This window comes from Oryctolagus cuniculus, chromosome 7 (genome assembly GCF_964237555.1).
Source record: "Oryctolagus cuniculus chromosome 7, mOryCun1.1, whole genome shotgun sequence".
Lineage (NCBI taxonomy): Eukaryota > Metazoa > Chordata > Mammalia > Lagomorpha > Leporidae > Oryctolagus > Oryctolagus cuniculus.
Genome location: NC_091438.1, coordinates 29,838,834 through 29,910,922, shown reverse-complemented (window position 1 = coordinate 29,910,922; position 72,089 = coordinate 29,838,834). Strand labels below are relative to the sequence as shown.

The window sequence follows — 72,089 nt, the reverse complement described above, 5'->3', positions numbered from 1 at the left end:
CCACCCAGGCGTTGTGGCAGCGGCACAGGGCCCAGGACACGGCGTTCTTGCCGATCCACTCGTGCCGGGGCGCAGACTTGTAGGCGAGGCCGACGGCGAACCACGTGCTCCCGCCGAGCACCACCTCCCAGTAGTGCCGGCCGCTGTCGATGAACACGTTCCCGGCGACGCCGTAGCTGCCCTGGCCGGAGAAGCGCTCGGGGGCGTGGCTCTTCTTGGACGAGGCCTCGTCCCGCTCCACCGTCAGGTTGTCGTGCGAGACCTTCAGCTTGCGGTGCGCCGACTTGGGGTCCAGTTTGAACGGCTGACTGTTGGTCTTGAGCCGCCCGGGCTCGCTGCTCCGGCTGCCGGCCTGGTTGATGGCCCTGACCAGGAAGACGTAGCGGGTGCCGCTCTGCAGCCCGTGCACCGTGTAGTGGTTCTGCCGGATGTTGGGCACGATCATCCAGCTGTCGGCCGAGCTGCACAGACTGGCGACGTTGGCCGGGCCGGTGAGCACCGAGTACCGCAGCTCGTAGGAGCCCACGCTGAACTCGTCGTCCGAGGCCCAGTGCACGGTGATGGTGTCGTGGGAGGCCGTGCACAGCTCCTCGCGGAGGGCGGGCGGCCCGGGCGCTGTGAGGTAGTCGAGAGATTCCAGCAGCTTCTTCTCCCGGGAGAAGTCCAGGGCGAAGCTGTCGAAGGCGTCGCTGACGTTGATCTCGGGGAGCAGGACCTGCGAGGAGGCGGTCGCCATGGAGACCCTCTCGGTGATGCTCTTGGCCGTCTGCAGGAAGCGGGCGTGGTCGGCCTCCTTGAGTGACAGCTCGGCCTGGGCGATGAGGGCGGCCGAGCGCTCCACGCACTGCTTGCAGCTGGCGATCTGCTGGGCCAGCTTACGCAGCCGCACGGCCTTGCCCTCCCGGATCTTGGCGCCGATGGCCTCGCGCCGCTGCTGGACGACGGCCACCAGGAGGTCGCACTCCTCGCCCAGCCGGGCCTCCTGCCGCGCGGCGTGGACCTCCACGAGCTGGCAGGTCTGCATCAGCTTGCCCAGCTGCGCCTCCAGCTCCGAGTTCCGCTTGACCAGGTGGGCGAGGTTGGTCTCCAAGGTTTGCTTCCACTTGTCGTAGCGCTCGCTCAGCGCCGCCACCTGGTGGTCGCGGTGCCGGCCGACGAGCTTGCAGAGCGCGCAGATGAGCTGGTCGTCGGCCGCGCAGTACAGGCTGACCCTCTCGTCCTCGTGCTCCGGGCACTGCAGCCCGCGCAGGTGCGCGTCCGGCATGGGCTCGGCGAGCCGGTGGCCGGTGAACGGCCACTTGTTGGGGTGCGTGGCGCGGAGGCAGGGCGCGCAGTAGGACACGGCGCACGTCACGCACGTCTTGGCGGCCTCGCGGGCCGGGTCCAGCTCGCAGAACTGGCACAGGACACAGCCCGGGGAGGGGGCGGGGCACGCGGCGGCCATGTCCGGGGGGGCGGGGCACGCGGCGGCCACGTCCGGGGGGGCGCACGCGGGGCGGGGCGGCTCCGGCGCGTCCATCGCGGTCAGGCCGGCGGCCGGGGCGGCCCGGCGGCGACCTGCGGGCGGGAGAGGGGGGCCGGGCGGCCCTGAGAGCCCAGGCTGGCCCCCAGAGCCCAGGCTAGCCCCGAGAGCCCCCCTTAGAGCCCAGGCTAGCCTGAGAGCCAAGGATAGCCCACAGAGCTCTGGATGGCCCTTAGAGCCGCCTTAGAGCCCAGGCTACCCACAGAGCCCAGGATGGCTCCTAGAGCCCAGGCTAGCCTTTAGAGCCCCCCTTAGAGCCCAGGATAGCCCACAGAGCCCAGGCTAGCCCTCAGAGCCCAGGCTAGCCCACAAAGCTCCCTTAGAGCCCAGGCTAGCCCTCAGAGCCCAGGCTAGCCCACAGAGCCCAGGCTATCCCCGAGAGCCCAGGATGGCCCTTAGAGCCCAGGCTGGCCCCTAGAGCCCAGGCCGGCCCTGAGAGCCCCCTGAGAGCCCAGCCCGAACACCCACCCCCACCTCTTCCGCCGACGGCCACACAATGCCAGGAAGGCCCAGCCTCCCTCGGCCGCCGCCCGGAATCCAGGTCAGTGCTCAGCAGAGGGCCCCGCGTTGCCAGGGCGACACTGGCTGTCCATCAAACCGCGCGTTGCCATGGCGACGCTGGCTGTCCATCAACCGCGCGCACGTACAAAGGGAGGGGCATCCAAGCCGCTGGAATGTGTGTGCGGATTCCACAAAGAACTCGCGCCCCGGAGGCCCCTGGGAAAAAAAATCCCAACTCCAAAAAAAAAAAAAAAGTTCGCAAAGTCCGAAACGGGAAAAGCTCGGCACTCCCGCCCCTTCCCCCGCCCAGGCCGGCCGGCGCCGGTTCTGCCCGGTCCCCGACAACCCCAGGACCCCAGGGCTCCGGCCCTCACCTGCCGCCCGCGCCGCCGGCCGACGCCGCCTCCGTCCCCCGCCCGGGCCCGGGAGGAAGTGGTCGCCCGGGCTCGGGTTTCAAATCCGTTCTCGGCGGCCCGGGGCCCAAGGGCCAATCAGGAGCCAGAGGGGCGGGACCTAATGTTAGAGGTTTTTTTTTTTTTTTTTTTTTTTTTTTTTTGACAGGCAGCGTGGACAGTGAGAGACAGAGAGAAAGGTCTTCCTTTTCCGTTGGTTCATCCTCCAATGGCCGCTGCTGCCGGCACACCACGCTGATCCAATGGCAGGAGCCAGGTGCTTCTCCTGGTCTCCCGTGTGGGTGCAGGGCCCAAGGAACTGGGCCATCCTCCACTGCACTCCTGGGCCACAGCAGAGAGCTGGCCTGGAAGAGCAGCATCCGAGACTAGAACCCGGGGTGCCAGCATGCAGGCAGAGGCCTACTGAGCTGAGGTGCCGGCCAGAGTTTTAAGAAGTGTTTATGCAATGTCTTTTCTATAAATTTGGGCATAATCAAGTAGAAATTTAAATTTAATTATCTATTTCAGAAACATTTAATTTATTTCATTTTTAAGAGAAAGTGTAAGTCAGAATCCTTGTTTGCCTGGTGGCATGCTGTTGATGGTTCTAATAAGTGCTTAGCTGGGGGACAGAACAAGACAACTCTGCTCTTGGCAGGCATTAGGATGTGAATCATCAACTCAGGAGCAGAACGTTCTAAGCTAACCCCAACCACTCCACTAGCATTTAGCATTCACTGATGCCATCCTCACTATCAAGATGATGGTAATCAAGAGGTTACATTAACCCAGGGCAACATTGGAAAGTATTTGGCATGTTTTAATTAGGTTTATTGACAAGAGATAATAAAATTTCCACCTCTTCCATTAGCACATGTTCTCAGAAAATAACTGGAGAAAGGCTGTCATTAAAGGAAAGCAATTTCTTATAGTTGCTAAAAGTCTTTTCTAGGCTTCACATATTCCTAGGAATCTTAAGAAGGCAGAAGGGATAATAGTCTAGGACTGGCAAGGGTTCTATATATCAAATTGACTTTCAAGAAACACAGGAGAATGGTGGATATACTCTGTACAAAATATGTGAATGTTGTCATAGCAGTGAGTTTGGGGTCATGAATAGGCAGAGAGAAATAAAGGCATGTAGGAACAATAAAAAAGGAAAAGAAGGGTAGACGAAAGGATTATCAAGAAGGAAGAGAGAAATACTGCCACAAGACTAAAGAAGAAAAACTAAAAGTTAGATACAGGATAAGCCCTAAACTATTATGTAGCCAGGTCCCCAAGCTCTCTTGTGTTTTATATATATATATATATATATATATATATATATATAGAGAGAGAGAGAGAGAGAGAGAGAGAGAGAGTTACAGACAGAGAGACAGAAAGAGAGAAAGGTCTTCCTTCCATTGGCCACTACGTTCAGCGCTGCGCCGATCTGAAGCCAGAAGCCAGGTGCTTCTTCCTGGTCTCCCATGCGGGTGCAGGGCCCAAGCACTTGGGCCATCCTCCACTGCCCTCCTGGGCCACAGCAGAGAACTGGACTGGAAGAAGAGCAACCTGGACTAGAACCCGGCGCCCATATGGGATGCTGGCGCCACAGGTGGAGGATTAACCAACTGAGCCAAGGCGCCGGTCTCTCCTGTGTTAAATTTTCAACCCACCAAGTTTTCCTGGCTGCAGGCAACTAGACCAAGTTACACCAATTTGACCTCATATCACAGTCTCTTCACTCATGGCCAAAAAATTCCTTACATAGTCTTCCAAAGACCTTTCTTCTACTTGGCTTGGGACCACAGGACTCATATGTCCAGGCCAGTGGCCTCCAACTTCATTTGTTCTTTGATAAATAAGTGGTCTGACCTTCCTTCTGGTCTCACTCTAGGAGGGAAGAGGAAGGATACAGAAGCTCTCTTCCTTCTAGACTGACCTAATATGCCTAACAGACACCTCTGCTTTACCTGAGGTTGGGCTGTGTATGGGGTGAGAGGGATGTGAGTGTGGGTGTGGCACAGTGTGAGGATGTGTGTGTTTGCATGTGCTTGTGTATATTTCTCTAACTTCTGAGAGGTCTACTGTAGAGCAGTCTTTGATTTTTTTTTTTTTTTTTTTTTTTGGACAGGCAGAGTGGACAGTGAGAGAAAGAGAGACAGAGAGAAAGGTCTTCCTTTGCCATTGGTTCACCCCCCAATGGCTGCTGCGGCTGTGTGCTGCGGCTGGTGCACCACGCTGATCCGAAGCCAGGAGCCAGGTGCTTCTCCTGGTCTCCCATTCGAGTTCAGGGCCCAAGAACTTGGGCCATCCTCCACTGCACTCCCGGGCCACAGAAGAGAGTTGGATTGGAAAAGGAGCAACCGGGACAGAATCCGGTACCCCGACCGGGACTAGAATCCAGTGTGCTAGTGCCGCAGGTAGAGGATTAGCCTATTAAGCCTTGGAGCCGGCTGTAGAGCACTCTTTGGTTATAAGTTCATACATAAGATCAAGACTCAAAGATCCAATGGGGAGCTCTCTCTGCAAGGGCAGATCTTGTCCGCTGAGAGAAAGAGAGAGAGAGGGAGGGAGGGAGAGAGAGAGAGAGAGAGAGAGAGAGACTCTGATACAAATGTCTTTGTGAGATCCATTGTCTTCCAAAGCCAACTATATTGCAATCCTCAGAACCTGTGACTATATTAGGTTACATGGCAGTGAGGAATTAGGTTGTAAATGGAAATAAGGCTGCTAATCAAATGACTGTAAGATAGAGAGACTATCCTGAATTATCAGGGTGGGCCCAAGTATAAACCAAGGTTACTAAAAAATGAAAAAAGAATTGGAAGAAATAATCGGATACATGGTAGTTGAAAAAGATGTTACTGGATTTCAGGATGGAAGAAGAGGACTGCAAACCAATGAATGTCCGAACTTCTACCTTGAGTGTAGCTCAGTGAGATGCATTTTGGAGTATGATATTCAAATTGTGAGATAGTCTTTGTTGTTTTAAACTGCCAAGCTACAGTCAAGACTCTAATCAGATACTCAAGTGCCCCTAACACTTTCCCCAGGAGTTCCTTTCTGTATCTCACAGCATCACCTTCTTTCAGCCAAGCTGTACAACCATGGACTACATCACCCAAAGATGGCATGTTTTGCCAAGTTACACAAAGGTGCCATATAAGATAATGGTGTCCCAGGACTGTTGGTAATTGAGCATCATTTATTCTCCATGAATAAAGAAATTCAGTAAGTTTGGTCAATAAGTCTCTCACCTTTGGGCATACAGTCCATAGACATAAGGAAATTTAAGTGTAAAGATTAATTTTTTTGAAAGGCAAAGTGACAGAAAGACACACACACACACACACACACACACAGATGTCAACTGCCTACTCTAGCCAGGGTTGGGCCAGACTGAAACCAGTAACCACGAACTCCATCTGAGTCTCCCATGTGATTGGCAGGGACTCAAGTACTTGAGCTATCATCTGCTGCCTTACAGGTACATCAGCAAGAAGCTATAATGGAAGGTGGAGATAGATAGAACTCTGTCTCAGGCAATCAACAAGGTACACAGGTGACTCAGGTGGCGGCTTAGGCCTCTGCACCACAGCACCTGCCCCAAGAAATTAGAGTTTAGAGTTTAGAATGCTCCAGTACAGTGGTCAAGAAGTGGACTTGACCAGTAGACAAATCGATGGTGTTTGAAATCTTGGCTTTCAGTGTGAGAAAATGAGCATGCTCCCACCCCTTTGTTTCTCCAGTTGAAAAGCTAACTCTATAATAAAACACACAAGGGACAGGAAAAGAGTCTGGTTACAAACCAAAAGCTAAATTGTTAGGTCTGATCTAATTCTTCCAGAAAAAGTACAGTGCCATGGGGAAATAAGGAATGGTTTAGCAGAGAATCCAATTAGCCTTTTGCAAGCTAAGTTTGCCTATACTTTAAACATTAAAAATATTCTTTAATTTTCCTTTCTTGTCCATAAGTACGGCCTTCTGGTGATGTGACTGAAACACACTTTAATAAGGTCATTCATTTAATTGTGAATCCACCTGTTGTATGCTCAATGGATCCTTATAAAATTCGATTTAGAGGAAGATACAAAGAGTACATGAAGAAAGAAGGAAGAACTGATGACAAGCAGGCTGAGACTGTAAAGCTGTGTACCCAAGTTACACTGAATACCTTACTCAAGAGAGTAGATGTCAAGCAAGCGATCCTTGCTTGACTGATCCGGGGGCTGTGTTCTCCATGCCCTCCATGGATCTCCTTTTTGGCGTTTATATCATTTATAGTAGAAAGTTAGAAGGGGTGATTGGTAAAGACTCTTCCAAGTCTAAGACTGAATGAAGAAGTTCAATGGCCTCCAACAGCCTTACTACCTCTGGAGGCACAAACAGGCAGCTAAACTTTCTGAGCTCTGGGAAACAAATCCACAGATGATGATCAATGTGACATGGTCTTCAGGATGCAGGTATTCCTGCTTGCGATGGAATCTCCTGCTGTTGAAGCACAAATGGTTTTTTCTCTGATTTAAAGCAGTGATTACTTTCCTGGCTTGCCCACATCAGGCTGTCATCCTTTGAGCACTGCTGTTGCTGTGCCCTTGTCAGAATCAAATTACTAAAAAGGTCAGCATCATTAATATATGGTTTGAAAGGAACGAAAATACCAGATAGAAAATCTATGAGATTATAGGGCACAAGTCAAAAGCTTTGCTCTGGTTTGTTTACTGCTATTTGCAGAAGTTGAAAAGTCATATGGCCATATAAACCCCTTGTTGCTGGATAGGACATTCTCTTTGAGACTTCCCAGCGAGATGGAAATTCCTAGAGGATAGGGACCCTGCTGATGTGTATCTCAGACAGCAGTTACCATGACTCATTTATAAATACTTGAGCTTATATTAACTTACTTCTTTGGAACATATGCACATGGGAATATTGTATGAAATAAGTGCCACTGAAGAAGTGTTAAGGCTGAGGACAAAGATGTCAAGAAAGCAAATGATCTCAATTCCAGGACCAGCTGAGCCAGTGATTCCTTGCATGACCCACAGTCACTTTATTTAGAAGCCACTCATTTTCCCATTTTCAACAGTAGAAATCGCTTTCTCTTTGATGAGACATGGGAGAAAATTATAATATATAAATGATTCATAATTAATATGTTTATACAATGAGATCCATTATCTATCAGTTTGATGCAAGGTCTTAATGAGAAATTATTTTTTTTCAAAGCAATAGGTAATTCTTTTTTAAAAAAAGAGATATATTTTTTAAAGAGAGAGAGATTTATTGATTTGTTCAGAGAAAGGAACAGAGCCTAAGGTCTTCCATCCACTGGTTCACTTCACAAATGGTTGCAATAAGCCAGGATCCTGGAACTCCGAGTCTTCCATGTGGGTGAGAGTAGTTGGACAATTTTCCTCTGCTTTCCCAGGAACATTAGCAAGGAGCTAGATCAGAAGCAGAGCAGCTGCACCGCAGTCACTCTCTTGAAATGCAGGGTCACAGGTAGCAGACTAACCCCCTGTGCCACATCACCAGCCCCAGGTCATCATTCTTAAAATTCTAAGAAGTCTGGATTACACATCCAGAGATCTGAATTTTCACCTCTTCTAGGTGGAGGTTGCCAGCTTGACTCATATTTTGGATAAACTGTGTTTGTTTATTTGCTTACTTTTTGTTTTTGTTTTTCTCTCCCTAGGCCTCACATTTCATATTTTAAAAGATAACTTAGAAGGTACTTTGTAGCTTTAAAATTCTTCAATTCCAAAGAAGACAGTTTAAATGTAGCAGTGGGTAGTCAGAGTGAACAAAATCCTCACTCTATGAATCACTACTTTTGAGACCAAGAGTTTCAGACTGGCTCCATGCTGTCATCTTCAAACATGTAACACCAGAGAAAAACAATTCATTATGAGATTATTTTTTTGGCTGTTTGTTTAGCGAGAAAATTAACTATGTATTAGCAGACAGTGAACTTTTCAAGAATTAAGAATCAAGAATGGGGGCTGATGGCATGGCATAGCAGGTAAATCCGCCGTCTGTAGTCCTGGCATCCTATAGGGGTGCCGATTCAAGTCCTAGCTGCTCCACTTCTGATCCAGCTGCCTGATAATGCACCTGGGAAAGCAGTGGAATATGGCCCAAGTCCTTGAGTCCCTGCACCCACATGGGAGAACTGGAAGAAGCTCCTGGCTCCTGGCTTTGGATTGGCCAAGCTCTGGCCATTGTACTATGTGAGGAGTGAACCAGCAGATGGAAGATCGATCTCTTTCTCTCTGCTTCTTCCTCTCTGTAACTCTGCTTTTCCAATAAATAAAATAAATCTTTAACAAAAAAGAATCAAGATTGTTCCATATTATTATTTGTGTTATGTTTCAGAATTTAAGGGTTGCCTGAAAAAGAAAGTCAATGAAAGTCTCCTATCTTCACAGTTTAGCCTAGTGTGTCCTTGATTCCAAACTTATTTTGAAAAGTAATAAAAGTACTAGTCACCATGAAAATTATTTCTAACATGTTATGACACAAAAGCTTCACTAATAGTTTTAATTACTGCCTCTAATAATCACATATATAATTACTAATACTATTTAGTAGTGAAGTAGAGAGAGAAATCATGCAAAGTTTGTAAGAAAATTTCAAATGCAGAGATTGCTGTGTTGTTCGCATATGTATCTACTAAAATGCTGGACTGTTGCCCAGAGTCTTTGCATTACCTACAAGATCTACATGAAGTAACATTATGCTATAAAATCATTGATCTCCCCAACAAGATATGTTCTCCTTCCTGCATTTGATTAAATAAGTGCTTATTAAGGACTTAGTCTAAATCCAGTCTTGTACTTGATGCTATCAGAACTTAAAGTCACTCCCAATGACTCCATTTTCTAACCCCCCCCATAATTGCTTATACTAAGTTAACATTTAGCTTATACTTAAGTCACATAACATGCTCTAACTTGATTAGAGTACACTTGTTTTCCTGCCTTATCGCAAGCCTGACCCTCTTTTGGGTATAATAGGTGCTCAATGACCATCCAGAGAATGACAATGAAATCAGCAATCACTTCCAATAGTAGATCATTAAGCAATGAGAATAAATATTGTAATCTCCAAAGTAGTAATGTAATTGAATAAGAAAAACACAGATTGACCCATAAGAATTCAATTACATAAGACATTTGGGAATAATGTTGTTTGCATGTGCCTCTATCACTAATCCCAACAAATAATTACATCTCCCTAAAAACATTCTTAGGTTAAGTCAGATGAAACAGAGATCCCAGCTCACAAACATCCAGCAGCATTAGCCACAACTCTGCCCTATGAATCAAATGTTCTCAAGACAGCTGAGGATCAGGGAGATACCAAAAACAACCTTGTAAATTCTCAGCCTTGCCTGTGCAAATGAAAACTCTCTATAAATAACCCCCATGAAGATAGAGCAAACTCTGAAAGCCTTGGGCAAAAGTCAGGGGATTACCTGAACTGACTGTCTGTGTGCAAATGGGGAAGATGGGAGATTTGAGATTGGCCGCACCTGTTGGGAATTTCCCTCAACTATGACATGTGCGTGGGGTGCTTCACTGAATGCAGCTCCTCATGTTCCACACTCTCGACCTCAGTTATACCAAATGGCTGAAATAAGTGATAGTGTGAGAAGGACGGGATTGGCTCTGATATAACAAACAGATGAGTGCTAAATATTTGAAAGAGCTTATTAAAGGACAGCATTTACCTATTTACAAACTATAAAATTGATTTGCTACATTTTCATGGAAGCAGAACACCAGCATTGGTGTCACCTCATGGGAATCAGGATTTGGGGAGCCAGCTGGCAATGGTACAGTGGGCTGAATTACAGAGAGAAACCCTGAGCTTAGGGAGCCAGATCTTTTCTAGGGATCAGTAGGCTTTCATGCTGTTTGCTCCAGAGCGAGATATTATCTCCAATTTTCAGGACATTTACTATACAAATATACTGGGAAAGATAGTCTGGAGCAAAGTCCATGTCTCCTCCACTCATAGGAAATAAAGAAACATATAAAAGTCATGGATAAATGCCTCCTAACACAAGAATTGTACATTTTATGTGGGAAAGGCAAATAGAAGATACTTCAAAAAGTCTGCGGAAATGGAATTAATAAGTTATTTCAGTGCAACAAAATTGTTGGAATCTAGACACAGAGCTTTCATAATGTGCCTTTTTCAGTGAACTTTTTGAAGACCCTTGGTTCATGAATGAATAAATGAATGAGTGAATGGAATTAGGTAGTTATAAAAATCAGAGATGGTCATGAAGATTGATAAGGAAGGATATTTCATAATAGGTTTGTCAGAGAGAGCTTTTAGGAGAGAGAAACATTTGAACAGAGCCCTGAATGAATTGAGAGACTGAGGCGAATACCCACCTGCCCAGAGAGCATTCTAGACTGAAAGGAGAAGCCAAGATAAGGCCAAAGGCAAAGACTGCTTGGTGTGTTGAACAACGAACCCCGACGTGCAGATGTTGAAAGGTCATTCTAAACCATGGTCCGTTCTGGAGGAACTAGCCTTAAGACAAAAGCCAGAGAGGGGCAGCAGCAAAGGGAGGCAACGATGACCAGCACAGGGAGGGGGGGTGCTGCCTGGGCAGCACCTGGAGCTAAATGCACCCTCTCAGACTAGAGCAACACTCACCCCAGACGCAGGGACCTCACACTGCTTCTTTATTCCCCACAATCTCCAGTTCTAGCTCCTGCACTTCTTGTCTTCTCCAGACTTACCCATTTTTCTCCCCTGTATTCTTCTGTTTCATTTCCTTTACACAGATTTTGTCTCGATTCCCCCTACCCTGTAATTTCCATTTTTCATGTCTTTCATCTTCCTTCCCTTCCAGCCCATCTTCAGCATACAAAACCTCTTCTCTAGGGCCATCAAAGAAGGAGGTACCTTTCTCTGAAGGGAGGAGAGAACTTCCACTTTGATTATGGCCTTGTTTAAATAATGACAGAGTTGGTGGACTCAAGATGCTTCCATAGCCTTGGCAGCTCATGACAAAAGCCTTGGCTGATTACTGATGTCATAAATAAGAGTGTCAATTGTTAAATCAACAACAGGAGTCACTGTGCACTTGCTCCCCATGGAGGACCTCTGTCCTTAATGTGTTGTACTATGAGAATCAATGGTAAAACACATCTTCAAACAGTACTTTATACTTTGTGTGTCTGTATGGATACAAACTGTTGAAATCTTTACTTAGTATAGAATTGATATTCTGTATATTAAAGATAATTAAAAATGAATCTTAAGAATGGGATGGGAGAGGGAGTAGGAGGTGGGATGGTTTGGGAGTGGGAGGGCAGGTATGGGGGGAAGAACCACTATAATCCACAAGTTGTACCTATGTAATTTATATTTATTAAATAAAAGCTTTTCTATTAAAAAAACACCTCTTCTCTTCTCTCCCTCTCCTTGTCTTTGTGGCTCTGCCTGATCCTAGGCACCCTCATTTTTTGAAGCCTGTGGTTAAGGCACAGATGGAGGAATCCTTCCTCCAGCTGTTCAGGTAGGGGTTAAATTACCTGCATTTCTCAGGCTAGGACCCAGGTGTGATGCTCACAGGTGATGGAATGAGGTAAGAGGTGCCTCTTCTCCAGCAACATCTTGTTGGAAAAGTCCAGTTATCCCCAGTGCCCGGGTTAGTATCCAGGCCAGCATTCACACACAAGTCTGGCACATGTGAGATGCACTGCAAGTGTTTGTGAACATAATGAATGTGCCATAATAATTACCATAGTTGCCTTGGAATATTTGGCATGAATGTTTACACCTAAATAGGGCAGCAGCTCAAAGCCAGTTTTTTTCTGATATGAGCGCGAGGAAAAAAGCTGTTTTATTGCTTTGTTTTTTTGCAGACAGCAATCACCATAGCAGCATGGTTACTGTGTTCCTACCACCAAACCAGAGATTTTGTGATAGACAAGATATAAACAGCATAATCTCAGATGACACTTCTAGACAAAAACAACAAAGTGAAGCATCAGCAGATCCAAAACAAGTGGCAGTTCCACTTACATCTCTGGAAGTGGGCTGCAGTGAATTCTCGTTTTCTCTGACTTCTATTTTAACTTTAAATGCATACTATCCAAACACCTCTCTTCCCACAGCATCATAACCTGCCACTAGTCTGTTACTGGTACTGGCACATTGTGGTTAATTTTGTGCCTTCATGCATCAAACACCTCCTGAGGGATCTTTCTTTTAGGTGCCACGACTGTGCTAGGTTCTGGTACTCAGACCTGTTGCAAGCCCTCAGAAGGGACAATTAGACAGATATGCACAGTCCAGCATTGCAGATCTTTCATGGAGACACACACAGGAAGCAAGTAAGGCCCGCAGGAGGGATATCCCTTGTCCAGAAATGTAAGGGAGGGGATGAGAAAGGAGTTAGAAAGGGCTTCTTGCAGTGGGGGCCCGTCTTGAGCTGCATGTTGGATGAGGGTGTTTCCTAGGTGGAAAAGTGCAAAGGCACAGACACAAGCAAGATCTGGCCTTCTCAGCGAGTAACAAGAAATTCAGTGCTGCAGACATGGAGGGTGCAGGGGAAGTGGGGAGATGGATCCAGCAAGAGACGAGAATGTAGAATAAATCAGCTGGGAATCGCTTCTGCAAATGTTACTGGAAGAACTGAATCACTTTCACTCAGGAAGGATTTACCCAGTACATTCCTTGTTTTTCTTATTTGGTTATAGCACAGTGTTACAAGAATGAGTTAACACCTCCATGGACACAATATATACATACATATAATGCATACATATGCATTATAATCCACCCACAGATACACCCCACCAAAACATCACAGAGAGTCAGTAGATGTTATTGTTTCAGAAAATAAATGGATTCTCAAAAAGGTAGCTATATTTTTAAATCAAGCCTGCTAAAGATTTTGTTCCTCATAAACGTTAGCATGTATTTTATTATAGAAAGTTAGGCAAAGCAGAAAATTAAACAAAAGCAGAACAAATATATTCACATTTCCCCAAAAGAGTTATTCATATTTTGATTATTTCCTCCCAGCCTTTTTTCCCTTTGAGTAAGTTTTGCTCACTTATTTGTTAGCGTGACTATTAAATCTGGATGATGTTTAGATTGTATAGAAGGAAATGGTTTTCTGGGACTTCACCTCACAATGATACAAAGGTCATCTGACAATATTTAGTGATCTGCACTTATGTGGCAGGTGCTGTGTTAGAGCCACCAGAGCCCTACACACCACAGGCACAGGCTCTGCCATGCGGGTTACCATGGAAATGCAAAGGACTGGAAATAAAAGGGGTGTCATGGGGATAGGCAAAAGCTGACAAAACTTTTGTTTCTCCTAACAAAAACTCCCCACCACTCACTGTGCCCGCTTTCCTTCAGTCATGGAATCACCCAGTGCTCACGGTGGAAGGGTCTTTGAGTCTTATAATAGTTTCAACCAAATAGTAATACTTTGTGGTTGAAAGAAACAGGACGTGTTTGGGGCTGGCATTTTTTCCAGCATTCCTGACCATTGGTGACCTCTTTAAGCTATGCTTCCTCCGGCACAATGCTCCCCACTGCTACCTGCTCCCTACCACCCTACAAGAACAGGAAGCCGGAGGTGGCCCTGCCAGAGCTGGCAACCTCAGCAGGAGTCTTCCTTCCTACCACAGGGATGAGAAGACACAAGCCAAGGGCAGCAAGACCCTGTTGGCTGAGTACACCCTGTGTTGCCTTTTTGTTTTAGAAAAGCAAACAGTCATTCCTCCTTCCCTACCAAAACAGCACAGAAAACAAGCAATAATGTTGTGCACAAGCGCCAGTTGCTTCAGCTAGTGTGACAGCGACATACACACACAGAGCTGATGCTTTCCAATCCTCAGCTGCAAGCATGGGTAATATTGCTCCCCTTGAACAGCATAGTGTCTCCAACTGTACCTATAGAAACAATCTCCTTGGTTAGAGAACTGTAGTTTCTACAAATTTCTATGTTTAAGGGTCTGAACAGTATCAACATTGTACTATCTCAAATGATTACTACTTATTGTTAACATATTCATATTAGACTCCATTGCAATCTGATAGGTGTCATTATAAGACACTGGCTAGTCAGTGGCAATGGACAGTTTAGAGATAGGCCCAGGTTAAGGATCAGGCTGCCCTGGTTGTATTCCCACAGTGGGGCCTCAGAGAGTAAGAGTTAGCACGAGGGCCAGGATTCTGAATGGTTACTGTGAAACATTACAAAAGTAAATGTTCCTTTCTTGTCCATTTTGCGTAATCCACATCTTGATAAGCCAAGGTTATTCTTACAATAACTGGTAATTCTGTGAACTTTAGAATCCATTTAGGCAGTCACATGCCTGTCAGCTACACTAAATGTCGTAGAAGCTGGGAAATTCTTTTGACTCTGGTTAAACATTACATAACACATCCCCGCTTTGAATGGGAAAACCATAAACTCTACAGCAATGCATGAGAGAAAGAAGCTTGGACTTACAGCCACAATATACAAGTTGGAGTCCTTTCTATTGTTCTGATTTTGAAAAAGTACTGGTTTTCTGGATTCTAATATCATTTACCAGAGTTTCCTATCCAAAGTATTTCCTAAATTTTTTTCTCCCAGACCCAGACAGAATTAATTTAGTGTAATGACTATATAAGCAGATGTGTGTGTGTGTGTGTGTGTGTGTGTGATTTTCCTCTCTCTCACTAAACTGTGATTCCTGATGGACACATGATCTTGAGCCTCATAAACAACCATGGTGTCATCCTGACAGCTACCCGGAGGACATATTAAACATTGTATACAGGTTTCTAGAAGAATCAAAGGAGGTAGTACACAAGCAAGTATTTCACAAGCTGTAGAGCTCTGTGTGATTGCAAGGTGTGGTCACCACTGCATAGAAATAGTGGTCATCAAATAGAACATTTCCTGAAAATCAAAACATTTAGGAATAAAAAGAATGGCAGTAAGACAGAGGAGATAATGCTTAACTCTGGGGGTAGAACTGAGAGTTACTAGGCACAGCGAAGGTGAGGGAGGGGCAGGAGATTGCAAACTCTTGCTTCATATCTGCTTTCCAATACTAGAAATATGGATGGCTTTTAAATAAGATTTCTTAGTATTTTTCAAATTAGAAAAAAATAAGTGTTCACAATACTAGTCAGCTCTTTCAAATTTACATGAGGAGTTCAAGAACATACAACTGAATTTAAAGGCTTCTGGTATTGTTTGTTATATTTTTATTGGCAAGGATAATAATACCTTTCTTTTATATTTATTGTAAGATGTTTATTATTTACTATATTGTCACAATAGTAATAATATTATTGGAGTAATTATTACTAACTGTATCTAATGAATAGAAAAATTGAGACCAGAGAGATTTAATAAGATGCCTACGATTACAAACTCAGTGGACAAGTCAAGAAAGAATCCAATCCAAGAGACCCCATTAGAGCCTTATGCAGGAGGTGAAATCTTTGGAGCACTAAGGATACATGCAATGGGCCCCAAAACAGTCTGTTTCTGCTCTGTTATTGGCAGAGACCTGGGCTCCCAGACAAGCTGTACCCTAGAGACAGGTGGCTTCTGATACCCTGTTTACTGCCAGTCATTTGCATCAGTCACTGGGCCCCAGTGCAAGGCTGGAAGAGCACTGACAACCTCCTGGCTTGAATCTGGGCCCTGCCACTGAATGAGCTGTGTGACTGAACAGTCATTTAAGCTTTTGGAAAGTCCATGTCCTTCCTTATGCAATGGGAACGCACCACACCTTAGGTTCAGGGATATTGTGAGCTTATAATGAGATCATGCATATGTAATCACTTTGTAAACCTAAGACATTTAGTAAATGCCAGGTAGATTATTTTCTTACAAGCTTTTGTGCAGAGGTATATATTCCCCTAGCTGTCTGGAGGATAAGAACATCGAAGAGGAAAAGGTTCAGACTGCTCTCAAGTGCAGGAAGGAAAGGTTTCCACTAGATGAACTCCCTCAGTCTGCAGTAATTGAGCCCCAGTGCTCTCTCCTATCTATTTACTTTTCCCTCCTGGGTCACTGTCCTTTTCCCCACATTCCACCCCAGCTGTGACAGTCATTCAATCAGCACAGCTATCAGAGCAAATAAATTTTCCTTTGCCTGAAGCTCCCACAGCAGGATAAAAAGTGTTGCAAATGCCTTTGTCTTCTGTCACTGAAAAAGAAGTATCAAAATATTCAGCTTCTTATTAAGTTAGGTAGGATAGAATTGCTTTTGGCAAAGACTACAGGGACCTAAGATCCTTCGATGCATTGACTGAAAGTGTGGATAAGTTGGAACAGGAAATCCTGCTGTGTATTTGATGACGTCTCAAAATATTTCCAACAGCCCATGCTACAATTACACTAAGTCAAAGAGAGAGGTTATGCAATGGAAATATACGATTCAGTGTTCAATACAGAGAATCTAACCAAAAAAGAATCTATCACAGAAAATGGAAGACTGAGTGGAGTAATCAAGTTAAATCCAGATCTGAAAGAGGAATGGCTGGAGACAGATGCATGTGCAACATGGCAGTCTTACACGATGAAATCCATGTGCTGAAAACTTCTCCCTATCCTTACACTCAAGTATACAATATGGATCTCATTTTTAAAACTCTTTTCATTTGCTTGACAGGCAGAGAGACAGAGACAGAGAGATCACTGATTCATTTTCCAAATGCCCTCAACAGCTGGGGCTGGGCCAATCTGAAGCAAAGATCTGGGAACTCATTCCAGATTCACCATGTTGGTGGCAAAGACCCAGGTACTTGAGCCCTTATCTGCTGCCTCCAAGGGTGTGTGTTAGCTGGAAACTAGAATTGGAAGCACAGCCGAGACTCAAACCTAGACATGGTGACAGAAGGATTCAAACCCAATCACTCTGATTGGTGAGGCAGGCATCCCAAGCAGGTAACCACTGCATCCCTAACATTGATCTTTAAATTTTCAGTTTCTCAAATATTTGTTCAAATAGCTTGTCTGTAGACAGAGAATTTTATTTCTCCTAATCTGATGTTTACTCTTCCTCTTTTATTTTCTTGCCTTTTCAGATTGCCTAAGATCTCCAATACAACTACAGACAGAAACAAGAAGATTCTAAGCTTCCAAGGATGGTATTCTGTACTCATTTTGTCAAATTTTAAAAAAATTAATTATTTGAGGGGAGAGAGACAGAGATGAGAGACACAGAGAGCTACCATATGCTGATTCAGAACCCAAATGCTTGCGACAGCTGGGGCTGGGTGGGATCTGGAATCTGGAGCCAAGAACTCAATGTTAGTATCCCACATGGGTGGCAGGGACCCAGTTACTTGAACCATCACCATTATCTCCCAGGGTTTCAGTTGTCAGACTCCTATAGTAGGAGCCAAAGCTAGGAACTGAACCCAGGCACTTCAGTGTAGAATATGGGCATCTTGTTTACTAGGCCTTGTCAAATTCTCTTAATCAATTCCAGGAACTTTTTCCATTACTTTTGCCAAGTGTTGTGTTCAATCACACAGAGTGAATCTTTCCTGTACTTATTTGATTGTTACGCGATTTTTCTCCTTGCACCTGTTAATGTACAAACTTTATTGATTTCCTAATGTTACTATAACCCTGCATTTGTAGGACAAATCCTCCTTAGTCATGATAGAATTAAAAAATAACAATAAAGAGCCATCTCTGGGATCGGTGCTGTGGCAGTGGGTGATGCTGCGCCCTGCAGTACCAGCATCCCATATGGGTGCTGGTTCCAGTCCCAGCTGCTCCACTTCCAATCCAGCCCCCTGCTAATGTACTCAGAAAAGCAACAGAAAATGGCTCAAGTCTCTGGTCCCCTGCACCCATGTGGCAGATCTGGAAGAAGTTCCTGGTTCCTGGCTTCTCCTGGTCCAGTCTTGATTATTATGGCCATCTAGGGAGTGAACCAGCAGATGGAAGATCTCTCTCTTTGTCTCTCTCTCTCTGTAACTCTGCCTTTCAAGTAAATAAATAAATCTTTAAAAGAAAACCTCTCCAATTTTATTATACTTTATAAAATTTGTATTTATGTTTATAAATGAGTTTGTCCTCAATTATCATTTCTTGTAGTTCTTGTCTTATTTTGCTCTTTAAGTTACGGTAGGTTTATGGGTCAACCTGGCAAGTCTTCCCTTCTTTTCTGTCTCTGGAAAAGTAGCTATAAAATGAAGAATATGTGGTAACTTCTCTATTCAATAGGTGAGTGGTTCTAAATATGCCTGTTAAAGTTGATTTTACTAATGCTAACAATAATGTGGTTATTTCTTTACATTTTTTATGTGTTTGGCTTATCAGTTTCTGAAAGGGGTAAAAAATACTTCCGATTATGATTACTTTTGTAATATGATATTAGAGGTTGCTGATGAATTGTTCTTTTATTCATTAGGAAATAACTGGGTTTTGTAAAAAGATTTATTTATTTATTTTAAAGGCAAAGTTACAGAGAGGCAGAGATAGAGAGCGAGAAAGATTTTTTATCTGCTGGTTCACTCTGCAGTTGATCACAATGGCTGGGGCTGCGCCAATCCGAAATCAGGAGCCTGGGGCTCCTTCTGGGTCTCCTATGTGGATGCAGGGGCTCAAGGACTTGGGTCATCTTCCACTGCTTTCCCAGGCCACAGCAGAGAGCTGGATTGGGAATGGAACAGCCGGGACTCGAAACAGATCCCTTATGGAATGCTGGCATCACAGGCAGCAGCTTTACCTTCTATGCCACAGTGCCAGCCCCAGGAAATAATAGTTTTAAAAACTATTAATAGTTGTGCCATATAAATTTCTCTGATACTAATATTAGGATTTTAGCTGTTTTCCTAATATATTTTTTATTATTTTTTTATTTTTATTTTTTTTGACAGGCAGAGTGGACAGTGAGAGAGACAGAGAGAAAGGTCTTCCTTTGCCATTGGTTCACCCTCCAATGGCCGCTGCGGCCAGTGTGCTGCGGCCGGCGCACCGTGCCGATCCAATGGCAGGAGCCAGGTACTTCTCCTGGTCTCCCATGGGGTGCAGGGCCCAAGCACTTGGGCCATCCTCCACTGCACTCCCGGGCCACAGCAGAGAGCTGGCCTGGAAGAGGGGCAACTGGGACAGAATCCGGCGCCCCGACTGGGACTAGAACCCGGTGTGCCGGCGCCGCAAGGCGGAGGATTAGCCTACTGAGCTGCGGCGCCGGCCATCTAATATATTTTTAAAAATAGTTTTATTTTAAAATTTTCTTTATTCTTTCTTTTTAGATATATTAATAATAGACTCTATAATTTAGTTTGAAATGTTCTGCCTTTTCACATTGAGTTTAATCCCTTTGTATTTATTGTGATTACTAATACATAGATATTTCTATCTTTTTTGTGTTTCTTGTTATCTACATTGTTTACCAGCTTCTTTTTCATATGCTATCAGATTTTCTCTTTTCCTTTCATCATTTTCTCTTTGAATAAATATCTTTTATTTCTGTTATTTAACATAGATACCTAATAAAGTTCAAGTTTAGTCAATATCTTTTATTGACCAATAGAAGAAAGTTAGAATGCTCTAAGTCCAATCCTCTCCCATTTTCATATTATTCCACAATAGTTCCACCTTGTTTTTAAACTTCCCAAAGTCTTTTGTTGTTGTTGTTGTTTATACAATCAACAGTTTGATTACCAGCATACTTAATAAATTTTTTTTTCAAAGGTTTATTTATTTATTTGAAAGGAACATAGAGACAGACAGAGAGACAGAGACAAAGTTTTCCATGTGCTGGTTCACTTCCAAAATGGCTGCATCAGCCGGAGTTGGGCCTATCTGAAACCAGGAGCCAGGAGCTTCTTCTGGGTCTCCCACATGGGTACAGAGGCCCAAGCACTTGGGCAGTCTTATACTGCTTTCCCAGGCGCATTAGCAGGAAGCTGGATCAGTAGTGGAGCAGCTGTGACTGGAAGCAGCACCCAGATGGGATGCTGGCACTGCAGGTGGTGGCCAGCTCCAGCCCCATTTCCCAAATCCTTTACTACCCACTGATTTTTGCATGTTTAACCTTTCTTCTGGACTAATTTCCCTTTCTTTGAATTTCATCTGTTAGTATTTCTTTTTCAGTGAATATCTGTTATTGGTAAACCTAGTCTTTTTTTTGTATGAAAATAATTTTATTTCATCATACTTTTCAATGACAGCTTAGCTGAACATTTTGCAAACATTATTCCATTTTATTCTGGCTTCTATTGTTGCTAAAGTAGGCTATGAGTCTTCAGTTTTCCTTGTGAGTAATCTTTTTTCCCCAGGTACCTATAACATTTGTTTTTCTTTGTTATTCTGCAATTTCACTATGAAATTCATCCATCTTGAGATTGGTTGTGCAATTTAATGAGTACTCATATCTTTCTTTGGTACTGAAAAATTTCAAACCAGTATTTTTTGAGTGTCATCTCATCCCCATTTTTCTAGCTCATTTGTATTAAATCTTATCATTCTAACTTCCACATATTTTAATTTCTTCATAATATAAACCTATCACTCTTTCCTACATCATAGATGTTTAGTTCAGTTCTTCTTCCATGTATTACTCTTGTCTTCAGCCACATATACTTTAGGTCTAGCTCATATTCTATAATTTTTGTGCTTTTTATTATATTAAGTTGTTCCTATCTTCTGGTATCTATCCCTTCTTTTTAAGTTTAAGGTGAACATTTTAAGTATATTTATTTTCCCATTCTTTTTCATCTATAATCATTTTTCTCTTTCCTGTTGTTGCTAAGCCTTCCTCAGGAATTGCTTGTGTTATTTGTGATTTTTATAAGTTCACCTTTCCTAGAGGTGGTCTCCAGGGGAAGAAATTCCATTGTGCTGATCTGGGGAAGTACACAGAGCCCTAGATTTTCCACACAGCTGGATCGGTTTTGCACTGATTTCTGAATCTCAGATTCTTGTACCTCATGAGTGGGGTAAATCTGTACTCTACACACACTTATCAAGGAATTCTGGTATTCTGAATTCTCATTGTTTACACATTTTTCAACAAGGTTCTAGTGTGTAGCTAGTATGTTCTTGTGTCTAATTTTTCTAGTTCTTTTTCCATGGACAGGATCTACCTCCAACAATCTTAACAATAAATAGGAGACTCCATTGTAGCTGATAATCTCAATGACTTTAGATATTGTAGCTTGTCTTCTATGAGAATGAAAAACCCATATCTAGTCCCTAGAACTTACCTCCAGGACCAGTTGAGCTGTGAACCATGTGGGTTCAGGCTATTATTCCTCCCTTTGACTTGGAACTTCTCTTTTTATCCTGCCTCCTATGGATTTCCTCTTTTCTTTCCTTTTCTTTTTTTCTTCTTTTCTTTGTTGGATCCAAATTTTCTCTTTGGAGCATGTGAAATGTTCTCCAATTGGATTTTCATTCTCTAAAGTAGAGTTTGAGCAGCACTCTTTGAGTACATGACCTAAAGATCTTAAGTACAGGCGAAGAAATACATGCAGTACCCTTCTTTTTACATTTGAGAGACAGGGAGCAAGAGAGACAGATAGACAGACAGATAAACAGACAGAAAAAGCTCCAATAGATTGTCTTACCCCCCAGATTCCCCTACAGTCAGACTTGGGGTAGGCTGAAGCTGGAAGCTGGATCTCAATCCTGGTCTCCCATTTAGATTAATCTGGACCCAAGAACTCAAGCCATCACCACTCCTTGCCAGGGGCTGCATTAACAGGAAGCTGGAATAAAGAGCCAGAACCAGAACTCAAACCCAGGCACCCTTTTATTTGACATGGGTGTTCTAACTGGTACCTTATCCTCCAGGCCAAGCACCAGCCTCTGAAGTACTCTTGATAGCCCCAGCTATCCAAATCAGTGGTTTATCTTAAGTTTGCAGTGTGAACTTCTAGTTGGTCCAGTAGGATTTTTTTACCATATATAAAATGTATATATCTCAAGATTTTCTCCTAAGATTATGAGATATCTCAACATTTATGGATTTCTATATAGAAATAACATGGGGTTTTGTGTGAAGAAAACTTCGATATTATGTCACCGATGTCACCTACCAACTATGTGACCCTGAAAAATTCAGATGAGTCCTCTGAAAGCAAAAATATAATATCTACATTGTAGCACTGTTGAAAAGTAAATTTACTTACTAGCTAGGGAGATGTTTCATTTTATTGAGCATGTATAATCATTTATTAAACATATGCTTTGGGAAGACAATATGTCTGTGATACTACTTACACTTCTGTTATCTGGGGCCAGTTGTTGATTTTAAGGTACATGATTAAAATTTTCAGATTTAGTAAATAAAAATACAAAACACTCAGGTTGAAATTTCATATAAACAATGGATAATTTGTTCGTATAAGTATAAGGCACACAATATTGGATACATCCTCATACTAAGAAGTCATTTAGGGGACCAGTGTTGTGGCAGTGGGTAAAGCTGCAGCCTGGGATGCCAGCATCTCATATGGGCACTGGTTCCTGTCCCAGCTGCTCCACTTTCAATCCAGTTCCCTACTAATGACCTAGAAAAGGCAGCAAATGATGGCCCAAGTACTTGAGTCTTTACATCCCACATGGGAGACCTGGATGAAGTTTCTGGCTTCCAGCTTTGGCCTGGCCCAGCACTGACCATCTCAGCCATCCAGGGAGTGAAGTAGCAAATGGAAAAATCTGTATCTCCCTCTCTCTATAACACTGCCTTTCAAATAAATCAATGAATTTTTTAAAGGAAATAATTAATTATTTATAAGAAATTCAAATTTAACTGTGCTGCCTGCATTTTATTCAACAAACCTACACTGAATCTACTTCTGCCAGTTGGAATACTGATGTCCATTTGTAAAAGATCTCCCACATATGTGTTGCAATTTTGCCAGTGTCTTATTTTAAATAAGCAGGCTAAGCTCAGCTGTGTTTCCATGTAGAGTTTCTGTCCAAAATATAAGAGATTTTTCTAATCAAATGGCTCAATCCTACAACTGAAGTCCAAACCCTGTTTTCATTTGATCTGCAATTCTCTGGGATTTAATCAGCCATGTTTGCGGTGACATTGGCAGAGTACAGGATTTTTAAACATCACTGAAGTCCACTGATTTTAAATGGAAGGTGACTGAGCCCTTATTCCGTGGTAAATTAGGAAGCTTATTTTCCAGATAAGGACTTTTTTTTTTTTTTTTTCTGTTTCGTTGCCTCTGATGGTTACTTCCAATCAAAGCTGTGTTACTCACTGGCTGGAGAGCCCTAGACAAACCATTTTCTCTCTCAAGGGTCTGTTTCCCATCAGAAAACCCAGGCGGGATCATTCCCATCCACTCCAAGACTATTGTGCTGGGAAGGTGTTCAGGGAAGTCAGTCAGAACTGTCCTTCAATGGATGCATCTCCAGAACCTCAATGAAAACAGCAAAGGTGTCAAAAAAAAAAAAAAAAAAAAAAAAAAAAAAAAAAAGCAAAATGCCTTGAGAAACTCTGAAGTTTTCCTCCTTGGTCTGGACACAGGACTGCTTTGACAGGTTGTTCATTAAGATCTCCACCTGACAAATGCCTTCTGGGATCATGCCTCACCATGCACTCTCCTAAAGGGTACTCTGCATTTTCTGCTTCTCTTGTGCCTATACCTTGTCACTGGAAAGTGCAACTCGCTTTAAGCTCAAGGCCATAGGCTGTTGTTGTAGTCACAACAACAAGGAAACATGTTTCCCTATAGATTTTTCCATTTCTAGTGCACATGTAGCCAAGGTCCCTGAGGAGTTGTTACCATTACCAAGAACAAATTAAATGTCTAGAAAGTGAGAGTTCAATGAGAAAACAAATTACTATTTGCTTTTCTTCTCTTTAGTCTCTTACTCTCAGTAACAAGAGAATATCAACTGTAAACTTAATCATAACATTGAACACAGCTCAATGGAGAAAACATAATGTGAGAAAAAAGAAACAGACATGAGGAAGGAAGAAAAAGGAAGAAAGCAGGAAACTATTTTTCTATTTTAGAGACTAGGATAGATTTTCATAGGATTATCTTGCCTTATGCAGTGGGTTTATCCATGAAAAATGGTGAATTATGAAATGCTTAGAAAACTCACTTGTATCTCACCAACTGCCATTAAAATGGAAGCACTACTGGTTCATCATTTCTGTCGCTGTGTGCAGTGACATTTTCCATTTCTCTACCATAGTATTGCAAGTGAATATCAATAAAATCAAGACTCCTTTTATAGTGAGATTACTCATCACTTCTGCCTTCCAACCTCCCAACATTGTCCACCCCCAGGAACAGTTGGGAAAAGTAGGAAGAGGGAATCTGGGACAAATTACTCAGCCATTCTGCGCCTCCAGCCCCCTGCATGAGAGAATAATAGTACCTACCTGTAGATTGCTCCCTTTTTCTGCATCCTCCCACCACATGCCTCACTTCTTCCTCACACCCATCACTTTTGTAAGGAGTAGATTAGTATTTCCATTTCCTGTAAATGGGAGAGAATAGTCTGTGTTTTTCTCTTTCATCACTATATCTCTTTCATCTATCACAATGCCTGATACACAGTGCATAGAAATTAAATGTACCTATTATCAGTATTATTGCCTAATTGAAGTATGACAAATACAGGAGATTCCATTATTTATGGTAGTTGTACTCTATAAACTTACCATAAGTGACAAATTAGTAAATACTGACCCATTGCTCCTAGAAGAAATATGAAACTAGGTTCCTATGAGCCACTGGCCACACATTTTTGTCAAACAATCAAATACATAATTGGTCAATACATAGCCAGTCAACACATATTTTATTCGTGTTTCTGTTTAGATACACCCTATTTAATATGTATTGTTTATTCATTGATATTAAACTCATGGCAACTCTGCATTTCTCAGATGATGTCCTTCATCCTTCTACTTTGTGTCCCAGTTCAAGTTTCAGCTTCTACACGAAACACTTCCCTCTATGTTACTAATCTTTACCATCACTTATTTATTAAACTCTAATTCTTTCAAGGTTCTCTCAAATTTCACATTTTCTAATAATGCCTTCTCTGCCTCACAGAGAAACAAATCTTCTCTGGATCATCAGATATGGTTTATAACCATATATTAGCAATCATCACAGAGTTGTATCAAAGTATTTAGATGTGTATTCATTATAATTATCTCTTGAAATAATAAAGTCTGAAATCACATATTTTCAACTCTAATCCTTTTATAATTGCAGCATTGATCTTTACAAATACATGACCAATAGTTGTATTTTAAAAGTGAATTAAATTGATTTTTTTAATCTTTCTTGGGCCGAAAATAACCACATAAAGCTTTTTTTTTTTTTTTTGCTTTTTTCACTCAGCTGTCCAGCTATCTTATCTCCCTTCAACAGAGCCAATAGTGACAGGAAACCTGGCTCTCTAACTTCACCCCACCTCTGTCCAAGGGCCTCCCCACTCTCAGGACAGGAATAGAATTGTTGACATGCCGTGGAAACCAAGGCCTGGTCTTTGTAAAGCATGAAATCAAATATTAAGTACTTTCCATATTGGAAATTCCTGCTAAAACAGATCTCTCAGCTGCACATAATCCTTTCACTTTGGAGGCAATAAGCTTGTAGAATTAACATGAATGATTCAAAGTCTCTTCCAGGCTTTCACTTGATGTGTGACAAAGTGGTACACCTGGTTGCCCCTAGATAATGAACTCAGCACTCTGAACATAGTGGGCCTGGCCTCTGGAGTGCACTTGCCTATAGGAAAGGACTTTCTAGAAGGCTTGATACAAAGAAAGCCCCCTGAGGAACTAATTGATCATAATAGAACAGCAGGAAAACACTTTTGTCCAACCCATCCTGCTTTCAGCTACTAGGATATCTGAGATATTTTGATTCTTGTTCTGTTGCTCCCTCCTTGGCAGCATGACAAGAGATAGAGTTTGTGGGGAAGTGATGAAGCTGGAGATGAACACGTTTACTGGGAAATGATTCAAGATGCAGAATACAGGATTACCACTGGACTAGTAAGAAATTATCTCCTACACACTCCCATGTGAATGCACATAAGGGATGAGACTGAGTTAATGCAATCAAATCCTCAGTATGATTTTCCCCCAGTGGACTACCTAGGCAGCAGAGAAAGATGCCATCCCACAATAGGGGGGTATTGAAAAGAAAAGCAACCCCTCTGTGGAATGCAAGAAAACCTTAAGAAGTCTCCAGCGTTTCCTCAGTCCATTGTCCAACAGGTTCCACGTCCCATAGAACCATTCATTCATCGGGGCTCATAAGCAAAGAAGCCAATTTTCCTTTCAAAAGACTGAATTCCAAGAAATCACCTCCCAAAACCATGGACCAAGGGGATTCAGAATTGAAAGGTACCTTAATCATAATGTAGAAGAGCTTAAAATTAAACCTGTGTAAATGTAGAATTGAGTGTCAGAGGAGACTAGTGTGTTACCTGAAGGCACACACAGCCAAGGGTTCAGAAATCACAACATCCAAACCTATATTTTCCCACCATTCCCCCCTCCTCCAGGATTGTGGTTGGATTTTCTGTGATTTTCTCTGTGCCCACCTTCCTTTCTCTCTGCTCCCCACCTCATGTTGCCTTGATTTCCCAGAGGCTGGGTGCCTGAGATGTACAAATTCTAACCAGTGAGATCCTAGGTTAGATTCCAGCGATGAAAGGGAAGTGCAATATCTAGAAAGCTGAGGACAAACAGAAAATATTAAGGTCCCTGCAGCACCAGACAGTGGTATGAGTCATATGGACTGCAGAAGACAGTTAACATGATGCTGTAAAGCAGTCTCCAGGTGTCCTTCTGTGAATTACATCATTTGTGGCTGCAGTAGCCAACAGCACCAGTGGTGGGTTCCTGCAATTCTTTCAATTTCCCAATTTCCAGAGCACCAAGGGTATCTTTCTCTGAACTTTTCTCCTTCAACTCCAGCATGTAATTTTCTACAATCCCTAAATCTCTTCCTGCTTCAGTTAACAGAGTGGATTCTGAGTTTTGAACCAGCTCTGACTGATATTACTTCTTTCTGCAGCATCATTTTTAAATTTCCAGGTATACAGGCACCTTTCAAAGGCAATGGACAGAGTGTAGAATATGTGCCAGGCAATGGCAAATCTTCATCACCTACTCTAAAAAAAAAAAAAAGCAGGGCTTCTTTGGCAAGGTCCAAATTACAGTACTGAGAAATATGCTTCCATGTTTCAGTGACTTTAAAAAGCAAAGCTAAGGAATCTTATTTCCTTAACACAGCTTGTTATAGATGTAGAGATGATAGCACAAGAATACAAACACATAAATGCATAAATGCAGAGTTGTTAAAAGTTTGTGTGCCAGGGAGCCTGCTGGCATTCTGGAAGACCTAAAGACTCCCTTCAGAGAATAATTTTTAAATGCGTAGATTAAAATATAACTTGTTTTAAAGAGATAAATATTTAAATATAGTCATCAAAATACCAAATATAAAATTTTTGGTATGTATGTGTGTGTTTCATTATTAACTGAAGAGATAACAAGATTGTACTCCATAGATATCTCATAGCTACAACAATTTCAAAATAGTAATGGGCAAGCAAAATGTTTGATATAACTGTTCAAAAATTGTAATATGATAATGTTACTAGTATCAACAAAGTGACCACTAGACTTGATTTGTTATCTACATTTATAGACAGAAACTATACATCTCAATGAGAATTTAGCAAAAATAATGCTTTAATTACTTTTCCATCCAAGTTCATGGACCCAAAGTTAACAACTCCTTATCTTGATGATGGAAAGATCCATTCTCACATTCTGATGCACTTGAAAGCAATGTGGGGGCTTCAAAACCTGAGATATCAAAATAAGAGAATGTTTATATTACACGTGTATATTATGCACGTAGTATTGGGAGAAAAAGAAAAACAGATATAATAAAGGAATTTCTACAACTTTTCTAAAGTAGTTGTGATCAAATTTGAGGAAAAAAACATTTTTCAATGCCAGCAACTTGGAGGTAAGCAGGACATGAGAAGAATGGTCCTTCTTGATTGAAAGGCTGGGGAAGAGTAACTTCTAATGCATCTTCCTTTCTCAAGGAAGGAAGAAATGAGCTCCAATATTCATTATCTGGAGAGCACAAATATTAAAATCTTCAAAATTAAGATCAAATAGAAGTGGCAAGCAAACATCAAATTACTCCTTAGTTCCCTTTTTCCAAGGTATTCCCATGTTTGATGTAAACACTAATTCTGACCCCTGTCCCTTCTCTCACCAATTCTGAAAAGGTGTGAGCACTGTGGGAACTCTTAAAGGCAAAGGAGAGAAAATTCAAATTCACTCATATGGTTTAAATAATATGTTAGAAATCTCAGTTCCTTTGAACAACTGAAAATTGCTTGAATATTTAAGCATACATTTGTTCTTGGGAAACAAAATGTTCAGCTCTAGTGGTTGCCACAGCAACTGCCTGGGCTAAAAATACAAAATCTGCCATAAGAAAAAAAAAAAAGTATGTACCAAGCAGGAAAGGGAAGAGATGTGAAATCTCCCAAAGGAAGATCATTGCCTGAATCAGCCTTGAAAGCCGAGGATGTTCTTGTGGAAAGTCTGTCCGTGGGGTGAAGTGCTCAAACAGAAGCTTACTTCCTGCCCATCTCAAAGAATTTCTTCTCAACTCCCCTCCTTCCCTACGCCTCCCCCTCCCAGAAAGGTCACATTCTCTCTGAGTGGGGACAGCTCACACCTCTGAGGGTCATCCTGATTAACAGTACAGCAGGAAGGGGTGGAGTCCTTGCCACAGCATCACCACGAGAACCTGCTTCTCCTTGCTCCTACCTCAGGTTTGTCTTGGCCTCAGTCTTTCTTCTCCTAATAGGAGAGGGGATGAGTGGTTTCTCCTCCCACCACCATGAAGATGCCTCCTTCACTGTCTCACCACATCCTCTCACTGCGCCCGCCTCTGAGCTTTCTTCACACTGACCCTCCACTTGGAAATGTGCATTGCCCCCTTCAGGGTACTGAGTTCTCATCACTGACTTGCCTTAGAGGACACTTCTTTCCTACAGTTCCATGCAGCTTCTTTTGCTCCCACTATCTCTCCTTTCCTCTGAAATGCTCTTTCAAGGAGAGCTGGCAGCAGATTATTTTGTGTGCATTTAGTTAGTCTAGATTTCAGCTCCTGGGAGCAAGAACCTTGTAATAAACTTCTACTCTATTCCCTGTGGTCCCCAGCACAACGCCCAAAGCACACTTGTTGACAAAATCTGCTCTACCACTCTTGGAGAAGAAGGATAATTATTCCTGGGCAACATCTACCCTTGTGGGAGGTCCACAGTTCACAGCATTGGGATGAACCTACAATTGCAGTTTCATGATTAAATTCAATCCCAGGGATAACTATGTGATTCTCTTAACTCCAAGCAGGGCCTGGTGTTGTACAGCAGATTAAGCTGCTGCCTGTAACACCAACATCCCATAGGAGCACAGGTTTGAGTCCCAGTCACTCTACTTTCAATCCAGCTCACTGCTAAAGTATTAAGAAAGCAGCCAAAGATGACCCAGGTACTCGGGCCGCTGCCTCCCATGTGGGAGACCTGAAGTTCTGGCTCCTGGCTCCTGGCTTTGGCCTGGCCCATCTCCAGCCATTAAGGCCATTTGGGGAGTGATCCGATGAATGGAAGATCTTTCTCTCTCTCTGTTTCCTCTCCTCTCTCTGTAACTCTGCCTTTAAAATGAATAAATAAATGCATCTTAAACACACACACACACACACACACACACACAAAGAACTCCAAACCAATTGCAAAAGCCTCTCAAATCTGTAAATTTCACTGTCCACCCCCCCCCATTTTTGTCTAAGGAGTAGCACAATGGAAAGAAAGCTTACCAAATAATAAAATGAGAGTCCAATTACACTGAAGGATTACACTGAAGCAGAAAGACTGAGGATGTAGAACCAGAAAAACAAGTATCAGGTCCCAACACCACTCTGTTTTCCCATGGACAGCAGTTACTGACAATGGACTAATGTTTGTATAGCTATTTCCTCATCCATACAAAAAGATGGTATTGCTGTCCTCATAGTGAGGTTACTGTGAAGATCAAATCAGATGAGGAATACGTTAAAATGATTTCAGAAACACATCCTATTGCGCAAACAGTAGGTATCCAGGGTTAACTCCAACAGATAAAACCCAAAATGTATTCCTCCTGATGTCCCAAATCTATTTTTACTGTTATATCCTTTAGGATCAAGCTGAGTTGTTAAACTCTCTAATTCCTGGTAAATTAACAGGGCTAATTTGCATGATTGATTTTTGTCCCAGGCATTGTTCCAGACAGTCATAGATGATTTCTTTGCAACTCCTCAAATAAGAGGGATTAAAAAAATATATGAGGTTGGCCTGCGCCGCGGCTCACTAGGCTAATCATCTGACCTGTGGCCACCAGTACTCTGGGTTCTAGTCCTGGTTGCTCCTCTTCCAGTCCAGCTCTCTGCTGTGGCCCGGGAACGCAGTGGAAGATGGCCCAAGTGCTTGAGCCCTGCACCTGCATGGGAGACTGGGAGGAAACACCTGGCTCCTGGCTTCAGACCGGTGCAGCGCGCTGGCTGTAGTGGCCATTTGGGGGGTGAACCAATGGAAAAGGAAGACCTTTCTCTCTCTCTCTCTCTCTCTCTCTCTCTCTCTCACACAGTCTAACTCTGACTGTCAAATATATATATATATATATATATATATATATATGAGGGATATTCACAAAAATCCATGGAAAGTATGTATTATGAGAAAGTTATAAGGGATTTTTAAGGATTTTTATACCACAGTAAATTTATTTTAAAAAAAAACATTTATTTATTTATTTGAAAGTTAGAGTTACACAGAGAAGGAGAGACAGAGAGAGAGTATCTTTCATCCACTGGCTCACTACCCCCAATGGCTGCAAGGGCTAGCACTGGACCAGGCTGAAGCCAGTAGACAGAGCTGTATCCAGGTGTTTCATGTGGGTGGTGGATGTCCAAGAACTTGGGCCATCTTTCACCACTTTTTCTAGGCCATTAGTAGGAAAATGGGTCAGAAATAGAGCAACTGGACCACAAACCAGCTGCTGGTATGGGTACAGGATGCAGGCATTGTAAGCGCAGCTTTACCCCATATGCCACAACGCCAGATCCTGGTAACTTATTTTTAATTCTATTTTTCAACAAATGATTTGAAGTCCTCATGTAATATAATGAGGATTTATATTTGAATAGCAGCTCCCAGTGTAGAAAGCACTCACATTCACACCCGTGAGTCCTACCTGCACCACCTTTCTCCTGCCTTCTGGTCGAGGAAAGTAATACCCCAGGGAGACTGCAGCAGGAACTTTAAGGAAGTGAATGGAGAAGGAGCACCCTGCGAAGACAAGGGACTGTCATCAAGCATGTCCAGCTCCCACCACCTTCAGCCCCTTTCCTCTTTCTGCAGTTGAAGCCAGAATGTGTTTCTAGGCTGTGGGGTGAACTCGCCTTCCCAAAGTGTCCGTCTGTGAGCCTGGAGTGCTACAGCAGAAACCACTCAGGTCACATCCATGTGCTCTGGTGATGAGACCCCAACTCAGCACTGAGAAGGCCTGTGATGGCTGGCTCATAGCACAAAACACAATGCTGGGAGCAAGAAAATGCTGACCTTCCTGGCATTCAACAACTTCTTGGCTATTGGCACTCTTCTGGCAAATCAGGCCCCCTGGAAGGCTCTTGAACTCCTTCAGGGCACAATGGGCTTGCTGGAAGAGGCTTTTATCTACATTAACCTTTTAGGAAAGAGAGCCCCGCATCCCCAGCTCATTTAGCTCTTCCTTGTACCTATAGAATATGCATAATTATGTTCGATCAGCAGTCTGAAAGAATTTACTTAAAGCATCCTACACAAATGGCCAAAAATAGTCCAGGTTCTTCTCCAAGAGTCTGATTCACACCTAACTCTTGATGAGAATCTGAATTATATCTCTTTATTTTAAGTTATCTAACCAATTTCAATGTTGTTAAACCCCACTGGATATTGTATGGCACAAGAAATAAGCTCGCAATTGGCATTTGGCATAGCGGTTAAGACACCACTTTGGTTGTCTGTGAAAGATGGCACAAGTGCTTGTGCCCCTGCTATACATATGGGAGACCTGGAATAAGTTCCTTGTTCCTGGCTTTGGCCTGACCCAGTACTGGCCATTGCAGCCATTGAACCAGTGGATAGAAGATTGACATCTCTTCCCTCCTCCTCTCTTCCCCCACCACCTTGTAATTTTGACTTTCAAACAAATAAAGAAATCTTAAAAAAAAAAGAAATGCAGAATGAAGAGAATAAAAAGAAGAAACATGTTGAATGCTGATAGTATCAAACAATAAATATCCTACCATTTAAAATTAAATGTGCCAGGGGATTCCAATTCAGTCCCATCAAGGTGGCATGTACCAATGCCATCTCACCAGTCAAAGTGATCAATTTCAGTTCACAATTGATCATAATGATAGGTCTGTCAAAGGGACCACATAAACAAGACTAGTGTCTGCTAATATTAACTGATAGAATAAAAAAGGGAGAGAACGATCCAACATGGGAAGCGGGATAAATAGCAGACTCATAGAATGGCAGATGTCCTAAACAGCACTCTGGCCTCAGAATCAGCCCTTAAGGCATTTGGTTCTGCCTGAAGAGCCCATGAGAGTATTTTAGGCATGGAAAACCAAGACACTCTGGCAAAAAAAAAAAAAAAAAAAAAAAAAAAAACACCTAAATGAAAGATCTCTGCGAGTGAGATCCCAGTAGAAAGAATGAGCCATCAAAAAAGGAGGTACCTTTCTCTGAAGGGAGGATTGAACCTCCACTTTGACTATGACCTTGGCGAACTCAAAAGGCTTCCATAGCCTTGGCAACTCATGACAAGGGCCTAGGGAGATTACTGATGCCATAAACAAGAGTGTCAATTTGTTAAGTCAACAACAGGAGTCACTGTGCATTTACTCCGCCTGTAGGATCTCTGTCCTTAATGTGTTGTTCAATGTGAATTAATGCTATAACTAGTACTGAAATAGTATTTTACACTTTGTGTTTCTGTGTGGGTGCAAACTGTTGAAATCTTTACTTAATATATACTAAATTGATCTTCTGTATATAAAGATAATTGAAAATGAATCTTGATGTGAATGGAATGGGAAAGGGAGCGGGAGTTGGAGGGTTGTGGGTGGAAGGGAAGTTAAGGGAGGGGGGAAGCCATTGTAATCCATAAACTGTACTTTGGAAATTTATATTTGCTAAATAAAAGTTAAAAAATAAATAAGTAAATAAAATTTAATATCTATGGATAATGAAATAACATCAGTGTTACCAAAGAATTAAAGGTTACAGATAATGTATTCTGAGATGGTGAATTATAATAAGGTCTTAAAAACTCAGAAAAATAATAAAGCTACTAGTTTATATTTGCCATAGGTATATTTTATAATCTCAGTAGTAACCACCAGAAGATGTATATAAGTAGCAACAATAAGGAGAACATTTTGAAAAGCTTATTCAACAAAAAAGAGAAGAAAGAACAAAAAAAGTATGAACATGTATTTGAAAATAGAAATGCATATTAAGATGAAACACTTTGTTCTAAATTGTTCTTAACACAGATTAATGACTCAATTAAAATGAAAATTGTCACCCTAACTAGATGACTAAAACCAACATGAGTGTATTTCTTAAAAATAAGAAGCAACAGGCCTGCGTTGTGGTGTAGCTGGTCAAGCCTCCTCCTGTGACACCAGCATCCCATATGGGTGCTGGTTCGAGACCTGGATGCTCAACTTCTCATCCCGCTCCCCACCAAAGAACCTGGGAAAGCAGCAGAAGATGACCCAAGTGCTTGGGCCCCTGTAACGAAGTGGGAGACCTGAAAGGAACTCAGGACTCCTGGCTTCTCTCTGGCCCAGCTCCAGTGGTTGCGGCCATTTGAGGTGTGAATCAGTGGATGGAAGACCTCTGTGTGTGTGTGTGTGTCTCCTCTACCTCCTCCTCTCTCTGTAACTCTGCCTTTCAAATAAATAAAAGTACCCTTTAAAGTCAGAGGAAAGTAAAAATGATATGCTTGCAAACCTTCACCAGTGGAGAGCATCTGCAGATCTGAAGCTGTGATAATAACAGAGAATGCAGACAATAAGAAAAAAAAAACTAACAACAACAACAAAAAAACTAGAGTATAAAGGAGATATTTTAATGCCAAATTTTCAATCCAGCAGAAAGAATAATTCTAAAATTATATGAACTTCTGAAATAAGTTTAAAACACATGAAGCAAAAACTGATGGAAGTGAAAAGAGAAACTGACAAAGTCACAACCACAGAGGGCTACTTGACAAAGTTCTCTGGGAAACCAATGTATCAAGTTACAAGGACTCAGTAAGTAGAAAGGAGATTTGGAGCCACTGCTGTGCCACAGTAGGTTAAGCCTCTGCTGTGGAGCCAGCATCCAATTTGGGCCCCAATTTGAGGTATCCAGTTTGAGTCCCAGCTGATCCAGTTCCCATTCAACTCCTGCTAATGGCCTAGGAAAGCAGTGGAAGGTGACTCAAGTGTTTGGGCCTCTGTACCCATGTGGGAAACCTGGAAGAAGCTCCTGGTTCCTGGCTTTGGATCTGCCCAGCTCCAGCTGTTGTGGCCACTGGGGAGTGAACCAACAGATGGAAGACCTCTCTCTCTGTCTCTCCCTCTTTCTGTCTGTAGTTCTACCTCTCAAATAAGTAAATAATTTTTAAATAAATAAAAAAAGCAATGGAGATTTAAACAATGTGATTAACAAACTTGGAGATACATATCCATGAGGTTAAATAAAAAAATTCATGGAAAGTAGATTAAAAGATAATTTTATTCTGATGCCAAAAATTGAAATCCATGCATTCGCCGGCGCCACGGCTCAATAGGCTAATCCTCCGCCTCGCGGCACTGGCACACCAGGTTCTAGTCCTGGTTGGGGCACCGGATTCTGTCCCAGTTGTCCCTCTTCCAGGCCAGTTCTCTGCTGTGGCCAGGGAGTGCAGTGGAGGATGGCCCAGGTGCTTGGGCCTTGCACCCCATGGGAGACCAGGAGAAGCACCTGGCTCCTGGCTCCTGCCATCGGATCAGCGTGGTGCGCCGGCCACAGCGCGGCGGCCATTGAAGGGTGAACCAACGGCAAAAGGAAGACCTTTCTCTCTCTCTCTCTCTCTCTCTCTCACTGTCCACTCTGCCTGTGAAAAAAAAAAGAAAAGAAAAGAAATCCATGCATTCATGTGGTCTCAAAAACTCATAAAAATGCTTGTGATGAAAAAACCGTGTAAATTTCAAAATTTTTATACTACCAATTATCTTATTTTTAATTCTATTATTTCCACAAGATATTTAGAGAACCTCAAATAGAGCTACAGAGCTATACCTGCAAGTAGAGGCTTATAGAAATATAGATACATTTGTAAATACAACATCGAAATACACATCCATTATGTACATACATAGACTCCTACCCAAAGGTGATATGTTTATTGATAAAACGTTTAAACAAATTACAAAGAATTGTAATAATTCAAAGTATACTTCTCAGACCATAGTGGAATTAAGCCACAAAATGAATAAAGATAGTTAGAAGGTTTTCAAGCATCTGAATATAGGAATTAAGCAATATTCTTCAAAATAACCCTTAGTTAAATAAAGAAATCACTCCAAAAGTGTTTTACAAATATTTTCAGTTGAATAACTTAAATGATGTAACATATTAAACTTGTGAGGTACAACCGAAGTGATACTTAGAGGTAAATTTATAAGCTTAAAATGCATATAATGGGAAAAAAAGGAAGGCTAAAATCAGTATCTAGAAAATATCACAAGAAGATAACAAAAGAATATCAAATTAAACCCAAAGGAAGTAAAAGAAAAAAATTATAAAGGTAAAAGCCGAACATAATTATATAATAAAAGTTTCAGACTGGTTATCAATTGTAGGTAAAAATTTGTTCTTAGAAAAGTCCAGGGGCCAGTGTTGTGGCTCAGTGAGTTAAAGCCACACCCGCAACACTGGCATTCCATGTGGGTGCTGGTTTAAGTCCCAGTTGCTCCACTTCTGACCCAGCTCCCTATTGATGTGCCTGGGCAAGCAATGGAGGATGGCCCAAGTCCCTGGGCCCCTGCACCCTTGTGGAGACCTTGAGGAAGCTCCTGGCTTCTGCCTGGGCCAGCCTTAGTCATTGCAGCCGTTTCAGGAGTGAACCAATGGATCAAAGATCTCCCTCTCCCCCCCCCACCCCGTAACTCTACCTCTCAAATAAATACATAAATCTTAAAAAAATAGAAAAATCTAATAATATTGATAAATTCATAATAAGATTAATGATAGAAAAAGAAATAATAAATAACCAATACCAAGAAAAAAAGCAGATACTACCAAAGATCCTAAAGCCATTACAATTATGAGACTATTATATTAATTTATGACAAGTGTGTTTTGAAAATTTAGATAAAATAGGCAAATTCTTAAAAAAAAACTATAAAAATGACGTGGAAGAAAACAGAAATTCAAAATATTTTCATAGTTATTAGGAAAGAAATCTATAACAAAATCTTTCCCACAGAGAAATCTCCTGGCCCATATGACTTGAGTAAGAATTCTTCTCTACACTTCTAATTTGGCATGTCAGGAGCTTATAAGTTTCCATCCCACCCTAACAACCAATAAAAATATAAACAAATTAAAACATCAACAATTCTTTTGAGATCCATCAGAGAAGTAGGCTCACAGGGCAAACTGTGGCCCCCAGAATTGGAGAGACCACACAGGTATGTCAGAGAGGCTCATCTATTGGAGCAGAAATCTACATGGGAATCAGTTCTAGCGCAGGAAGTGCTGAGCTATAATTGACAGATTGCTGGAGGCTCACTGCTGAGAAGAGAAGCCAGTTACAGGGCTCCAGGATTTTGTGATTTTATCTCCAGGAGCCCTACCACTGGGTCATCACAACAAACCCTGGAGAAAATTCCTCAGTGCCTCCAGCAGAAGGAAAAGAACAGTATCCATTCTGTAAATGCCAGAATCGCTCTATTCTTAACAGAGCTTATCCTCATTACAGATTGTTTTACGAAAGTGTAACATTTCTTGCCATTTTTGTTCAATATCATACTGCAAATCTTGGCTAATGCAAAGACAAGAATATAAAATATGCAGAGGGTGTATAATAGTTTCTCTGTAAATAAGCATTGAAGTAATGAGTGAATTATTTAAAATCCTAATAAAACAAAAGTCATCTATAGTGAACAAGGAGGCAGTGATGGATGAAGAAATATAATGAAACTGCAAGCTTTAGGTGTGCAGCAGGGTAACAATCAGAAATAATTCAAAGAATTATTGGAAAGAAATCAAAGAATTACTGAGTGTCTGAGGCCCAGATGAAGATGGGCAGGTTAGGGATATTTAGAACAAGTTAGCCGGTGCATTGGTCTTTATTTTGCAACACTCGCCAGTTTAGGAACAGAAGTGGTGCACATGAATACTGATGCTGTTTGATGAGATGTGGGAATATTCAGGGTAGAAAACAGGTTGGAAGACTTCGGGGGAAGGATGTTTGGGTGTCAGGAATAGAGTTACTGATATGATTGATCATTGAGCCCAGGATTAGTAGGATGGAAAAGAGAGACACCTGAAGGTTGTGAAGAAGACCAGGGAGTGTAAGGAAGAAGAGACTAGGTGCAATAACAAGAAATGACCGTCAAAAAGGAGGATTTTAGAGTCTGAAGTCTTGGGGTTGCAGCATAAAGGAATCATCCTTTTACACAGCCATGGTGTGTCTGTTCTGTGAGTGACAGGAACACCAGCACAGATCATGCTGGAGAGATCTGTCTTGTTAAAGTCACTGCAGAAAGAGGGGTTGTAAAATACAAATGACTAGGTAGATTCAGAAACAAGAGGTGCCTAGAGAGACCACATAAAGAGTATCCCCATGAGGTAGACAACGAAGTGGTCCACTGCCAAGGGAAGAGTGAGTGAGTCAGTAACATTTAGGGTTGAATGGAATAGGGTTAGGAGAAAAGGTAGATTAGGCGTATATGCGGGTTGAACAGGAAGAGGTCTATTTTTAAGGTGATATTGCCGTTCTGCCCTGTGCTCACTGGAATCCATGACTCAGCTCCTGGGGCTTACACAAGAGCACATTTCCCAGCTTCCCTTGCAGCTAGGTATGGGCTTTGGCTCAGTGCTGGCTAAAGGAACACCGTGGGACTTTGGCATGCCCTCTCCTGAACGGACCTAAAGAAATCTCCCACACAATCTACTTCCTTTCCTCCATTTGATGGCCCAGCAGAGGACCCAGAGAGGATTTTTCTCTGGGGCCCACGAAGAGGGCTGGAAAACATTTTCTTAAAGAGCAAGATGCAAATGTTTTATATTTTTATGTGCCAAGAAGCAAAATCAAGGATACAATGTAGGTATTGGGGCTAGTATTTGGCTAATAGTTAACATACCACTTGGGAGGTCTGCATACTATATTAGAGTGTCTGAATTCATGCTCCAGCTCTGTTCCCAATCCTAACTTCCAACTAATGTGCACACTGTGAAACATCATATGATGTTTCAATTGATTAGGTCTCTGTCTCCTATGTGGAAGACCTGGATTGAGTTTGCAGCTCTTGGCTTTGGCCTTACCCAGACCTGGCTACCTCCTCTCTCTCTCTCTCTTCTCAAATAAATAAAATAAAAATAAGTATTTAAATAGGATAAAATCCATTTTTAGCTCATGGGATGCACAAAAACAAGCAACAGGTAAATTTAGCCCATAGGCCATCATTTGCTGTTCACTGCCAAGAGTGTTTTATGCTGAGCTGGAAGGAGCCTGAGTCTCTTCCCCTACCACTATGACTATACTTCACATAGGTTAGAAATAAACTTCTGTTATGCTTAGTCATGAAATTTAAGTGTTGTTCAATATACTGGTTATCCAATCCTGACTAAAAAGGAGAATAGAGAAGGGTCTGGGGTTATAGTGCAGCCAGATAAACTGCTGCCTGCAAGGTCATCATCCCATATTGGAGCACTGGCTGGACTCCCAGCTGCTCTGCTTCCCACCCAGCTCCCTGCTGATGAACCTGGGGAGGCAGTGGAGGATGCCCAATTACTTAGGGTCCTGTCACCCATGTGGGAGACCTGGATGCAACTCAAGGTTCTTGACTTTGATCTGGACCAGCCTTAGACATTGAAGCTATTTGGAGACTGAGCTAGTAAATGGAAGATGTGTCTCTCTCTCTAACTTCCCCTTCCCAACCCTTACTCTCACCTTCAAATAAATAAATCAACCAATCTTAAAAAAATATAGAGATGAGAGAAATATGGAAGATAAGAAGAAAGTGTGCCTTAAAATAAGGTTTAATATTTTATTGAGAATCTGCTTTATGTTAAGCCCTGGACTAAGTGTTTTACATGCTTTATCACAGCTAATTTTACAAAAAGAGGTAGATATTATCATATGCATTTTACACATGAAGAAAATGGAAGCTAAGTGAATTGCTCAAGTCAAAGAGTTAAAAAGTAGTTAACTTGGACTTGAACCTAAGTTGCTTTGGTTCCAAAGCCTATTCTCTTTAACAGACATGTCAACCTACCTCCCAGGAATGGAATGAATTGCAGGAAGAAATGCAGTGCATGGCTGAATCTCGTTTACTTATTTACCTGATCATCCTTAATTCCTAACATCTAGTTCCAAGAATGGCTTAAGTACATTTTTATTATTTAAGAGGTTGTATACAAACTGACCCCAGATAATACAATACAGCCATATATTAGAAACTAATATATAGCTGTAAGCCCTGGAGAAAATGCCTCACACACACTAGTTATTGTTAAAATAAACACAAGAAGAGATCTTTGGCCAGTAAAATTCCATGCACCGAAGTCCCAGAGGCCAGTCTCAGATTCTTATCTCTCTCTCTCTCTTCCCCATGGTTATAAAAATATGCTTATTTGGCTTTAATGCACAAGGAATATGGTCTTGGGTGAATGAGAATGTAAAAATTATCATGCTATCCACAGTAGGAACAGGTAGGTAACCATTCATATCAATATCACAAGAATAAAATTGTGCACCTGTCCAGAAATGCCTACACATAGGGCAAATGGCCTTGTGCATTTCAGTAATCCCTGAAATGATCACTGCACAAGGAGTTTTTAAATGTTTATAGAAATGTCATATTAGGAAAAACTACACGTGGTTTAAAAAATTTTTCGCTGAAGTAAACTTAGCTGTCAATTCCATTTTCATGAACTTTTTAGAAGTACCCTCATATTATCAGAGACTGTTCAATAACTGATGCTCTTAATGAAATTTGGGCACTCCAAAAATATAAGGACAGCTATAACTATTCTAGAATTAGAAAAAATGGCAATCATGCCATCAAATATTATTAATTTAAAATTATGGCTGGCTTTCAAAAAAATACTAATTGCCTGAAAAAACTCATGAGTGACACATTTCACACCCCCAAATGTGAGATAAACAAGATGTTCTCAGGATGGGTCGATATTTATTAGCAAACTGAATTTAAGGTGACTAATGCTAAAATGTCATGTGTTGTCCTCATTGTCTGAGGAATGTTGGGAACAAAAAAATTGGGGGGTTGGGGGTAGTGTGCCAAACCAAATCTGTAGTCTTGTATTCTTTGCACTGAAGATGTAGTAGATAAACCTCTGCACATTAAAGATGTAATTGGTAGACTTCTGTAGTCAGCAATCCTGATTATTTACTTTTCCAAATAAATTTGAACTTCAGCTGCCCTGATACCTTGGGTAAAAGCAGTTTGGGAAAATTGTGATGAGGAAATATTTTTCAGGTTTGAACATATTACAGAATTGATATATGTAGAACCAAGAAAAAGGATGAAAGACATGCAAGCAATTTATGCAGTTTTACATGCATGGCATTTTAAATTCCTTGCTTTTGTTTCAACCAAGGGACATAGGTACAACTTATCGACCATCACACCAACACATCATTTGGTTTCTGGTGACAATCCTAATGAGGAATAATCAGAATGGCCTAATGGGTTTGCCTTTATCAGAGAGAGAGAGAGAGAGAGAGGGAGGGAGGGAGGGAGGGAGGAAGGAAGGAAGGAAGGAAGGAAGGAAGGAAGGAAGGAAGGAAGGAAGGAGCTAGCAGTATTAATGCGAGGCACAACTCTGATGTGGTGACTGACTTGCAAAATCTAGTAGAAAGATTGAAGATGGCAGTGGGCCACCTGGAGGCAGAATCCTGTCCCTTTGACATGAACCCAGGGTATGGAAACAGTCCTTCCAAAGGGGCATCTCTAAGTGCGGTCATTTGACTCACTGCTTGCTGGTGCTGTGGGTAGAGTACTTGAAGGTGAATGAAGAGACTGGGGGAGATGTGCAGACACAGAGATGGTGCACACAGGTCTGGAGCTGGAGTGAGCTCTCTTGGTTACAGCCTCTCCACGCCAGCAGCCAGCAGATAATAAGCTGCATGATTTGTTGACATCCATCTCAGAGCAGAACCAAGAAGTGATAACATTTTGGGAGAAAAACTGGGGCAGCAAGTTGTTCCCAATTACCTGGCAGCTGTCAGAGGAAGCATCCAGGCCCTGGGGTGGCTGGCAATGGCCTCCAAGCCTGACCCCTATGTGAAAGAAATGAATGATGCTGCCATGTTTTATATAAACTGAATCCTCAAGGAATAAAAGAATGTGGATAAGAAGCATGTGGAATGGGTCAACACCTACTTGAATATCTGGATGGAGCTGGCAGGCTTACATTTAAGGAATTGCATACCACCCAGCTAGCCTGCAGCAAAATGGTGACCAAGCAAAAGAACTGAGTGGACTGCCATCTGGACTCTTGCTGGGTCAGGTCCTTCTCCCCTGCTGCCTGATCCATCTACCCTCCACCAAGTCCCTACCGATTCAGGCTTCAGTGACTCTGCCTCCTGCTCAGCACTGTCTACACAGATTACCCAGGGAGACAGCATCACACATGCCCTGAAATATGTGTCTGATGATATGAGGACTCACAGGAAGCCTGCCCTGACTGCTCAGAGTGGTCCAGTATGCAGTGACCCTAAACCATTCTCTGCATCTAAACCCCAAAAAAGCCCATCCCCCAAATCAGCTACAAAAAAGGAGCCACCTGTATTGAAAGTGAAGACAGACGCCGTGCCATGGCTCACTTGGATAATCCTCTGCCTGCAGTACCAGCATCCCATATGGGCACCGGTTCTAGTCCCAGCTGCACCTCTTCCAGTCCAGCTCTCTGCTGTGGCCCGGGAAGGCAGTGGAGGATGGCCCAAGTGCTTGGACCTCTGCACCCGCATGGGAGACTGGGAGGAAACACCTGGCTCCTGGCTTCAGACCGGTGCAGTTCAGGCCGTGGTGGCCATTTGCGGGGGGTGAACCAAAGGAAAGACCTCTCTCTCTGTCTCTCTCTCTTTCACTGTCTAACTCTATCTGTCAAATAAAAAAAAATTAAGAAGAAAGTGAGGGCAAGAGATGGAGAGTTGAAAATCAAGAGAATGTTTCCAACCTAGGGATCAATGACACCGAGCTGAAACAGGTGGCTTACATATATAAGCATGTCAACACAACACTGCAAATCAAGGGCAAGAGTAACTCAGGGATAACTAAAAAACTCAGTCTGGTGTTCGATGACGTGGTGGGCAATGTGGAGATAATCGAAGATCAAGTAATGAATAAAGTGCCAACAATTTCCATTAAAAAAAACAAAGGCTGGCGCCCTTACTTGAGCAAGAATGCCAAATCTTCTGAGATGAACGTCCTCATTCCTACAGGAGGCAGTGACTTCAGTGAGTTCCCAGTCCTGGAGCAGTTCAAGACTGTACGGAATGGGCATCAGTTGGCGATCACAGTGACAGTGCCACTGGGTTCTGTGCCCTCTCGCTCCACACCATGGAATAACTCTGTATCAAGATGGTTCTTTCCTAATTTCCTCTATGTCTCTGCTCTTAAACTGCTTCTCTGCTTTGAGAAGCATAGCTACCTGCCTTCACTAAAATATACCTCAGGCTGAGATTTGGAGCAGGATAGTCGGTCAATTGATCTTTTGCATCAGGGTGCAGCTTCTTTATCTCTGTGCAGCCACACCAGCAATCCATTCTTAAGGAACTGCAGACCAGGACTGGTGGATTTTTGCTCTCAGTGTTTGGATTATTCTACCAAGTACAGTTATTTGGGAAGAATAAGACAGTCTCAGGAATTAACACACCAGAATACTCATGCTAGTGAATTTTTTTCTAACAGTGAACATAGAGCTAAGAGGAGCTGTTTTGATTCCAGAGAGTTATTCTAACCAAATTAATCCTTCACCTTTGACAAGTTTGGCAAGGGTTGCCCTGGACCAAAGGCTGAAACTTGACCATCTTGCATTCCAAACAAAACTGTTTTCTCTAAGCATTCCTTTTGTTCTGCATCCCATAGCCTGCCTCGACCATGACAGAGTAGGTTCTCTGGTATCAGCTGCTATATCAGTGCCCATCACTGAGGGCAGGTGGACCCTTTCTTTCTCTAGCATCCCTGCCCAGCACCTTCCTACAGAGAAGGCTCTAAATACACACACACACACACACACACACCCCACTCCAAAGAATCTAGCATTCTTCTTTCCTTGCCAGGTGCTGGTCACCTGTTTCCTTTGCCTCTTGTCGTGCTCAATAGTATGTGGCTTCTGTCCTGGCACCTGAACAAAGGACTAAAACCACCACAAGCTGTTTTTAGGTTTTGATGTATGTAAGGATCTTGCACAACATCGTGAATATAAATTTAAGTATTTCCCTCTAGAACAAGCACTTACCAAAGTATGCAGCTTCTTTTTGGTGGGAAGAGAGATTGTCCTGTGACTTCTACCCATTACTTGGGGCCTGTGGAAGTAAACCTTTATGAACTTAAAGCTATATAGAAAATAAAATGAAGTTAATACTCCCCCAAAACTGGCAATATTCAAAACACAATGCTCTCAACACTTATGACAAAGAATACCTCCGAGTAGTAGATAAAGTAGTAGAAGTAGATAGTAGTAGTGGTAAAGAATACTACTTACTCTGAGTACTGGTGTGAAAATCAGGGGATTACGAAGCAAGAGCAATGAAGAGAAAAATCCATGGAAGTGTTTGTTTGTTTGTTTTTAGCCAAAATTAGACAAGTTGTTGCTCCCCTCCACTTCCCAGCTTACTCATCTACAAAAGGAATGAGTTAGATATGATACGGTCCTTTCTATCTCTCACATGCTAAGAGTCTCCACTGCTCCCTAATAGCTCTTTAACCTTGGAAACTCAAGAAAGAGTGCCCCTCACTTCAGTAACCATGTAGAAAAATTGTGAATTCTAAACTAAGTCCAATGCCCTTTGATATATTTTTGGGTCTTTGATTTCCATTCAGTTGCTCTTAATTAAATCATGAAATCTTGGAGGATTTAAATATTATCCAATCACAAATATATTGCGATGAGGAGCCTGGGTTGGGGAATTTGTCCAAGGTTACATGCAGTGGCACAGGCAGAGCTGGAATCTGACTTTCTTGATTGCAAATCCTCTATCTTATGATGATACCTCTTTGGTACTCATACATATTTAGGACAAGGTTAAGACTGAAATTATGGGGAATATCCACAAGCTTTTAGAGCTAGAATAAGAAGCAGGGTAGGGGCTGGTGCTGTGGCATAGTGGGTAAAGCCACCACTTGCAGTGCTAGCATCCCATATGGGTGTTGGTTCGAATCCTGGCTGCTCTACTTCTGATCCAGTTCTCTGCTATGGCCTGGGAAGGCAAAAGAAGATGGCCCAAGTCCTTGGGCCCCTGAACCTGCATGGGAGACCTGGAGGAAGCTCCTGCCTCCTGGCTTTGGATCAGCACAGCTCTGGCCATTGTGGCCAATTGGGGAGAGAACCAGCAGATGGAAGATTTGTCTCTCTTTCTTACTCTCTGTCTCTCCTTCTCTCCCTGTGTAACTCTGACTTTCAAATAAAATAAATAAATTTAAAAAAAGAAGCAGGGGAGCCAATTTAAGATGAAGTAGAAATTCTTTTAAAAAATTAATAAAACATTATCATGTAGTAAAGTGCCTCCAGGGATAAGAATCTGGCCTCCTTTATCAACACAGAGCTCAATGAAAACTCAGTCTTATGTGTAAATGCGTTTTTGTTGAAGTTTTTCCATTGAGATTGAGGAAGGGCAAACTGATTTAGATAAAATGAGAACTGACCTCAGCTGACCCAAAATTTTTGCCCAAATAGTAAAACAAAGCCCCAATCAAATTCTAGCCTCAGCAAGAAAGTTCAAAGAAAGGTCAGGAAAGGGGAGGGTGGAAGAAGATGGAGAATGAGAAATAAAAACATTCGTATGATTCTTCTCTTCCTGACCAAAAGGTTCACTGCCAAATTGTCCTAAGAAAGGCTGTTTATGCAGACCTCCCAGCCCAGCTAAAAGAAAACTAGGATTCAGCTCAGTGGGTTTTTTACAGTTCCCAAAGCAGAACAATTCAGTGCAGCTCTGAACTTCTGCTCTCTTAGATAAACAGTTTCTCTTACATTGAGGAGACATTCATTGAGTGAAAAAATGTGTGTGCCTCTTTCCCAAGGAGGCAATGTTTGAAAAATTATTTAGTGTTCAAGTGTAATTAAAAGAAAGGAGTCGCAAAGCTAAAGGCAGCTATCATAAAGACCAGGCATCCTAGGTCTGCTAAGACAGAGGAAGTAACTCAGCATCTCCAAGACCATAGTGAGAACACAAACTTGATACCAAGAGCTAGGGACAGACCCTGATGTCTCCTGAACGAATTTCACAGAGCATCAAGGTTATTTCATGATGGGAATTCATAAAAGATCACAAGAAGTTACTTGTTTGAAAAGTTTATGCCATGAAATTCTCAAGCTCTTCCTCAATCCATGCCTTGAGATGGCTTCAAGGAGAGAAGGTCGGATTGAATAAAATGATGTTTTGATTTAATGCAGCAGTTACCATATTTCATAAGTAATTCAAGTTACCATTCGAAAGGCATCCATGAGAGATTTGGAACAAACGTATTTAGGGGCAGCGGTCATCAAAATCTGACTTCAGTTAGCTGACTTAAAATGAAGTTTGCATAATCCCAAATTGCATGCTGCACTGAAAATGTGGCCCCAGCCTGAGTGTAGGAAACAGGGAATTGTTCCATGAGAGATGCAATACTCTCTGCCCATTGTGCTGGCTAGTCTTTGTGGGTATGATTTGTGCCTTGGGAGAGGAAAAGTAAACATTAGAAGTTCTATCCTAGGGGGACCAGCACCGTGGCTTACTTGCTTAATTCTCTGCCTACGGAGCCGGAATCCCATATGGGCACCAGTTCTAGTCCCGGCTGCTCCTGTAAAAATCCAGCTCTCTGCTGTGGCCTGGGAAAGCAGTAGAAGATGGCTCACATGCTTGGGCCCCTGCACCTGCATGGGAAACCAGGAAGAAGCTCCTGGCTCCTGGCTTTGGATCGGCGCAACTCCAGCCATTGCGACGATCTGGGGAGGGAACCAATGGAAAGAAGCCCTTTTTCTCTGTCTCTCTCTCACTGTCTAACTCTATATGTCAAATAAAAAAAAATAAGTTCTATCATAGGAGGAAGGGAAATAGCACTGCAGGCCTGGGGACTAACTACATTCCCCACTCACTCCCAGCCCACTAGCTGAATACACAATTGAATTAATTATAATAATAATGATATCAATAGTTAATGTCTTTGAACATTTATGGAATGTATAAGGGGAAGTACTTAGTTCTTCATTGAGAGGCACAGAGAAAAGTTTATTTAGTCATAAATGTGTGCAAGGTACCAATTTTGTGTCAGATAGTATGCACTAAAGGGAAGGGATGAATTAGATTTGATTCAGTGCTTGACAAGCTTGTAATCTAGTGGATGGGGAGATACAAACGATGGTGAGGCCAGATCTTTAAGAGGAGCCGATTCCCTTCTGCAGAAAATGGAGTCCATATGGAGGGCTGAGACCAACCTATTCCATGAACCTCATTCCTATATCTTCATGGAGAAAGTGGAACTAGTGCAGTAGAAATCAGAGGGTAGCATATCTAAGACCAAGACACCAGCATTGTTGTCTGGTAAGGGCTCACTCTCTGCTTCCAACAGGGTGCCCATTACTGCAACCTCCAGAGGGCATGAACACTAGGTCTTCATGTGGCAGAATGGCAAGAGCACTCCCTTAATCCTGTGCCCATTTATAAGAGTGCTGATCCCATTCAAGAGGGCAGAGCCCTTATGACTTAATCTCCCAAAGACCACATTTCTTAATATGGTTGTGTTATGGATTATGAATTTTAGAGGGGCAAGAACATGCAACCAATAGCAGCAAGTATTTGGCAAGTGAAGTGGGAAGAAGGACTCAATTTTTTTGTTTTTAGTTTTCTGTATTCAAAGTCTCATTTAATCATTATAGGGAACCTCAGAATTAGGTATGCATATACCAATTTTACTAAGTTTTAGAGAGCTCAAATCATTTTTGTAAGCCCTCACAATGAATTTTAAAAATAGTAAGCAATATTTCTTGTCTCCAGAACTAAGACTGTATGTGTGTTGACTCATTTAACCCCCTTAAGTGGATATGATTATGCATCACTTTGCAGATAAGAAGGCTGAGGCATGGAGGTGGGGGGATGAGTTAAGTGCTCTCCCAAGGCTGCAGAGCTGATAAATAACTTATCTGGGACTTCAATCTAATTATTTGTCTCCTAACTCTAATCAGTCTTTGGCAAACCTGAGCTACTAGCCTATCCTTTCTAATTCCAAAATCTGTCTTTTTTTCTACACAGCACATATGTGTCTATGTTAAATACATAAGGACTTAATTATAGAAACTTCAATTTAAAACTTCACTATTCTAGTTTTGTAAATTTAAAACTATTGTGAAATTAAAAATAAAGGAATATGAACTGGGGGCCGGTGCTGTGTCGTAGCAGGTAAAGCCACCACCTGCAGTGCCAGCAACCCATACTGTGGCCATTTGTGTCCCGACTGCTCCACTTCCAATCCAGCTCCCTGATTTTGCGCTGTGAAAGCAGTAGAAGATGGCCCAAGTCCTTGCGTCCCTGCACCCATGTGTGAGACCGAGAAGAAGCTCCTGGCTCCTGGCTTTGGATCAGCTCAGCTGTAGCCATTGCTGCCATTTGGGGAGTGAACTAATGGATACAAGATCTCTCTCTCTCTCTCCCCCTCTCTGTAACAACTCTGCCTTTCAAATAAAATAAATAAATCTTTAAAAATATATATGAAATAACTTTTTAACAAAAAGAATTTCCAAAGGGAATGGACTGTAAGTAGTGAGCCTCTGCTCTAAAATGCATTGAGACAGAGGAAACATAATAGAAAAGACATGGTAAAAGAGAGACAAGTATTACACATGGGTCTACCATACAGAAATGTGAGTCACCAATCCTAAGCCAGCATTTGATTCTTATATGGTTTCTAATTAACCAATCTAGAATCTTTTTCACTCCAAAATGACACCTTAAGACAATGAGAAAATTCTTTTCCACTTACAATATTTACCTCTATAGTAAGCCTTACAGGAGGGCTGAGCCCATTGGAAGGAGACTTTTGTGCTGAACTTGAAAGTGCCCACTTTGATCCCATCCCAATAAGTCCTGCTGCCTGAATGTGATAATCACTATTGCTTCCCACCCACCAGCCATTTGCTTTGATCTTCTTCCTAAGGGAACGTTAATTTTGTTCAGATATTGAAAAGCCAATTATTTCAGGGATGAGCAAAGCTCTAAGAGATTGAGTCCAACACACTAACTCTGTTGGAAAATGATGAGTTCAGACCTGGTCTGTAATACAATCTTGGCTGGAGTGATGTCAAAGGGAGTCTGTAGGTGAGGCTCTGGGAAAGCTTTTTCTCACTCCTAAAAATGGATGCAAGTCTAGCAGCTTCATTTTCTGCCTCTAAATGTTGTCACCTGCTTAAGACACCTGCGATGAGAGAGCCATCTGGTACCAGCTTCAGGGGACAAATGAAATTATTGTAGATGACAGAGCAGAAAAAAGGATTGAGACTGAGTCTTTGATGATGGCCCCGATTAAACTAGCTTTGGAATTTCTCTCTATCTGAGGTTCTCCTTAAGAGAGAAAATATGCAGCTTTGTCATTTACTTGTTTATTTATGTGATTTGTCTTTGTTATAACAATTTTGCCTCCTAACAATTAAAGCTCTGTTTATTTCCCATATTTACTTCTTTCATTTAATTGCTGTTTTTACAGTAACTTTTAACATTTTTCCATATTTACTTTATATGTAAATAAAAGCATCCTAACTAATAAACCGATATACCACATTCACTCATCGGGTTTAAAACACTGCATCTAGGGGCTGGCGCTGTGGTGTAGCAGGTAAAGCTACCACCTGCGGTATTGGCATTGCATAAGGGCACTGGTTCAAGTCCTAGCTGCGGCACTTCTGATCCAGCTCTCTGCTATGGCTTGGGAAAGCAGTAGAAGATGGTCCAAGTGCTTGGGATCCTGCACCCATGTAGGAGACCTGGAAGAAACTCCTGGCTCCTGGCTTTGGATTGGCATAGCTCCAGCTAGCTTTTGTGGCCATTTGGGGAGTGAGTCAGCAGACGGAAGACCTCTCTCTCTGTCTCTATCTGCTTTCAAATAAATAAATAAATCTTAAAATAAATTGCATCTCTAAGAATCTCATCATAAAATGTAAAGTTTCTCTGGGAAGACTATGAAATAAAAAGCTAATAACAGTAGAAATTATTTTAAAACAATAAAATCATCATTGGTATTAGGCATCGTAATAGGTTTAAAATCTGCTAGGTCTGTTTCTTTGCTTATTCTATTCATTTTAAAAATTTTATTTTCATTCTATTTAAGAGGCAGACAAAGAAAGAAACAGAGAAAGACAGACAGGGATTTTCATCTGCTGAGTCACTCCCCACAAGCCCACAATAGCCCAGTCCGAGCCAGGCCAAAGCCAAGAGCTCAAACTGAATCAAACTCCACACAAGCGGCACAAATGCAAATACTTATCCAGCACAGCTTCTCAGGTGCACATTAGCAGGAAGCTGGGATTGAGCATGTGGCCAGCCTTGAACCCAGCACTGCGATATGGGATGTGGGTATGCAAAGTAGCATCTTAATTGCTGTGTCAGATGCAGGTCAAAGATTAAAATCCATCTTTCCATCTTGCCTACTTGGTGATCTTGGGAAAACTCTTTTGATTTCTCTGGTACTGATACTTCAAAAATTTAAGATATACTTTTATATATTTTATATATTATATTTATATTTTAAGATATATTTTAAATATTTTATATGTAATATTTATATTGTATATTTTAATATATATTTTGAGATATTGAGTTTTTTAAAGATTTTAAAATTTTTTATTTATATAAGGTGAACAAATTTCATGTATTTCATATATTTAGATTTAGGAGCATAGTGATAACATCCTACTCTACCCTCCCTCCTACTTCCACTCTACTTTCCCTCCTCTTTCCTTTCTTAGTTTTTCTATTAATTTTTAAAATGACATACAAAATTTTGATAATATATATCAAACACAGTAAAATTGGTATCTGTTGCTATTGTATCTATTGGTATATGCTTTAGTAAATTTTTCTCATCTACAAAATTGATAAAATAAAACTAAGCTGCTGTGGTTTACTAGGGCACGAAAGGAGACATGAAGGTATATAATCAGCACTTTGTACATAACTTTAGTAGTCACTGTGGACAAAAAATGGAGTGATCAGATGAACTGGGGGCATGGAGTGAAGGTGTTTCTATCTGGTGATGGTCTCGAGAGACCAGTGGAGCTCTAAATATTACAGAAGGTGCACCACAGATGGGGCAGAAGCCCAAAGACCTGGACCTTCCTAAAACTAGAGACCATGAAGAAAATTTGACATTACAGACCCACAGAGGTATCAGACTGGTATTCTAGATAGACTATCCAAAGGATATCTCTTGAATAGGTCTTTGGTTCTTAGTTTCTCTCCTTCTCTCTCCCTTCCTCCTTTCTCTCTTTCCCTCTCTCCCTCCCTCTCTTTCCCCCATTCCTTTTCTCCCTCCTCCCATTGAACACCTCTCTGTGCTCTTATACATTCAGTGACCTGTAACTGACCTTGAAGTTCCTCTATGATTTTTATACCAATTCCATCAAAAATATTAAGGTTGATAGCTGAACTTTGGTCTTAAACCAAAGAATGCGGGCATCTGTGGTTCTACTGCAAGAATTCCAGCAAGTACAATGACTTAACAGTTCTAGACCAGCTAAGGAGTTGATTTGTGGTGACTCTGAACGGTCTATTTACTTACCTGGATCATAATTTCCTTGCCTATAAAACAAGAGGGTCTGCATTAGCTGTATTTTCTGAGCATGGAGTCACCAGCTGGGTCTTTTGTGTGAGCATTCAATCCCATTTGTCTTTTCAGTCAGTGTATAGAATAATGTCTCTCTCTATAGCTACCATATTATATAAACATGTCCCTGTGGATATTTCTATAGTATCTAGATGACCTAGCAGAGATTACCAAAGTCATTTCCTCTTCATCTTTGGTATGCAGTTAAGCATACTTTTCTTGGCCTCCCTGCAGAGTTGGGGCCACATGACTGAGTTCTGGTTGATGCAGTGCAAGACAAAATGATCTCCAGGGGTAGCCACAGAAACAATCCTCCACTCACCTTACCTCTTTATTCCCCTATCTGCTGTTGGAGCCAACAGATCTAGTGGAGAACTTTGAAAAATGTGTTAAGGCCACCTGATAAAAATAGTTCACCTCAAACTCTCCATCCAGTCTCAGACCAAGGCCCTGCCATCTCTCACTGAACTATGAAATAAATGAGAAATACATATTTATTTTGTTATGCCACTGAATTCAGGAGATTGGTTAGTATTGTATTTGGTCTATGACTGAACAACCCATCTATGAAAAGTCTTCTTAGATCCAGGCAACATGTTACCTTCCTTTTAAAATAAATCTAGTAGATTTATTCCTAGGCATTCAGTATAGTATTGAAGCTATAATGTGTGGTTATACATGGTGTCATTTAGAAAACAGCTGCATTGAAGTACAATTAACATACAATAAAATTAACATATTAAAAATATATAAAGTTTTTATATTTGTTTATATCATTTATAATTCATTTTCTCATTTTTGCTGGAGTATAGGAGTGAAATTGTAATATATTAACTATATCCAATACCCTTGCTGAATTCACTATTAATCTTAATAGATTTTTAGAACTTTTTTTTTAACTTTTATTTAATGAATATAAATTTCCAAAGTACAGAATATGGATTACAATGGCTTCCCCCCCATAACGTCACTCCCACCCGCAACCCTCCCCTTATCCACTCCATCTCCCCTTCCATTCACATCAAGATTCATTTTCGATTCTCTTTATATACAGAAGATCAGTTTAGCATACATTAAGTAAAGATTTCAACAGTTTGCTCCCACACAGAAACATAAAGTGAAAAATACTGTTTGAGTACTAGTTATAGCATTAAATCTCAATGTACAGCACACTAAGGACAAAGATCCTACATGAGGAGTAAGTGCACAGTGACTCCTGTTGTTGACTTAACAAATTGACACTCTTGTTTATGGCATCAGTAATCACCCTAGGCTCTTGTCATGAGCTGCCAAGGCTATGGAAGCCCCCTGAGTTCACTGACTCTGATCATTTTTAGAACGTTTTTGTTTATACAGTCATGATGTCTGCAAAAAATATAGCTCTGTGTCTTCTTTTCCAATCCTTAATATTTTCATTTTGCTTTTCTGTGCTAGCTAAGACTGCCAGTAAAGTGATGATTAGAAATGGCGATAGTGGACATCCTTGTCTCATTCCCGATTTCAGAAATGTTTACTATTTCACCATTAATGCTTACAACCAACTAATATACTTTTTTTACAATTCTTTTTTATTTTTCATTTTTTATTTGGAAGCCAGAGAAACAGATTTCTCCCATCTGCTGCTTTACTTCTCAAATGCCTGCAACAGCCAGGGCAAGGCCAGGCTGAAGCCAAGAGCCCAGAATTCAAACTGGGTCTCCACTCCTAGGTTCATATCCCAAAGATTTGAAAACAGGTAAACATATTTCATATTCATAGCATCACTATTCATAACGTGCAAAAAGTAGAAGTAACTCAAGTGTCCATCAATTTATGAAGATGGTACATCCATACAATAAATTATATGGTAACAAAGCAGAATAAAATACTAATTATATTACAGTATTAATCTTCTTGGAAACATAATGCTAAGTGAAGGAAGCCAGCCAGAAAAGTCCACATATTATATGATTCCACTAATATGAAACACCTAGAATAGGCAAATCTATATGGACAGAAAGTAGGTAAGTGTTGCTAGGGGAAATGAGGGAATGAGGAAAGGTGCCTCTAGGTACTTAATTTTCGGGGCGAGGAGATGATGAAAATATTCCAAGTTTAGATTATGGTGATAGTTTCACATTCTGTCAATATATGACAGCCGCTGAACTATATTATACAGTTTAAGTGAATGAACTCTGAAGAGTGCAAATTGTGCCTCAATAAAGCTATTTGCTGTAACACAGCATGGACAAAGGACTTGAATAGGTATTTCCCCAAAGAAAATTACAAAAAATTCCAGGAAGCATTAAACATCATTGATAATTAATGAAATGCAAATAAAAACCATAATTAGATGCCACCACAAAGCTATTAGGATGGCTCTATTTTTTAAAAAAATGGGAAATAATAAGTGATGCATTGACAAGGATATAGAGAAATAGGAAACCTAGCACACCGCTGGTGGGAATATAAAGTGATTTAGTAATTGTGGGAAACAGTTTATCAGTTCCTCAAAAATTTAAACAGAATTAACATATGGCCCAGCAATTCCACAACTAGTTATACATCTAACACAAACAAAATCATATGTCTACATAGAGACCTCTCCATGAACATTCATAGCAATATTATTCACACTAGCCAAAGGGTAGGGAAAAAATCCAAATTCCCATGAGTGGAAGTATGGATAAGCCAACCAAGGTATATATTATAAAATGGAATATTATTCAGCTATAGAAATGAATGAAATATAAATACATGATATAACATATATGAACCTCAAAAACTGCACTGAGTGAAAGAAGCCAAACGAAGGGTGACATATTTTACAATTCCTTTGATTTGAAATATCCAGAATAGGTAACTCCATAGAGATAGAAGCTAAATTAATGGAGGGGACTGGAGAGTGACTACTCAAGTGGATATTGGGTGTTCTTCTAGGGAGATAAAAAGTTTTGAAATTAGAGAGAAATGGTGGTTGTATAACATTGTGAATTCACTAAATGTCCCCTAAACTATCCATTTAAAATAGTTAATTGGGGGCCAGCATTGTGGTAAAGAGGGTCATGCGATGTTGGCATCCCAAATGGGCTCCAGTTCACATCCTGACTGTTCCATTTCTGATCCAGCTTCCTGCTGTGTACCTGGGAAAGCTGCAGGAGATGACCCAAGTGTTTGGATCCCTTCACCTACACAGGAGTCCCAGATGAAGCTCCTGGCTTCTGGCTTCACTGTGGTTCACTTTGGAGAGTGAACTGGTAGATGGAATCTCTCCTCTCTCTCTCTCTTTCTCTGTCTCTCTCTCTCCCTCCCTCCCTCCCTCCTTCTCTCTGTAACACTACCTTTCAAATAAATAAATAAATCTTTAAAAAATAGTTAATTGTAGGTTATTTTAATTTTGCCTCAATTGTTACAAAACATGTATCAAATTCAAAGTAGGCACAATATTGATGACCTTGTTTCTGTGTTTCTGTGTGTAACACATCTTTAAGCATCTTTTGCAGGGCTGGACGAGTGGCGACAAATTCTTTCAATTTCTGTTTGCTGTGAAAGGTCTATATTTCACCTTCATTCACAAATGAGAGCTTTGCAGGATATAATATTCTGGGCTGGCAGTTTTTCTCTCTTAGTACCTGGGCTATATCTCGCCATTCCCTCCTAGCTTGTAGGGTTTCTGATGAGAAGTCAGCTGTGAGTCTAATTGGAGGTCCTCTGAGAGTAATCTGACGTTTCTCTCTTGCACATTTTAGGATCATTTGTTTATGTTTCACTGTGGTGAGTTTAATTACAATGTGCTGTGGTGATGATCTCTTTTGGTCATGTTTATTAGGGGTTCTATGAGCTTCCTGTACTAGGATGTCTCTGTCCTTCTCCAAACCTGGGAAATTTTCTGCTAGTATCTCACTAAAAAGGCCTTCTAATCCCTTCTCCCTCTCCATGCCTTCAGGAACTCCTAGAACCCGAATGTTGGTTTTTTTTTTTTTTTAATAGTATCCTGTAGATTCCCAACAATATTGTTTAGATTTCTAATTTCCTCTTCTTTTCTTTGGTTTGACTGTATATTTTCCTGTTCTCTGTCTTCTAAGTCCGATATTCTCTCTTCTACTTCACCCATTCTGTTTTTAAGGCTCTCTAATGTGTTTGTCATTTGATCTATTGAATTCTTCATTTCATTATAATTTCTCGTCACTATCACAGTTTCATGTTCTACTAGTTGTTTCATTTCATTTTGATTCCTCCTTAATATTTCATTTTCATGAGAGAGATTTTCTATCTTATCCATTAAGGATTTCTGTAGTTCAAGAATTTGTTTTTGAGAACTTCTTAATGTTCTTATCAATTTTTTGAGATCTGCTTCTTGCATTTCTTCTATCTCATCATCTTCATAATCTTGAATTGGGATGTCTTTTTCATTTGGGGGCATCATAGTGTCTTCCTTGTTCTTGTTACCTCGGTTTCTGCTTTTGTTTGGCATTGTGGAGATATTCTTTGATTTCTTCACTGTGGTGCTTTTTCTCATTATACTATGACTCTAGATTAAGTGGACTGTCTGCTTTTGATGGATCCTTAGAGGCTGTGATGGGTGTGGCCAGAGAGCTCTGTTTGGTTCTTCAGGCTTAAGGGTGTGCCAAAGGTGACTCACCCAGATTGTTTCTCTCTCTCTCTCTCTCTCTCTCTCTCTCTCTCTCTCTCTCTCTCTCTTCTTTGACTCAGTTGGGAAGTAATTCCACACAGCTGAGTGGAATTGAAGGTAGTTGATGTATGAAATCATCATACATGTATCAAATTCAAAGTAGGTACAATAAAAATCTTTTCATTCAGAGATTTCCACTGTGTACTGCTCAGCTTCCCCAGCTAGTCTATGAACATTTCAACTGATGAGATAACATCCAATTCATTTTTGCATCCTCAGAGCTTAACCCTGAGTCTGGTTAATCCTTCATGGATTGTGGAGTACAATAAAGAGCTCAAATGAGGAACTTCTCTAGAATTAGAAATTAACCCATTTTATTAGGAAATCTTTAAGATGGATATATTTCATTTTCCTTTGGGAAAATGAGTGTTGAAACACAGTACATACTCTAAAAATTATTTTATATAAAATTGGGCATTGGGAAGTAAAAAGGGAAGAAAATAGGGGGAATAAAAGGTAGTTCTGCAATTTGGATTTGGAGAAAAAGAAAGCTGAATCAAACACCCATGGCCCTTCCGTGAACCTGCATGGGGTAGGAGAGAAAGGAGAGATATTAAGCAAAAGGCAAGAATAGATCCAAGTCAGCATCCACCCAGGTTCTGTTATGCTCTGTCACATAATTTATCCTATGCAGAACTAAGTATAGTGGTTGAGATGGGAATGAGAAATTGAGAGGACCCTCTGGCATTAATAGGGTCTCCTTTTTGTTTCAATATATTACTCAAATATCACCCAGTGCTTCACCTAGTACAACCATTCAAACTTGGAAGCATTGTCACACACACACAATGAGTTTAGAACTGATCTAAGAAGCAATAATAATTATAGAGGTGGGCATTTGGCCCAGCAGTTAAAATTCTTCTTGGGATGCCCACATCCTATATTAGAGTGCCTAGGTTCAAGTGCCAACTCTGCTCCTGATTCCAGCTTCCTACTAATGTGCACCCTGGGAGGTAGCAGGCGATGGCTCAAGTACTTGGATGGCTACTACCCATGGGAAGTCTAGATGGAGTTCCTGGCTCCTGGTCCAGGAACCGACTCAGCCCTGACTATTGCAAGAATTTGGTCAAGAACCAGCATATGAAAGGATGAGTGATCTCTCATTCGCTCCCTCTCCCTCTCCATCTCCCACTGCCTCTCCCTCCCTGCTTTCCCCTCACTCTCAAATAACAGTTAAGAAAAATAACAGTTATAATAACAGCTAACATTAACTGCCTACTCTGTGATAGAATTAAACTGAAGGAAGCACATATTGATAATGTACAGTTTGAGCCAAAGTCATTGCTTAATGGGATAGAAGGGAAAAAAATAAAATTTAATTCAAGGAGTAGTTCATTGCTGACTTACAAATGAAGTGCTGCTGAATTCTCATGCCTCAGTGGTTTTATCTGTAAATTGGAGACAGAATTCTGAACTGTCTTGAGCAGCAGCTCTGACAGAGAATTGAAAGGTATGTGTCAGGTGTAGAATATGTTGTGCTGCAAGGGCTCTTGCCAAATATCACGTCTGCCAGAGGCAGCAGGAATGCAAGCTTTTACTTGCACCCTACAACAAAAATCAACTCCTGATTTAAAGGTGTGTAATGAATCTATTGAACCAATTTGGAAAGCAGCAGGTAGAAATCCTCTACTTGTAATTTGTCATCAGGAAGCAAAATAATAGCATGTCAAAAGGGGACCAGAACCTTGGCCACTGATTCTTCCAAGACAAGGTCATCTGAGTGGTTGGCTCTGAAAGCCAAATCGCCCCCCCAGTTGGGAATGCACAATGTTTTTATGGCCATATATCTCAATATGTTTCAAGAAAATCAAGTTTCAAATACTACATCTCAGTCAGAATATGTGTTAGATATTATTCCCTGAAGCAGGGTTTAGAAATAGGTCAAGGGCCAACGCTGTAGCAGGTAAAGCTGTCAGCTACAATGCCAGCATCCCATACAGGTATTGGTTCATGCCTTGGCTGATCAACTTCCAATCCTCTCCCACCCAGCTAATGTCCTGGGAAAAGTAGTGGAAGATGGTCCAAGTACTTGGGCCCCTGCCCCCTACATGGGAGATCTGGATGAAGCTCCTGGCTCCTGGCTTCAGCCTGACCTGCTGCTGCCATTGTGGTCATCTGGGGAGTGAACCTACAGATAGAGGATATCTTTCTGTCTGTCTGTCTGTGTGGATGCGTGTTTAACTCTGACTTTCAAAACAAATAAATAAATCTTTTTTTTTAAAGAAATAGGCCATTCTTAGTCATATCCCTGGTGAAAAGATAGGACTATCTCTAGCTCCCAGAATGGTGGGACCTCAATCAGGCACCACTAACAGACTTGATAGAAAGGTAAGCAGAAACATTTCACCCTGGGCCTACTTCTATAAGGTTCATGTGCCAAAGCCCTTATGTGGAATCCAGATGAGCCAGCCTGTGCAGAGCTAAGAAGAGCAGAGCTAAGAAGATTCTTTGGATCTTTGGCTTAAAAACACAGTAGAGGGGCCAGCATTGTGGCTTACTTGGTTAATCCTGTACCTGCAGTGCCGGCATCCCATATGGGCGCCAGTTTCTATTCCTAGTTGCTCCTCTTCTAGTCCAGCTCTCTGCTGTGGCCTGGGAGGGGAGTGGAAGATGGCCCAAGTCCTTGGGCCCTGCACCTGCATGGGAGACCAGGAGAAGCACCTGGCTCCTAGCTTCGGATCAGCGCAGCACCGGCTATAGCGGCCATTTGGGGAGTGAACCAACGGAAGGAAGACCTTTCTCTGTCTCTCTCTCTCATTGTCTATAACTCTACCTGCCAAATAAATTAAAAAAAAAAAAAAGTAGAGCCATCCAGAACTCTTCCTTAAGGCTGATCCACCTGAATCTTACCTTGACTCAGGCAAGTAGAGGCATGGAAAGTTAAGCCCAATGAAAAGTACTTTAATGCTTTTGAAAGACAATAAAGAAAAAAATTACTGTAAAAAAGGCCAGTTGGTACAGTTGGTCAGAAAATGTCACTGTCTGTGAATTTGGTCAAGCTGTCTCCTTGGTCAAACCACATTCTTGATCCTCTGCAAAAGTTTGCATAAAGTCACAGGCTTTGAACTTGCCCTCATGCTCAGGGGAGTACCCACTGTCATCACAACTCAGTGTCCCAGCCAGGAATCATAGAGGCACTACGAAAGTGTAGCAATGATTCCTTGCTCCTGGCCTCTTCCTCTCTGGTGTGGTGAGGGTATAATTCTATCAGCAAGGATGACTCAATTTGGGGTGTGATGTGGCTATGGCCATGTGCTATCAAATTCTCAGGGAACCATAATACATAAGTCACTTAAGCTCTGCAAATTTGCTTTTTGTCGTCTTCTCTTGTGCAAAAGACTAAGTTAACAGGAGTTGAGTGGGCATCCAAAGTGAGTGAATGAGTGAGGGAGTGACAGTGGGTCTGGAAGGGGAGGGGTAGCTCTGAAAAGGGGACCAGATCTCAATAAAAGTGAGTTCTTCAGCCTAAAAAGATGAGGACTTTGGAACCAGTCAGACTTGGGTTGAATAACTATTCTCTCTCTGATCTGTACGCCCTCTAACCTCTCCTTGCCTCTGTTTCTGCCCCTGTAAAATAGCAGCAACCACATCTCCCTTGAAGAGACCTTTAAGGATCTGAGTGAATTAGTGCAGAATGCCTGGTTGATCCCTCTCCCCACATGTGATAATATGGCAGTTGTGCTCAGAATCCCTTTAGATTTTCCATCAATAGGGCTGGGGTCACAGGTTGAATAATATCCCCCCTCCCAAGGAGCTCCAGGTGAGCTTGCTGCCTTTCATGGCAGCAGGGACTTCGTAGGTATGATTAAACTAAGGGTTTTGAGATAGGATGGTTATCTGGTGAGCACAGTGTTACCATAGTATCCTTATACTTACAACAGAGAAAATTATGTGAAGACAGAGCAGAGAGATTTAAAGACGCAGCAAAACTAAGTCTGAGTAGGAAGGAAGGGACAAGGGACCTTTTGGAAACTGAAAGAGGTAGGAACATATTCTTCCCCAGAATCTCCAGACCAGTCCCACTCATACTGATTCTACACACCCCAATACAGACTTCAGGGCTCCAGGACTGGAAGAGAATAATTTGTGTTGTTCTAAAGCATTAATTCCTGGTCATTTGTCACAGGACCAATAGAAAACAAACACAGCTGGTCTTACTATTCCATCTCCAATCCAGACCTGTGTTCCTCTATCTGGACTCAGATGCACAACACTCTGGGTATCTCCACCTGAATATATCCAAGAACCTCACACTCAAAGCATCCAACAACAAATATACTATGTTCATTTGCCATCTCCCCTCTCTTCCCATGCAACACAGTGGATTGCCATGTGGTTACAGTGGTTTCACAGTGGTTCCAGTCTCAGAACATGGTAATACCATTGTGCAACCAGGATGCCAGGGCATCCTCAGACATCTTACCCTCATCCCACACCCATTTCTAAGCCCATGACCACATTTTAATTATTTATCTCTTAAGATTCTTTCAATGCTAGCCACAATCTCCATCTGGTCAACAGCATCTTAGTTCATGCTGTGTAAAGGGGCCTCTAGAGAGACTACTGTAGTTTCTAATTGGTCTTCTTGTATCTACTCTTGCCAACTTGAAATGCATTCTCTACCCTACAGTCAGAGGAATCATTTCAAAAAATCAGAGTGTGCTATTCTCTTAAAACCCAGTGTGATGTCATCTGGCTCACATGATTAAGAACAAAATTCTTACCATAGTCTTAAAGGTTCTATACCATATTTTGATTATATGATTCTCCAAACAGATCTCAAGCGACAACATCCCTTGTCCTCTTTGCCCCAGTCATGATGACTTCCATTGTGTTCTTCAAACACGCCATGCTCCCTCTGCCTTGGAATAACAGTCCTATCACTCCTGTTAGTCTGTAAATCTTCAGGGTAGAGGGTAGTTGGTACTTTCATTTATCATTCATTTTACCTGCTTGGCATTGTGCCTGGCCTTTCTATAGGAGCTCCAAATATGAGTATTTATTTGCTGAATGAATGAATATGAGTCTCCTACTCTTCTCATCAAAGCATAACATGGATTTAATCTCATCTAGCTTTTTTATTCTTTCTTTTTTCATTTCAAAATCAGAGAGAGAGAGAGGGAGAGATTTTCCCATCTTCTATTTGTTCACTCCTTGTATGCCTCTGACAGCCTGGATTATGCCAGGCAGAAGCTGGGAGCCAGAACTCAATCCAGGTCTCCCACATAGGTGGCAGCTACTTGAACCAACACTTGCTTCCTCTTAGGGTACACAATAGGAGCAAGCTAGAATTGGGAGGAGAGCCAGGGCTTAAACTCAGTCATTCCAATATGAGATGTGGGCATCTCAGGCAGTGTATTAACTGCTACACCAAAGGCCCACAGTCGTCTTCTTTTTATAGCAGTGCAAAGAGGGGAACTCTGAGTTCTGATGAATGTGTGGTCTTCTTTAGCTATGCAGTCACCTCTGACTCTGAAATCTGGATGGAGTTTTTGATAGCACAACAAGAATTAGGGAAGATTTTACTCATCTGAAGTAATTTTATTTGTGGAAATGAGTAGGGAAGATTCTAAGATGATGTCATGCCCAGCAACTCTCATCCTTGTATCACTCTGTCCTGAGCATGGTGGGACCAGGTGAATATGAGCTATGACTCCTGTGATTGCAATCTGTTCTATGGTATGGATATCTTGCAGATGTAATTAAGGTAAAAAATGAGTTGATTTTTACCCTGGGATGGGGGTCTGATAAATCCTTAAATGCAGACTTCTCTGATTGGCTTTGAGGGAAAAGGCTAGCAACTGTGTTGGTGGCCATGTACAGAGAAGGGCAGTTTCTAGGAGTGGAGAGTAAGCCCTGATGGATAGATAGCAAGGAAGCATGGGTCTGGGTCATTCAATCAATCAAAAGGAACTCGATTTGTCCAGTTGTCTAAATGAACTTGGAAGAGGGCTCCCACATGAGAATCTCAGGCTTGTCTAACATCTTGATCAGTCTTGGGAGGCCTGTGCAGAAGACCTAGCTAAGCTGTATCCAAATTCTTCACTAACGAAGACTGTGGGATTGCAGATGTGTGTTGCTTCAGCTTCAAAGCTGGTAGCAATTTGTTAGACAGCAATAGAAAACTAAAACTAGACCAATATTATCAAACACAGCATAGCAGCTGGCTTTCTGCTGACATTCACCAACATGCTGAATTACAACTTTCTATGAGAAGACAGGTTCTAATTATTTGAGTATCCAAGACATCAAAGTACTTAATTTTTTTAGCAGCAGAAAACATTGACTTTTCTCACTCTGAAAACTCAAAAAATAGCTGAAAAGAATTTTTAGAACTTTCCAAAAATAAAGATTTTCTTTAAGGCTGAGATGAAGCCTGGGAAATGCCAATGTAGAAGGAAAAACAAGTTCAAATAGCGTAAATTTTTCGAAATAGGCTATGTGTACTGACCTTTGAGGTACCGTGGAGAAAATGGCTTGTTATTTAGAAGAGAAGAAACGTTTGATCACTGAACTTGCATGTCAGTTACCAGAACAGGCCCTGTGCCTTGTGGACTCCATATCACACCAAAGAGTCAACACAGGACCACAGACTGACCATAACTTGAGGTTGTCCTCACAAAATGCTATCGCAAAATACACACATACTCCCTGAGGGGACTCTTAGAGTCTTTCTTTATGGCTTTAAATGGAACTGTAATTAAATAAAAATAACAAGAATATATAAGAGTATTCAGAATGTTCATAGAAAATGGAATTCAGAGATTAGATTATCACAGTAAAAACAATTTTGAGGGGCCTGGTACAGATACTCGTAAATTCTTAAAAATACTCTTAGATATTCTTAAAATGAACACGAGTTCCACACTAAAAGATGTAGCAGTGTCGGTGAGAGAATTAAAACAAAGTCACATAATGCAATAATCTGTATCATAATGCATGATTTACCCTGTAAACTATTTAGTATTGATTCTAAGTCATTATTTAGTAGTTCATTCCTTCAAATAATATATACTCTACTAGCCCAATTAGCAAACAAAGAGTTTGAGAGTAATCAATTACTTGAAAGTATCATAGGTATTAAAACACGAAGAAATTCTTTCTTAAAAATTTATTCACTGGGGCCAGCACTCTGGTGTAGTGTGTTAAGCTGCTGCCTGCATCACCAGCATCACATGTGGGTGCTGGTTCGAGTCCTGGCTGCTCTACTTCTGAGTGAGTTCCTTGCTAAAGCTCCTGCAAAAGCAGCTGATAATGGATCAAGTCCTTGGGGGCCTGCACCCATGTGGGAGACTTAAGGGGGCTCCTGGCTCCTGGCTTCAGATTAGCCCAGGTCTGGCCTATGCAGCCATTTGGGGAATGAACGAGAGGATGGAATATAGATCTCTCTCTCTCTCTCTTCATTTCTCTGTCCCTCCCTCTCTGTAACTCTTGCCTTACGAATAAATGAATAAATCTTTTTTAAAGAAATCTCTCTCACTATCTGTAACTCTGCCTTGCAAATAAATAAATCTTAAACAAATGAAAAAAATTTTGAGATCCATGCTGAGTTTTTTCATAATACACATTTTTCCAAAATTTTTTGAAGACTCCTTGTAGTTTCTAGATTCCTCAGAAAGTAAGGCTATTAACCTCCCAGAGACTGCCTTTTCTCATCTATAACATAAATGGGTTAACTAGTCTAGAAAACCCTTTTCATCTCTGTGGTGTTGCCACAGCTTTCTCTATCATTTTCTCTGCCCACTTTGTCAATGTTGTTACATGAGCCTGCACACGAAAAGCATGAAGGACACGGTAAGCAATTAGCAGTTGTGAATTCTGTGTACTAAGGGTCACCAAGATCAGGCACATAATTACACTGCGTTTGCTTATCTGTTTGATTTTCCAAAGTTTTCATCATTTTTCTAGAGTTTTGTAGCAGATTTCTCATTAGTTATAAGTCAACTCAAGATAGACGAACCCTTCAGAAAGGACCAGCTATCAAAGGGGAATTCTACAAAAAATCTTAACCTTGAGCCTTATGTGTTCATTCCCTTCAAAGTTACTTGTCAATTTCAGGAGTGTATTAGGCCCCTGTGCCCTGTATGATATCACTGGCTGGTTGCCTCACTACTCCACCAACTCAATTTACCCAAAACTAAACATAATATTTTTCCAACCCAGTCAGCTCAACCTGCCAGAGTTGTTTTGTTCCCAAATACTCAATCTTACAATATGTTAACCATCTTTTATTTTCCTTCTTCTTTGTGCTTATCTATACATTCATAATTCTTATTATTTTCCTTCACTTAAGAACAATAATACTTTTATTTTGTCACAATATGTCAAAAGCATATTGGGGCTGGTGCTGTGGCATAGTGGGTTAAGCTGCCTCCTGTAGTGCCAGCATCCCATATGGGCGCCGGCTAGAGACCTGGCTGCTCCTCTTCCAATCCAGCTCTCTGCTATGGCCTGGGAAAGCAGTGGAAGATGATCCAACTTCTTGGGCCCCTGCACCTGCCTGAAGGACCCAGAATATTCTCCTGGCTCCTGGCTTCGGATCAGTGCAGCTTCGGCCGTTGCACCATCTGGGGAGTGAACCAGCATATGGAAAACCTTTCTCTCTCTCTCTGCCTCTCCTTCTCTCTCTGTGTAACTCTGACTTTTAAATAAATAAATAAATAAATCTTTTTTTTTTTTTTTTTGACAGGCAGAGTGGACAGTGAGAGAGAGAGACAGAGAGAAAGGTCTTCCTTTGCCGTTGGTTCACCCTCCAATGGCCGCCGCGGCCAGCGCGCTGCGGCCGGCGCACCGCACTGATCCGATGGCAGGAGCCAGGAGCCAGGTGCTTTTCCTGGTCTCCCATGGGGTGCAGGGCCCAAGCACCTGGGCCATCCTCCACTGCACTCCCTGGCCACAGCAGAGAGCTGGCCTGGAAGAGGGGCAACCGGGACAGAATCCGGCGCCCGAACTGGGACTAGAACCCGGTGTGCCGGCGCCGCTAGGTGGAGGATTAGCCTAGTGAGCCACGGCGCCGGCCTAAATAAATAAATCTTTAAAAACAGAAAGCATACCTCCCAAAGTCACCCGAAATAGTGTTTTCCACTTTCTATGCATTTTTTTTCCTGTGCACTCTCACTGCTTCCACTGATTTCAGTGACTTATAGAAGAGGAATTTTACAATCTTTCCTTTGCTTCCAATTCCCTTCTCCAACTCATCTCACAAACCTCAGCTGATTTATCTTCCTAGAACTATGGTTGGTTCATATTCTCCATGCATCTCTCTCTCTCTCTCTCTCTCTCTCTCTTTTTGCCATGGTTAACATATAAAACTCAAATTCCTTTAGGTCATTTTCCAAGTGCTTGCCAAGCTCAGTGTGGCTTAGATTTGAGTTAAAAGACTGGGGTTACTGTCCAGACCTGAGCCTCATTTTTCTGTTATAAAATTAGAAAAACCCCTGTACCTAAACAAAGACACCACGGGTCCAACAAATAAATGCAAAGGACATGCAATTACATTTCGCAGAAATATACTTGAGGCAGCTGCAGATTTCTCTTCAACCATTTTCCTCTACTCCATTTCACAAATTCTCCCCTCAAGTATATCCACCTGCATGCATTCATTCTGACAGTGTCACATTATAAGCATTGTTTCCTCTGAATATTTCCTTCCTCTGATCCCTCTGAATATATTTCCCTTTCTGTTTGAGTTGGATTTTTCCTTGAAAATCAAAATATGTTTCCTCCTCCCTGTGAAACTTTTCTACTACGGTCCTGATCTGGGAGCACATCCCCCGCATTTATGATCCCTTTGAATTTTTTTTTTTTTTTTGACAGGCAGAGTGGACAGTGAGAGAGAGAAAGACAGAGAAAGGTCTTCCTTTTGCTGTTGGTTCACCCTCCAATGGCCGCCGCGGCCAGCACACTGCGGCCAGTGCACCCCACTGATCCAAAGGCAGGAGCCAGGTGCTTCTCCTGGTCTCCCATGGGGTGCAGGGCCCAAGCACTTGGGCCATCCTCCACTGCACTCCTGGGCCACAGCAGAGAGCTGGCCTGGAAGAGGGGCAACCGGGACAGAATCCGGCGCCCTGACCGGGACTAGAACCTGGTGTGCCGGCGCCGCGGGCAGAGGATTAGCCTAGTGAGCCGCAGTGCCGGCCAACCCCTTTGAATTTCTAAAGTTCTCCATCCCTCCTTTAACACTGAGCCGCTGACAACCTGTACCACTTAACATCTTCCATATGCCTTGCATCCCTAATGAGAATAGGGATTCTTTGAGATCAGGGACCTCTCTGCCTACCCAGTGCTGCACATGACCAGAGAGTCTATGAACATTTGTTGCTCTGGATGACAATGACAACGTCACCTCAATCATGAAGCATGATCATTCTTAGGTAAATTGGAGACTCTCAGTGCCAATATGCTGACACTCTTGATATTCTTAATTAGCATTTGGCAATTTGGCAATTATACTTCATAGTTGTTTCCACAGGACAGTTCACAATTATTCCTCAGTTTTTGTCAAGATATTCTCAAGTGGTGAGTGATAAAGATCACTCCCTGCCATTCTTTTGTTTTTTAATTGAGTAAAGCAAAGTACTGGTGACTTTATGATATACTGCAAATGTATAATACAAAAATTGACATGGGAAAGTAAACTAAATAAACTGGGAGGGTCAGGCATTGTTATGTTGCTTGGAACACCTGCATCCCAGATTGGAACAACTGGGACGATGGGGTCACACGTCTACTTATGATCTAGCTCCCTGCTAATGTGCTCTCTGGGAAGCAGCAGATGATGGCTCAAGGAATTGGATCCCTGCGATCCACGTGGAGGCCCAGATGGAGTTCCTGCTCCTGGTTTTGGTGTGGCCCATTCTTGGCTACTGAAGACATTTCTCTTTCTCTCTTTCTTTCTCTTCCCCTCTCTCTCTCTCTCTCTCTCTCTTTCTCTATCACTTTCCTTTTCATTCTGCACTGCATATAAATAATATTTTTAAAAAAGAAATAATTTTGATAATGCTTCTATAGCAATTTGTTTCTATAGCAAGCCAAATAGTGTCTTTTTATATAACGATTTGTTTATTTATTTGAAAGTCATAGTTATGGAGAGAGAAGAGACAGAGAGAAAGAGAGAGAGAGAGAGGTGGAGATCTTCCATTTACCAGTTCATTCCTTGAATGGCCACAACGGCAGTTCAGCCAGTCTGAAACCAGGAGCCAGAAGCTTCTTTAACGTCTCTCATGTGCGTGCAAGGGTCCATGGATTTGGCCCATCTTCCACTGTTTTCCAAGGCACATCAGGAGGGACCTGGATTGGAAGTGGAGCAGCCAGGAATTGAACCGGTGCCTAAATGGGATGCTGGTGCTGTAGGACCTAGCTTTACTCTATAAGCCACAGTGCCAGCCCCAGAAATATTGTCTTATTTTATTTTATTGAAGTATCAGTAGACCTGTAAGATTAGGAGATTCTTCGGTTTTCTTTTAAAACTGAAAACTTTCATTTAAACATCTGAAAAAATAGAAAATTTGAATGTTTCTTTGTTGTAGTATTTGTATTACTTATAATTATTTCTGATTAAAAATGCAAATTAAACCCAAAGTAAGTAAAAGGAATGAAATAAGGAATAAAAAACAAGGAAGTTTTTTTAAAGATTTATTCCATTTATTTGAAAGAGTTGCAGAGAAAGGTAGAGACACAGAGAGAGGTATTCCATCTGCGGGTTCGATCCCCACATGGCCACAATGGGCAGAGCTTCACTGATCCAAAGCCAGGAGCCAGAAGCTTCTTCCAGGTCTCCCACGCGGGTGCAGGGGCCCAAAGACTTGGGCCATTTTCTGCTGCTGTCCCAGGCCATAGCAGAGAGCTGGATAGGAAGAGGAGCAGCTGGTACTAGAACCAGCGTCCATATGGGCTGCTGGCACTTCAGGCCAGGGCTTTTACCTGCTGCACCGCAGTGCCGGCCCCAAGGAAATTTTTTTTAAAAAGATTAAAAAATAACACTGACAAAATTGATCAGGGAATAAAAAGAAAAGACACAACTTGACAATATCAACAATGGAAGAGTAAATGTCACTAGAGTTCAACATTAAAAGGATAATAAAAATATTATAGGCCTGCGCAGCGGCTCACTAGGCTAATCCTCCACCTGCGGCGCCGGCACCCCGGGTTCTAGTCCCGGTTGGGTCACTGGATTCTGTCCCAGTTGCTCCTCTTCCAGACCAGCTCTCTGCTGTGGCCTGGGAAGGCAGTGGAGGATGGCCCAAGTGCTTGGGCCCTGCACCCACATGGGAGACCAGGAGGAGGCACCTGGCTCCTGGCTTCGGATTGGAGTAGCTCTGACCGCAGCTGCCATTTGGGGAGTGAACCAGTGGAAGCAAGACCTTTCTCTCTGTCTCTCTCTCTCTCTCACTAACTCTGCCTGTCAAATAAATAAATGAATAAATAAATAAATAATTAAAAATATTATAAATAGCATTATGCTAATAAATTCAATAACTTGGATAAAATGGGAAAAATATGGAATGAGTCTGTAGGACGCCAACTACCCAAAACACATAAGAACAAAAAGATACCCTGGATATCTTTTTATCTATGAATACATTTAGTTTGTAAAGAAAAATAATCCCTCAAAAGAAACTCCAAGCTCACATGATTTCAGTTGAATATTACCACGCATTTATTGAAAAAATGTCAATTCTTGATTATGATTTTCCCTCATTGATTTTACAGAAAGGGAAAAATGTTGGAAGCACTGATCTTCAGAAATCTACAAATGGCCAGGTGGTAAATGTACCTTCAAAGAAGAAGAAAACTTCTGGCATACCTAAGAAGAAGAAAAAAAAGACTTCAGGTACTGCTAACACTCCTGAGAAGACTGTGGATAGCCAGGGCCCCACACCAGTTTGTACACCATCATATTTGGAGAGACGAAAATCTGAAGCAGCTGAAACGAAAGATGAAGAGAAAGATGATGAAATAGTTTTCAAACAGCCTGTATCTGATGTAAAAGAAGAAACACAAGAGACTCAAACAACTGCACGTTCAGGGAAGAAAAGACGAAGAAAAAGAAATCCATGATTCTGAGTGTATTTTGTATAATATATCTTCTGGGAAAAAAAAAAGAAAGAAAAAATGTCAATTCTACATAAATGGTTATAGAAAATGAAAGAATATATTCCAGATCATTTTAGGAGACCAATATTACCCTAAAATCAAAGCCAAAAAAATATACTGTAAGAAAGAAAACTACAGGCTGGCTCCACGGCTCACTTGGCTAATCCTCCGCCTGCGGCGCCAGCACCCTGGGTTCTAGTCCTGATTGGGTCACTGGATTCTGTCCCAGTTGCTCCTCTTCCAGTCCAGCTCTCTGCTGTGGCCCAGGAAGGCAGTGGAGGATGGCCCAAGTGCTTGGGCCCTGCACCCGCATGAGAGACCAGGGGAAGCACCTGGCTCCTGGCTTTGGATCGGCGCAGTGTGCCGGCCGTAGTGGCCATTTAGGGGGTACAGACCACTGTCTAACTCTACCTGTCAAAAAACAAACAAACAAACCAAAAAAAAACCTGCAGATCAATATCTTTCATTTACATAAACTCTTGACATTCTTTTTTTAAAAAATGATTTTTATTTATTTATTTGAAACTCAGAATTACACAGAGGAGAGGGAGTGGGAGGGAGATAGAGAGAGAGAGGTTTTCCATCTGATGGTTCACTCCCCAATTGGCCACAACAGCCAGAGCTGCGCCAATCTGAAGCTAGGAGCCAGGAGCTTCTTCTGGGTCTCCCACGCGGGTGTAGGGGCCCAAGAACTTGGGCCATCTTCTACTGCTTTCCCCGGCCATATTAGAGAGAGGATTGGAAGTGGAACAGCTGGGTCTTGAACTAGAGCCCAAATGGGATTCTGGTGCTTCAGGCCAGGGTGTTAACCTGCTGCGCCACAGCATTGGCCCCTTAACATTCTTTTAAGAAATTAAATTTTAAAACCCACATAAATTTTTTAAAAACTCTCAGAAAACTAGAAATAGAATTTTCTCAACATGATAAAACACATCTAAAATAAACCTTATCTCACTCCATCTTTAAAAGTTAACTTGGCATGTGTTATAGGTCTAAATAAGAACTACTAGTGTATAAAATTTGTGGTTAGATAAAGATTTCTGAATTAATACCGTAAGAAAATGACTATAAGAAAAAAAATGGACTTCATCTAAGTTTAAGAGTTTCAGTCTTCAAAAAAACACTGTTAAGAAAATGAAAAGCGCTGGTGCCACGGCTCACTAGGCTAATCCTCCGCCTTGCAGCGCCAGCACACCGGGTTCTAGTCCCGGTCGGGGCGCCGGATTCTGTCCCGGTTGCCCCTCTTCCAGACCAGCTCTCTGCTGTGGCCCAGGAGTGCAGTGGAGGATGGCCCAGGTGCTTGGGCCCTGCACCCCATGGGAGACCAGGATAAGTACCTGGCTCCTGCCATCGGATCAGCACGGTGCGCCGGCTGCAGCGCGCCAGCCGCGGCGGCCATTGGAGAGTGAACTAACGGCCAAGGAAGACCTTTCTCTCTGTCTTTCTCTCTCACTGTCCACTCTGCCTGTCAAAAAATTTAAAAAAAAAAAGAAAGAAAATGAAAAGTCACAGATCAGGAAAAATATTTGCAAAACATATATATAATCAATAACTTCATATATGCAAATATATAAAGAGCATAACTCATTAACAAGAAATCTATATGTAATCTATTTATACCCCTATAATCTATACATAATCTACTTTTACCCCTATAAATAGATGGGGTAGGGAAAGGGGATGATTTAATAGACTTTCAGCAAAGAAAATATAAAAATTGCAAATAAGTGCATTTGAAGATGTTCAACATCATTAGTCATTAATAAAACATCTATTAAAGCTACATTAAATTGCCTCTTTGATCTCACTTGGATGACTAAAATTAAAACAATTGACAACTTCAAGTTTTGGTGAACATGTGGAACCGGAACACCCAAATATTACACAAGATTCACCTACTTGGAAAATGACTTTAGCAGCTCCTTATAAATTTATAAGTAATACAGTAATTCCATTCTTATGTATTTACCCAAAAGAAATAAAAACTATGGGCATTCAAATACTTGTACACTAATGGCCAGCACACTTCATTCACGGTAATAAGAAAATTGAAACAACTCAGATATCCAACAAGGGGCAAATGGAAAATCAGATTGCAGCACGCATATGACAGAATACTATCTTGGCCACACAAAGAAATGAACTACTGATAAGTCCAACAGCATAGAAGAATCTCAAGAAGTGTTATCCTAGCTCAGGAGCCTACATAGTATAAGATTCTGTTTACACGAAATATTGGAAAAGGTAAAACCACAGTGACAAAAAGAAGACTTTTTTTGTTAGGGGTCAGGAGGTCAGAGGATGGTAATGCAAAAGGATCTATGAAAACTCTGGGGAGACTGAAGGCAACTGTATCTTAGTTGTAGTAGTTAACATGGGCATAAACAGTTGTCTAAAACATCAAGTTCTACATTTAAATTTGTGAATTTTATTGTAGTAACTTATCCCTCAATAAAACTTTGAAAAATACTGCCTATTAGTCACAGATAGTTTTTCTGTATTCTTCTTTTCTACATGGTTTTTAAATGCTTTC

At 41.7% G+C, this 72,089-nt stretch overlaps 1 protein-coding gene and 1 pseudogene across 3 annotated transcripts in view; one reads left to right on the top strand and one right to left on the bottom strand.

Moving 5' to 3' along the window:
* Positions 1 to 2,464, bottom strand: part of LOC127493550 (E3 ubiquitin-protein ligase Midline-1) — a 5,146-nt gene extending 2,682 nt beyond the window's left edge. The window contains exons 1-2 of one of the 3 annotated variants that reach the window (XM_070077378.1): positions 1,997 to 2,464; positions 1 to 1,557 (exon numbers count right to left, since the gene is read on the bottom strand). The exon at positions 1 to 1,557 is cut by the window's left edge and continues 2,682 nt beyond it. In XM_070077378.1, coding sequence (XP_069933479.1) covers positions 1 to 1,519 — 1,519 coding nt within the window. In that variant the 5' untranslated portion in view covers positions 1,520 to 1,557; positions 1,997 to 2,464. The other 2 variants (XM_051857153.2, XM_051857152.2) reach the window with 2 other exon arrangements.
* Positions 2,465 to 22,453: 19,989 nt separating this feature from the next.
* Positions 22,454 to 69,520, top strand: LOC127493524 (adenylyl cyclase-associated protein 1-like; annotated as a pseudogene).
* Positions 69,521 to 72,089: the final 2,569 nt, after the last annotated feature.